The 72089-nt window shown below is 38.9% G+C and overlaps 1 long non-coding RNA gene across 1 annotated transcript; it reads left to right on the top strand.

The window, feature by feature from the left end:
* Positions 1-32422: 32422 nt before the first annotated feature.
* LOC122202393 lies at positions 32423-63266 on the top strand. Its single transcript, XR_006194633.1, has 5 exons — positions 32423-32558; positions 42871-43099; positions 44670-44797; positions 46725-46927; positions 63135-63266. It is a non-coding gene; the product is annotated as an uncharacterized LOC122202393 (long non-coding RNA).
* Positions 63267-72089: the final 8823 nt, after the last annotated feature.

The raw sequence follows: 72089 nt of genomic DNA, 5'->3' as shown, positions 1-72089 counted from the left end.
GAGTGCTTTCACTAATGTGCCTAGTGTGACCACAAGTGTAGAGTACTGCCCAGGACTGAGACTAGAGAGATGGCTCTGGAAGCCTTGGGGAGGACATCATGACTGTCTAGTTGCACTAGAGAACTCTGCCTGGATCACAGGTGGAATGGGAGATGGGAGCTGCTCCTGAACCAGCCCTGGGGGCCAGGCACTTTCAGGTGGTTTCCTAGACTCTCAGTGGTAGCACAGACAAGGTATGGGAGCTGATTCCTACTACCACCGAGGAGGCATGGTTGAATAGAGAGACTGCTCTCCAGTGCTGTGGGAGTGGCATGGCTGAAAGGACAAATGTGATGTGCTTTCCATCCTGGAAGCCCCTGTGAGTTCCTGTAATTGCTGCCGCCACTGCTGCAAACTCCTTGGATTGGATGATTTAATAGTAATAACCAAGAGCATTAGGGGAAACAGATTCCTTGTTATTCATCTTTTTCTGCCATCTCTTCGGGATTCTCTCCACCAGTTTATCTTCAAATAGAGGTAATTGAAAATTAATTTTTGTCATAAAAAGTAAAAGCTCTCATAATATAATTGGAGCCACTGAAGAGGTTCTGTTTAGTCAAGAAAAGCAATCCCTCCCAGTCACAGCTTCCAAATGGTGTCTGGGGGGTTATTTCCATATATCTAGCTAGTGAAAAAGGTGGACTGTCCTCTATTCAGTACTTACCACCCATTAGGTGCTGGGAACAGATCTGTACCTGTGTTATTTCATGGGGTCCACAACACAAACTAACAAATGAAATCTGGCAGATGATGAAATAGGTAGAAATAGTTGAGGCCAAGAGATCTATGCTTGAATAAGGTTTAGGAGTTTCAGTGTTTTCTGATCCACTGTACCGAGAAGCACACTCATCTCTCAAAGGTTAACCTACTTCTCACCTGTGCAGGTGGCAAATGTCCTTCCCAAGAGCTTCTCTATTTGCTTCACCTGGTTTGGGGTCAGCATCCTTTTCCTTAAGGCTTGCTGAGTCTTTTAGGGGTTGGTAAGAGCCTTCCACACTACCCCTGTCCCCCAAACCAGAGCTCATCATTGGCTATCTCATCCTCCTTCTGGTACTGGACTGTCAGCAGGCTGGGTTTATGATGTACTTCTTTTTCATTAAGGCTCATCAGGAGTGGCCATTTTCCATTAATTCCCATTTTGATTGCTTATCTGGAACTGTTTTTTACTAGATCATTTTCAGATGCATTACCACTGCATTTCTTTTCCTAAAAAGATCTTTAACCCAGGCATCTCACTACTTTCATAGGTTATGAAGGCTGGAATGTGTACCCATTCCCTAGGTTGGGGGGGTGGGGTGAGGGCTACCTCTAGGAAGCAGGAGACTGTATGTGTGTATAGCTCTTGGATTACACAGATGCCATGTGAATGGGGGAGCTATTTATTTGTTTCAAGGGTGAAAAAATATTTTTTTTGTTTTTGGTCTTATCAGGAAAAAAGGTAAAAAAAAAAAAGGTTGGAAAAAGAAACCTAAAGCAAGGCTCTGGGGTGCCGGGAGATGGTCAGCATGCTCTCCTGTTGGTGGAGGCAGGCTGGAGGCTCCATCAGGGAGCGTTCTGGTTCCCCTAGAGTAGAACACACAGCTCTGTCCAAAGCTGCTTCTTTCTCCACTAATAGTGCTGCCAGTGGCCTAACATGGGAAACCTTACTGTATACATGCCTGCGACACTATCAACTCAAGATGTTGTTTAGTACTTGTGGGGAATTGGAAACATCTTTGCTGAGGTCAGCTCTGAAGACTGCACTGACAGTCTTTCATCCATGCTTTTGCCATGTGGACTTTCCCAGCCACCATGTACCCTGTGGACCAGAGTATTTTTGTCCCGAGCTGCCATGATTGTAGAAGGGCATCAATGATGTGCCAAAAACAAATACATGTCTCCAGTTTTCTTGTTTATGTGTCATTTGTTTTCCCTTTCTCTTTTCATTTGATGATGTACTTATCTCTGCCTGCCTGATAGGGATGAGGAGAGAGGAAATGGCATTAGATGGAATGTCTTTGGAAGAGCAGTCGAACCTTAATTAATCACGGTTTTAGTCATTCATTCATCCAAGAATTCATAAACATGGACCACCTGTTTGCACTACACACCATAATACAACATTAGTACTTCATCTGTTTATTTTTTTTAAATATGAAATTTATTGTCAGATTGGTTTCCATACAACACCCAGTGCTCATCCCCTCCTCAATACCCATCACCCACCCTCCCCTCCCTCCCACCCCACCCCCCCATCAACCCTCAGTTTGTTCTCAGTTTTTAAGAGTCTCTTATGCTTTGGCTCCCTCCCTCTTTCATCTGTTTATTTTTTTAGTGTAGCAGATCCATTGTAGTTCCTGACATCAACAGTAGGGTGCATTCTACTCTTCGAGGTGTTTGTGATTACCTTGACACAAATCCATGGACCCCAAATCAAGAAACTAGAGGCTAGAAAAACTCCAAAACCTCTTTCAGTTCTTAGTTCCTATGATTCATTTTTAATTTTAATGATGCAAATATAAATAATGAGATTTTGAGGCAGGGAATTAAAAAGCCCTCCTCTCTATCCCTACTATCAACACCCAACTTTAAAAAACCCAACCCCTTCAATTTGACTCCAAAAGTGGCCAGCTTCAATGTAGGAAATTTAAAATGTGGATTTAATAATGTAGGGCAGAAACTGGTCAAAATCTCCATGGGGAAAGGCTGAAGGGGAAACAAGCATCACACCTGTGCAAAGCAGTGTGGGGGTGGGAGCCACTCTGCTGAAAGCCTCCCAGCAATCACAGTCCCTTCCACTCAGAGCCAAGTGCCCCTCATTATGTGCGTAGGCGTCAAAAAGCAATGAAACTCTAATTAAGGAGCTGCTACTGTTTTCAAGTACAGGCACACAGGCCTATCCTGCTGCCATTTCAGCGCTAATTTAGACCATTCATCTGGAAGGGAGCAAGTCCTGGGAGTTTTAATTCCCAGCCAAAATATGCCCTGATTGGACCCTCTCCTTTCCTCCCACTTGAGCTTATTGGGATGAACCTTCCAATTACTTGGGAAAGGACCAGGGTGGTTGGGGAGGGTGGTTGGGAAGGGTGGGGGCTCATAACTGAGCAGCCCACATACATGTTCACTCCAAGGGGCAACTGAAGGAAAATGAACAGAAGGGAAAATTTCCCCTTCAAACCAATTGATTCTTCAACAACAACAGGAAACTTGAAGCTGAAATGTCAATGAAGCTTCAGTTCATGAAAGGCTCCAGTGAGGGCTCTGGGGGAGACAGGAGACACCTGCTAATGAGAAGAGTTTAAAACAATTGTAAGCCCGAGTTTTTGTTATTAAAAAAAAAAATCCCTAGAATGACAATTTCCAAAACTGGAGGGAAAGATAGAAATGGTTGAGATTTTTTAAAGATGGAATCTCTTGCTGAGACAAACTGTCAAATTTTTCATTATATCCATTTCAAGGCAGGCATTTATTACCTTTCCAGTGACTATATATCTCCTGTAATGTTCTTACTGTGGTTTGCCTCTTAATTACCTGCAGAATTTGCATTTAAACGGAGTTAAAGTGTGCCATCTACTCTTCCTCTTCCCACAGTTGTTTCCATGGTAACAAAAGGGGTCTCCCAGTGCCTGGCTGGGCTGGAAAGTCTGCTTCTGCAGCCCTGGAAACATCTCGCCTTCACTGTAGATCCATCTCCTTCACTTCACCGAGGAAGTGAATGGAAAGCATCAAAGGATCCACTGACCCCTGTCGGATTTTTCTGGAAACTACTATCAGCAGCAAGATTTTCCCTTTTTTGGGTGAACCTTTCAGAACTCGGGTGTGGGGTTCATTTCTCCCTGTCTTACCTGCCCAGATTGCTTCCCTCAGCTCCGGATACATGAGCTGACCAGACCTGATGTCCAGTCTTCTCTATCGACCCAGAGATACTAGCACAGGTCCTGAGCCCAGCCCCTCCTTGCCTGGAGAGTGTAAGCAGATCCTCTTCTAATGAGGAAGCAACGTGACCCTACATAAGCATCATTATAAAAGACAGTCATAGCAGGACTTGGACAAAACTGGCTCACTCCTCCAAAGCTAAGCAGAAGTGAAAGGAAGGTGGATTCATACTGTGTGCTTTTTCTTGATCCCTTATGCACTGAAAGCATGTGTTTCTGAGGCCACTTTTATGAAACAGGTTAAAAGCAAACAAACAAACAAACTTACAACATAACAATTTTGGGAAAAATAAAATCGCTGCATGGTCCTGTCCATACCACGAGGGAAGAAGCACAGACCCTTAACCCTAATCCATGGAATGGCCTGGGACTCATGAAGCAAGGAGGCAGGAAGGGAACCACACTGTTCTCTGTGTGATTCCTGTGTGATTTTCCCTCTCTGAAAAGACTAAGCAGAGATTATGCTCACACTTCCAAGAACATAGGCCAGCCCTTTAATATTTCCCCTTAATCCTCTCTGCTAACCAGCCACTGGGGTTGGGCTGACAAAAGGCATACATCTAAATCTGCCACGTGGTTTGTTACATACCATCTCACAATGGAAGAAGCAACCAACCCATGTTGGTGAAGGGGGTGGTAAAGAGACTCCCAAATCTCATGGATGGAAAGTCCATGGGAATAAGTGGCCAAAGTCTGGGATTCTAACAATTCTACTTGACTATCCTGACAGCCAGCTTTCCAAGGCAACCAAACTTCAGAAGGTAAAGTGTGTGGGGCACGTCAGTTATTGTATCTCCACATTTACTAACGTCCTTCAGAAAAACTGCTGTGTTGGATTAGAACACTTATTCTGGTTTGTCCTCATGATTAACTTTAACCGGACTTGCAATTATACTTTTTACTCTACAGCTTTATTTTCTCCTCTCATTGTTGCTGCAGTAAACTTATTTCAAGTATCTCCATTTCAAATTTATCAGTGATTTAGACTGAATGTCTGTGGCATGTGGGAGTTGTTGCCTGTATTTTCAGCATAATTCCCTGGTAATATCTAGGCTGAACTCCTGAGGGGGGATGAGCTCCCCTGTACTCATCTTGGCCTGTTTTCATTGGGCCCCAGAGTGGACCCCACAAATGGTGTGTATCTGTATGATGCCATATGTGCCTGTCAAGGTGGTAATTATGAAGATAAAACTTTCATCAGCTTGGATTTAGAAAAAGTCCTGCCTGGCAATTACTTCAGTAGTTGGCTGGGCAGGGGAAATTTGGGGAACCTTCAGGGCCTGTGGGCAAGGAGGCTGAGAGTCCTCTTATGAACTGAGGAATCACAGACTTGTATTCACCACTCTTAGTTCTTCTCTCTTTTATAAAACTTGAAATGAAACTTTCACTAGGGTTTTCTGTCCCCTAAACTTTAGGTGTCAGAGTTCTTAGGCCTGACTTTAATGGCTTCCATTTTGGTTTCTGCTCCAAGGGGGTTCAAAACAAACATAATTCTTGTGAAGACTGGGAGACACAGATAGAAGTTAATGTCTTGTCTTTTTTTGGTCTCTCTCTCTCAAAGTTACTTAATACTCTAACCTTTGAAGGTACATAGCTTGAGTCCCAGGATACAAGTGAAATTGTATGGCTTGTATCTGCATGATGTGAGTGAACAACTTCCCATCCAGTAATGGAGGGGTTCCTGTGATCTTGTAATGAAACAGTCAATACTATCTTAAAGGTAATCACTTTTAATAGCCCACCCCTGATTCTAATTACTTCATTAATTATTTCTCTTTCTGATGTAATTAAGACAGACTCAACCTAAAATATCTTTTTAAAAAAAAAAGATGGGAAGCAATTTATTGGTTCATGTAATGGAAAATACTAGAGAAGAGCTGACTTAGAATAGATAGATCCATGGACTCACATGAGGTTATTTGGAACATATGTCTCATCTCCTAGCTCTGTTTCCCTTTGATATGCTTTCACAGTTCAGGTCTGTTTTTCATTTGAGGTGGCAAGGTGGTAGACACAGTTCTAAGCTTATAGAGTATCTTCCTTCCGTAAACAACAGAGAGAAGAAAGAGAGGGTCTTTTTCTCACTAAAAGTTTTAGATGTGCTATTCATTGGATCAAGTTAGGTTATATATTCATATTTGATCCAATAGTCACGGCCAAAGAGATGAAGAACAATTATTGGTTTAGGTTTGGTCCTTCTGATTATCTCTGGGAGGTAGACTGGGAAAAGTCCCATGTAAACAATATGGAACAAAAAATTCAGAATACTACAATAAGAGGTATAACACTCCAATTTTATTTCTTTATTTAACCAGTGTGAAAAGAGTTATTTTCCTAGTGTAAATAAGCAACAGATGCCACATGTAGTAATATTATAATATTACATAACTAATAGATTGTGATTGGAACACCTGTCTTTCTGACACCATAGGCCATGTTCCTGATACTCAGTTCTCATGCTGAGTATGCATGGCTTCATTGTGGAGATTAAACTCAGAAAACTTCCAGGTTTGATTCCTCACAGTATGCTAACTTTAATATATTCTGAATCTTACATGATGATGATAATGATTTCTTTAATTGGTATTATAGTATGCATTTCTAAGTATGGTCCTATCAATTATTTTCTCACTCGCTGGTGATTTAAGCAAGTATTTATATCCCCATTTTTGTTTTGAAGCTGAGTGAGAAGTAGACAATTTCCATGGTCACCCAGTTAGTGAGGGTGCAAGCCAGGATTATAAACTGGATCTCCTTTCTTTTATTTCAGAAACTCTTTCAATCCTTTGTTTTTATTTCTTTTCTTTCGCCAAGCATAGGCAATGCTGAGGAGGAGGGTGAAACCCTAAGTATCCATATAGAAGAATTCTTTACTGGTCCTGTTGGAAAAAGCCAAGTGAAATGGCCTGGAGGTAAGCAGATGAACACCTGTGAAGGTTGAATATGACCATATGACCTGAGAAAACACATTTGCTATGACATTAAGAATTCTAGGTCCCACGATACATCTCTGTTGTCCCTAGTTTGTATTTGCTTTTCTGAAGGATTTCCACAATAGCATGAGGAAAAGGAGCTCTTAGCTACCCCGCCCCCCTACCTTGGTCCCAAGACACCTCTGTTTCTGCAGTTCCCCCACTGGTCCACACCTTAGGAGGAAGGACATGCCAATCTGAGAAGCCTTATCCCAAGACGGGGACTGGCTATGTTTTACTCATGAGCAAGGTCACTGATGTCCAGGTGGACAGCAGTGTCTCAAAGGCAAGGCAGTGGGGAAATTGGCCTTGGCTGGACACAATCAGGGCATGCACTGTCTATAGGGAATTGAAAAACAATTGACGACTAAAAGTTGGTCTGCTTTTTATTGCCACTATGCTCCTGCAATTCTAAACTCAAAGTCAGTGATAAAACCCTTCTCCTCATCGAGGCATCTGCTCCCACTGCCACCTCATCCTTTATATACCATTCCAGGTGGGTCAAAATAGGTGTAGAGGTCAGGGGGAGTAGGACAGAAACCTGCAATGCTTAGCATTTGCTGAAGCTAAACCCGCCCTCCTGCCCTGCCAGCCCCTCCCCCAGCTTGCCCACAGATGTTCTGGAGGACCACACTCCACGGGAGATTTCTACTGATCTATAATTGAAAACTGTCTGAGCTCCCTTTGGGGTGTTTGCTTCTCTCAAGCAACTCCCAGCCGAAAGAGCTCAGCAGCAGGATTCCCAGGGGCAGCATAATGACCCAGACTGTAAATGCACTTATTGCCACCACAAAACTGGAGAAGGAGGAGGAGAGGGACAGGGGGAGAAAGAGGGGTACTCTGAGTTGAGTACAGGAGTGGGGAGCACAGGGTGTTGAATTGTTGAGACACAGAGAGTGGGTGAATGTGGATGCGGATGGCTACACCAGAGGGGTTGGGGAAGGAGAGAAAAGGAGAGAGAGAAGTAGAGAAAGAGAGGGCTATTGAGGGTGTGAGCCCACCCTGTCCCCTGACTGTCACCTCCTGGATAAACTGTGCCTTCACTTTCTATTCTTTGCCTTTCTCAGCAACCCATCCTCACCTGGGTCAGTACTTATGGTTCCTAATCCTACTCCGTTCTAGGGAGGTGCTGACTTGCTTAGGAAAGAAAGCAGGGACTGTGTTGAAAGCTGCAGAGAAAGCATCTGTGGCTTTTTCAACCTTGGTGTGCTTTTCTGGGCTTCCTCTGTCCTCTAAAAGCCATTATTCCTTATGAAATGGCCTCAGCACCATGCCCTGTGACAGTGGCTTTCCTTCTTCCTAAGTATGCCCACAGGCATGAGGACAGCATCCTAAAGTTCTGGAGGCTATAAGTCCAAGATTAAGCAGGAGGGCATGCGGTTTCTGTATTAGTGTTGCCAGGGTTAGTTTGGTCTGTGACCTCTCTCCTTGACTTGCAGATGGCGTCTTTTCTTTGTGTCCTTACATGGTCTTTCCTGTTATGCACACATCCCTGGTGTCTGCTTTGTGTGTTCAAATTTCCTCTTTTTCTAAGGACACCAGTCAGATTGGATTAAGGTCCTGTTCTCAAAGCTTCATTTTAACTTAATTACCTCTTTAAAGGCCCTATCTCCAAAATACACTCACATTCTGAGGTGCCAGGGTTAGGACTTCGACATATGAATTTTGAAGGGATACAATTGAACCCCAAACAATATTATTCTCATGCTCCAGCAATTCTAAACAATTTCAGTAATAACATTTTCTTCCCCTAAAATTCTTTTTGTGATCTAAGCTCTAAGCAATTTCTCTAGTTACTGATGAATTTTTATTACTTAAGCTTTAATAAAAATATCTTTAACATTGAAATTAATTTAGAGAAACACCAGTTATACATTTGGCCCCTGGGACACATTGACTCAAGCTATACATGGTCAGTTTTAAGAATAAATTCTTAAAAGTTTAGAATCCTTTGAGCTGCTCTCTGGTATAGTTTATGTCTTCAACTCCTGTGTTTACTCCATACATCTGTGTTTAAATGATCAGTTAGAAATTAAGTGTAATTTTAAAGACCAACAAACAGAACTCAAGTTAGTTCAGTTGAAATTTGTGTTTAAATTTTAAAACAGTGAAACAAATGGTTATTTTATTTTTATCTCTAGAAATTTATAATTGAAATTCAATACAAGATTTTCCTTGTCTATATTTTTAACTTCTGGCCATTCTTATTATCATGATTGATACTGGAAGTAACTTTGACATATAAAAGGTGGGAATGTTAAAAAAAAAAAAAAAAAAAAAGTCAATGCATTAGGATCTTTTGTACCAGGAAAGCAGTTGGCATTGAAGGTTTATAGAGGGAAAATCTGAGGGGGAGCCCACACTGGGTATAGGTTAAACTGAAGGCAGCCAGTAAGTAGAGTCTAGGCAGGAAACTCAGGATTCAGTCCTCAAGCACCACCCTTCACACACGCACGCACACATGCATGCATGCACATGCACACACAGAGATGAATGGGGTCTGAGCACTGACACTAAGACGTAGGTCCACTTCCCTGAAACCAGCCATAGGACCCTAAAGGGGCTCCATTTCCCATACGGTCACAGCGATGTAGCAGATCTGTTACTCCAGGGAAGGTGGAGCCCAAGGACCCACGGGGAAATTCATGGCCAGCCTCTGAGTTTCAGCAAGGACCACTAAGGACTGTCAACTCCCATTTGCTCCTTAATAAAGACAAATACCCCCTAGCTTTCTGCTGCTAGCTGAAAGTGCTCTGTTAGGTACAGTTACCACAAACAATGGGGATAGGTCTTTGTCTTCAGGGAACCAGTATGCTTGAATAGTCATAAAGGTCAATGGACAGTGTTTCACCTGGCGGCAAGTTTCCTCCCTCTGGCCAAGAGAAAGGTGGGCAATGTGCATGGTTTGGGCAGAGACTTTCTGTCACCCAGGGTATGATTCTAAACTCTGGAGACTGAGTGTGGCTGAATGTCTACCCAGCAGACATGTCCCTTGAGTCCAAACATGCCCTCAGAACTGGTGGGCAGCCCTCAGAGCTGATGTTAGGAATGGGATACTCCAGATATTAGAAAGATGGCCGAATCAGGCAGTGGAGCTCTCGGTGACAGAGGAGCTGTGTGGTGCAGAGCCACCTTGTGCAAAACTGGGAGGGTGTGCCGTTTCTGTATTAGTTGGTATCTGATTTTTATGTGCAAGTGTTAGTGTGTCTGTGAGAAGGCCAGCTGTCTCCACTGGTACAGGACAAAAAGAGTTACTTTAGTTTGGGCATACTAAAAAGACAGGGAGAACACTGCAGAGGGTAACTAGGAAGCTTCTTGTGGGGTGCTTCTTGAGATGATCCTTAAGGATGAAAAGAATTTAATTTGGTCAAGAGCACGCAGAAGTTATGCATATTTGTGAGAAGAAGTGTTCAAAAAAGTAACCTAGTCACAGGAGGTAACCCGAACCGGCTTGCAGAGAACTTCAAATATTATTGGTGTAATTAATGTGGGGGTAAGTGCCCATGGATCAAACTGGAAATGCAAAGCCAGAGCTGGCTCCGTGCTCCAGGAGCATTCCATGCTTCCTGCTGAAAGAGAAGGAGCCAGGCCATCCGTGTTGGAACTCCGTGTTCTAGGTCAGTCCTCAGGGAGGGTGACTCAGTGCCCTGCCACCTGACTGCCCTGGGAATTAGGGCAGGACAGCTCCTGCAGGTGGAGAGATGAGAGGCTCAGCAGGAGTAGGCAAGGCAGGACTGGCTGGCTTCTGTAATCGCCTCAGTGGGGTGTATCCAGCTTGTTAAAATGCAGGTTGAATTAAGCTCGAGGCGTTATCTCCTTTCTGTCCTCTGATCCTGGGTTAACTTTCTTCAATTACTGCAAGAGATAAGAAAAAGCTCAAATGAGAGAGAGGTGGGTGGAGGCCAGCGCCTCTTCACCCCACTAAGAAGGAAATGGAGAGGGAAGAAGAAGGGCCTTGGGGAAGTGGATGCACTCCTGAGCAAATTAAAATCAACAAATTGGCCAAACTCTGGGATGTGCTCATTATGTCTGCTTGAGACAGGAATTTCCAGGTACATGAGCATTCACCAATGACCTCCAGAGATCAGCTGGGTCATTCCTACCTACTGGAAACTTTTACTTAAAATTTATGTCTTAAAAAATAACCTTTTTTTCTTATTATTCAAGAAATATGTGCATTGTAGAATCTTTGGGAAATAGAAAAAAATTGAAATCATCCATAATACCTCACTTGGCAATAACCAGTGTTAAGATTTTGGTTTTAATCCTTCCAAAATTTTTACATACACACACCACCCTATACACACATACACATGCACACACACACACTCACTCATTCAGTACTTCTTGTTTTACCAGTAGAGTGAGATGTTACTGTTTAGAAACCTGATTTTCAGCATTAATTCATTCTTAAAGCCCATACTCAAGCCTCTTCGTGCAGGCCCCCTCTTAGACTTGAGGATGCAGTGACATCAACAGCCCTCCTGGAACTGAATGGCTATAATAAAATACAGCATCCTATAAACCCAGACCAGAGCTCATAGTCAAGTATTCTGATGGAATGAGGTGCTGACTCTGAGTCTAGCAGGGCCGGAGCAGGGCTTCTGGAGCTAGGTGATATGACACCTGAGACCCGTTTCAGATGGGATATTCAGAAGTGGGTGCCAGGTAGAGGGAACAGTAACTCCAATCCTGCAGGCCTTAGTGTGGGAAAGAACTTGGTATATGTGACACACCAGAAGGAGGGTAGTTCAGCCAGAGCAGAGAGAATTAAGAAGTTAGAAGTCAAGCTGGATGGGGAAGCCAGGGTCTGGTGAGCCACAGGAGAATTGAATTTAAATAAAGCAGGAAGACATGAAAGATTTTAAGCAAGAGAGCTTGTTACACAATTTTAGGAATTATTTTTTTAAATATTTGTTTGTTTTGAGAGAGAGAGAGCGCGCACATGAGCCGGGCAGAGAGAGACGGGGAGAGAAAATCCCACATAGTCTGTGCACTGAAGGCACAGAGCCTGATGTGGGGTTCGATCTCACAAACCGTGAGATCGTGACCTGAATCAAAATTAAAGGTTGGATGTGTAACCAGCTGAGGCAGCCATGCACCCCAATCTTAGTCCAAATGTCTATGCTAACGGCTTGGATGTGAGTGATTGGTTATGTCTTCAAGGTTTCTAAAAGGGTATGATATATACTAACATGTATCAGGTTGGAGGAAGACTAGCTTTGAGTAGGTTTCTTTCTAGAGGTATAGGAATGGGGAAATCAAAAGATCCATTTTGGGCATTTGTTATTATTTGAGATACTTTGAAACATCTAAGTGGAGGTTTTAAAGAGGCAACTAGATCTCGAAGCATCTTGAGGCATCTCGAGTTTATAGGAGAGGTCCAGACTGGATATATGAAGGTGGGACACTGACCTGGGCACTAGTCTCAGTACTAGAGTTGGAGAACAGGGTATATTCAGGATCAATGGAGACCCTGGAGGGAGTTCTGCAGTTGGCAAGGGAAGGAAAAGTCAATCAAGAGGACAAAAAAAGGAGAGGCCAGTGGGTCAGGATAGAAGACAGAATGAGAACATGGCTTCATAGAAGTAGAAAGAGGAGAGTATCTCACCATTCATGTGACTAAATATCTCAACCTTAGATTTTAAAGCATGTATGATACTTTATTGAATGGATGTACCACAAAGTATGGAAGTCCCTTTCACTCCCCCCACCTACATGCACTCACCTGGATTGGAGGATATTTTGATTATTTACAACTGTTTTGCTCTGGTAAATAAGAATGAGATTAAGTTTTAGCAGTAAACATTTGGGCACATACACAATTCATTTTAAAGGTAGATATTTAGAAGCAGGATTATAGAGTAAAAAGTAATGTATGATGTCTTTTCAATATTGTTTATGAAAGTATTGAGGAAATTAAATGGCATAATTTCCACTGGTAAAATGCTTATATTCTAACAAAGCCAATCCAGAAAGAACAAAAATAAAAATGATTAAATACCTATTGTGTCCTATACATTGTGAGATACATTAGAATTCCTACCTTCTACGTACAGCACTGAGATTCAGGGAACTTTCTAACGCTCAAATTACCTATTTTGTTATAAATTTGTAAGGATTGGAGGCAATGTGTGTCTGTGTCCGCATTATTTATTTAGTTAACCTAAACTTCTCCAATTACTTTTCCTTTATCCATTCCAAACTCTGCATCATCCCTTCCCATAGTGGGTACACTCACACTTCAGTACCTTCTTTTCAAAGTTGAATGGCTCCTTCTCTTTGTCCTAATCACAATCTCCTGTCCTCATCTTTTTTCTTCCTTAATGTTTGTTTGTTTGTTTGTTTGTTTGTTTGTTTGTTTGTTTTTTGAGAGAGACACACACACACAGAGAGAAACAGAGAGAGAATGAGTAGGGGAGAGACTGAGAGAGGGAGACAAAGGATCCGAAGCAGGTTCTGTGCTGTCAGCACAGAGCCCGATGCGGGGCTTGAACTCATGAGCTGTGAGCTCATGACCTGAACCAGAGTCTGAATGCATACATGTTAGTTCAGACTAATCGATATACATCTTACAGATTAACAGATATAATGACTATCACATAATGATAATCATTTCTCCAGTGTGTCATGCTGTGTGCTAATCAGTTTACATAGAAAAGTACTAATCCTGAGGCCAACACTGTAATATAAGTGGGATCCTGATTTCAAAATAAGGGAAGGCAGCCTTATTATAATTTAAAAAAAATTGTCTTCAGTTTAGAGGAGAAAAGTTAAGAGAGCTGAAATATGTTATCTGAGGAATCACTGGTTCTCTAGGGGCAGAATTTAACACAAATCTGCCTGACTCTGAAGCCCATGCATTTTATTATCACACAACCTTGCTTGCATGCATACAGAAAGTGCCATTTACAGATTTACCATAAAATTGTTATAACTGAGAAAAATCTTGAAATTTTCAATTAACACAACCTTATTTCACATCTTGCAAAGACTGGAACATTTTTCCGTGAATAAGTATTGCAAAATGCCTTATTGCCTTCTATGAAATCTGAGAGATAGGATTGCTTCCATGAGACCTGAGAAACTCTGAATTAATGTTTTATAAATGAATGACTACAGCCACAACAATGGAGTTATTACCTCAAGGGAGACCTATCCATTTTTACCTAAAATAACCTTTTCTTTTCTCATTCTTGCCCCACTCTCTTTTCTAGGGTCTTAGAATTCTGGGGTACATTTGAAGAGAATGGAGTATCTTATAGGAATGATAAGCTTAACTCACGCATGAAAGTCAATAGGCAACTTGCTATCTACTGTCCATAAGACGTCTTCATAGATGACAGTGGGGAAGAAATTAAAGCAGCACCTCCATATGGGTAATACACAGCACTTCTTCAAAAGGAAACTGTATTAATTAGGGTTCTCTAGAGAAAAAGAATTCAACAGGAGATTTTACATATATAGATATAGATAGATATAGATCTATATAGATATAGATATATATAGATCTATCTATATAGAAATTACATATATAGATATAGATAGATATAGATCTATATAGATATAGATATATATAGATCTATCTATATAGAAATTACATATATAGATATAGATAGATATAGATCTATATAGATATAGATCTATATGTATATAGATATCTATCTATATCTATATCTGTAATTCCATGTAGCCAACTATATCTATAATTACATGAGCCAACTTCTGTAATACATCTCTCCCTTTTGGATAAGAAGGTATCTATCTATCTATCTATCTATCTATAAATATATCTATCTATATCTTCTTATCTGAAAGAGAGAGATGTATTGTAGAACTTGGCGAATGTAATTATAGAGGCTGAGAAGTCCCATAATCTGTCATCTGCAAATCAGAGAACCAGGAAAACCATCAATATAATTCAGTCCAAGCCCAAAGGCCAAAGAACTAGAGGAATCAACGGTGTAAACCCCGTCTAAGGCTGAAGGCCTGAGAAGCAGGGGAGCCACTGGTATAAATTCCACAGTCTAAAGGCTGGAGAACCAGGAGCTCAGATGTCTGAGGAGAGGAGAATATGGATATACCAGCTTAAGAAGAGAAAGAGATAATTTGTTCTTCCTTTTTGTTCTGTTCGGGTACTTAATGGATTCAATGATGTCCATCCACATTGGTGAGGGTGGATCTTCTTTACTCAGTCTAAAGATTCAAACACTAATCTCTTCCAGAAGCATCCTGACAGACACACCAGAAACAATGTTTTACCAGTAATCTGGGCAACCTTTAGTGAAATCAAATTGAAACATAAAACTAATTAAGATTATCACAGTAAATCTTGGCAGGTGGGCTCAAGATGCGCTTTCATGATTCTCTTTCAGATGAAGACTGGGGCTTTTCTTGATGCTAACATTAATGTTTCTCACAGATAGCCACTCGTCTCCTCTTTCCAGGCATGTGGAGAATGGCATCTCTGGACCATTGAGGTTGGGCAGGACTATATGACGAACTCTGGCTAGTGAGTTCTAAGTATGAATATGGAATATATAACATCCTGGCTGGAGCATTTAATTCTCAGTTTGAGAATTCAAAGGAAGATAATTCTGATTTCTCTTCCTCTGACACGGCAACTGGCCACATTTAAGATGGTAGCTGCTCAATCAGCTACGTGTGAATAACTTGAATGACCCTTGATAGGCATATATGTATATATATGTTTATATTTTTGTTTATGTTTAGTAGTTTAGTGTCTGTTTGTTACTTCAGAATGTCCTAACCTGTTCTGACTGATTCAGTGTTTCCTTTTCTGCCTCTTTGTTCCCTTGAGGTCTAGTCACCTCAAATGCAACTTCATCAACCTCTATTCCAGGCCATGTCCTTCTTAACCTTTTTCCTTTCCATGACCTGGGGAACCTTGGATAGCATGTGGCTGGAAGTGGAATCCATGTTCAGACCAAACATGCTTTTCTTTTCTTTTTCTTTTGATGCCCTGTGCCCTCTTAGGATTAAGGTTTTGAAGCTTTATTAAGTTCTAATAACCCTTCTCTGAGGCTTAACTGGGGAAGGCCAGGGAATAAAAAATAGCATCAGGAAAAAAAAGAAAAAAGAGACACACTATTTAATATATTAAAATGCTGTTCCAACTCAGGTACATCATATTGAATCCCTATAAACCACTTTATTAAACTGTGCTTTTGTGTGGTACCATTTGATTAAATTTAAGGACACTATAAGGAATAACCCTGAGAAACTTATTACTGTGAGTGCTGTCAGAATGTTGCTGAGGACACTGTTTATTTTATTACATATGGTTCTCTGTGTGAAGATATTCATGAAAAATTCTGAACTCAGAATGGTCATAATTCTTAGCACTTTCAAAATATTATTGATACTGTGAACTATGTGAATAATTAGATGTGGACCCATTTGTCCATCTATCTACCTATTGTTAATCAATAAGATAATCCTCAATAGATATTAGTAAAGCAAAACCTAGCAGTAGGATTGGACTTGGCTATTCCTGCTCCACAGTGCACTGGGACACTGGATTGTTCTCTGAGCCAGGGCCAGCTGGCCTTCAACTTTTCCAAGGGCTCTGTCAAACTTGACTTTGCACTTGAATGGATTAATAGAGGCTGTTACAGCTTAAGCCCAAGATTTAAGTGTTTCTTATAAAGAGTAAACGGATTGACCAAGGAATTATCCCAGGAAACCCAGTGTTGTTTTGATGCATCAGGTATCAAGCTACAATAGGAGTAATCAAACCTCAGAGCTTCCAGGATCCTTTTCTTTAACATCAACATTTCTGAGAGGGTGACTTTGTAAGAAGGTGTCAATGTGACTAGACTTCCCCAAATTCCCTTTCATCTGTGTTTGCCATTAGGATGGGCCTCAGGGAGGTTCCTGAAATATTGGGGTGTAGAAAGGAAGCAGCAGACATCTGGCAGCTCACACACATTGTTGCTGATCAAACGACTCCCCTTGACTTCAGCTAAGTCTGCCATTGCTCTACCTTCCCCTGGAGCCTCCTTCGCTTCTCTGGCTCTTGGGGCCAGGTGTGCATTTAGTTCCATAACAAGGTGCCCTGACTTCTGCAGGACATCCATACCCCTACAGTTCTGCTTCTCTGGCTGAGCCCTAACTGGTACATTGGAATCCATATGACACAGGATAAGGCATGGAATGGCTGCAATAAGAGCCTCTTCTAAGTCTTTCTCAGGCAGCTCCATTCCCCAGGATGTTCTATTTCTGCCAAATGCAATGTTTCATTTTTGATTCATAGCCTTGCCTGCTATTGTGTGGATTTGCATGTATCCATTAATTCTGCAAATAGGTATTGAGCATCTAATATCTAATGTACCTCAGTCACTTAGATTCTGGGAATACAAAGATGAATGATGTGAGTAGAGATAGTCTACAGATAACTTAAAAAATGGTAGGAGGTAACAAAGAGATACCAGTTTTCAAAATAGGAAATGGAAGAGAATGACTGCTGTTTCCTAGGAAAGATCTGAGATCAGAGAGGACTTCACAGGGAGACAAGCAATGCCACATTTTACATGATCTATTCATTGGACATTACTATTCTTTGAAATGACAGAAAACTCTAGCAGCGCAAGGTGATCCTGTTAAGTGAAGGAGGGTGCATAGGAGGAGCAGTGGGGTGTAAAGTGATAGAAGATGCTAATTCTCTTTTGTGCAAGTAAATTATCAGATGCCAGGAGAGCAGCCAAATAAAGATGTCCCAGAGAATGTTGTCTATTTCAGTCCAGGTCTTCAGAGAGAGTTCCGGGCTAGAGATATAGATTTGAAAGCTTTCAGCACAAAGGTTGAAGATGGAGTCATGGACAAGGACTCAATCCAAAGACCAACAGCTTGCCTCAGCCAGTGTCTCTGCTCACTGCAGCAGGAACCACAGACCCCAGTTCCTAACTCGTTTTAATAGGATCCATGTCTTCCTGTTCATCCTGGGCTTTGACTCCCCAGTTCCAGACTCTGTTGTCTTCTTGTCTTGGTTCATGCTTTTCATCATGTGCCTTCCTGATACAGTGCCCTAGTCTGCTTGTATACTTCATTTGGAGATCACATAGGATGCTTCATTTGGAATGTCCCCTACCATTCCTGGGATCTGGCATTGTTGAGTCTTCTGTTCTCTGCTCCAATCTTAAAAAGATTTTTTTAACGTTTATTTTTGAGAGAGAGAGAGAAAGAGAGAGAGAGAGAGGAGGAGAAGGAGAGGCAGAGAGGGAGACACAGAATCCAAAGCAGGCTCCAGGCTCTGAGCTGTCAGCACAGAGCCCGATGCAGGGTTCGAACCCACAAGCTGTGAGATCATGACCTGAGCCAAAGTTGGATGCTTAACTGGCGCCCCTCTTTGCTCCCATCCTGAATACGTTCATCTGTTCTGCTGATACTACTTCTAAAACATACCTCTGCTTCTGTAAGTGCCATTGCTGCTGCCTTGGTCTAAACCACCTGTCATATTTCATTAGGGCATGTCTGTGGCCTACTCACCATCTCCCTTATTCCAAACATGGGCCCCTATAATTCACTCCCGATGCAGCAGCTAGAGTGATCCCTTTAAAAATAAATTTGATCATTCCCTCCCCCACAGTGGTCTCCATTACACTTAATATAAATCCAATTCTTCACCACTGCAGGAAGGCCCTGCATGATCTGTCTCCTGGCCACTGGTCAAAGATCATCATATCTCTCTTCCATCCTGGAGTGGCACATGCTTTGGCCACAATGGCCCCTTTTCTGTTCCTGAAACATGCTAAGACCTTCGTGACCTCAGGCCTTCACATTGGTTGATGGTTGTACATACAACCTCTTCTCCTAGCTCTCTGAAAGGCTTCTTTCTATTCCTCAACTATCAGCCTAAATATCTTTTCCTCGGCTGAATTGTTTCCTTACCACCCAATCCAGAGGAACCCCAACGCATTCACCAGTTACACACTCCCCATTGCCACACTTATGGCTACCAAACTGATCACAACCAGCAAATATCTTGTTCATTCTCATGTTTTCTTGCTGGTCTGCTGTGTTCCACACTCCACTTGGTTTATGAAGATACCTATTTATCCTTTTCTTCTTTGTGTCTCCATTGCTAAGTGCAGTGTTTCACATATGAGGTTGCTCAGATTTTCTGCCATTATGTCAGTTGTTTGGAAATAGTAAGGGGCGTATGTATGTGTATGGGGGAGTAACCTTCCCCATATCTGGGGAAGGATGATTTGATTTTATAGTTTTTGAGCATATGAAGAGAGGCTGAGTTCTAGAGAATAATATGTTCTTACCATTTTGTGTTCTACCGTTTTCATTTCACTTTATTTTATATTTATTCCAAGCTGGACAGAGTCTTAATATATTTTTTTTTTCTTACTTGGAAAGGCAACGATATTTCTTTATGTTGACTTATCATCCTCTCCATTTGCAGTAATTGGATTATTTGCCAGGTTTTCCTTTTCTATTTCCAATTGTATTTCTATGAATACCTAAATTTTTGTTTACTTTTATTCAGGAGGATTTCTGTGCGATATAATCACAGAAGTAGAATTTCTGGGTCAAAACTGTGAACAATTTTAAAGGTCTTATTACACAGCAGCAGATTTCTCCTCAGAAAGATTGAACCAATTTGCTATGCCAAAAGCAACGCGCAACTGTGCCTGTTCCCCCACAGTCTTGTCAACATTGACTTGAAACATTTTTTATCACTTGTACCTTGTTTGCTAATTTAGGTATATTGAGAGGCACCCATGGACAATTTTACAAGGGAGAAGTCACAAAGCAGAGTCCCTGTGTTCTGTGGTGAGGCCATCATTCCCACAATTCTACAGACTTGATCTTGTCAGAGCCTATATCTGTTTTAATGTTTTAAGCCGCAGAGAACAGAAAAAACAATTCAGACTGGCTTATTTCATGAAGCAGATTTCTTGAGTCAGGTAACTGCTCTGTTCATCAGGGCTCTGGCTGCATATCTCTGGCATTCTCTTGGCTTTGCTTTCCTCTTGGTGTCCACTTGATGTGGAAGGGAAGCCCGTCGAAGCCACTCCAAGCATCCCATCTCCGTATGACAATCCCCAGCTAATGAATGAGCTTGGATTTCCAGTGACTCTTTCTTAAGATTGAGGAGACTTTTCAAAAATAACTCCTCTCCCCTCTCAGATATATCCCTTGTGTCGCATTGAACTGAAGTGGATCTCTTGCTTATTCCCGAGCTAATGACTGCATGTCAGCAGTAAATGTGGGTATTATCTTAGGTCTCCTTTATGGTTCTTTCTCTTTAAACTGCTCATGACTCTGACTTTCTTTTGCAGGTTTCCCCACTCTGGTTTTAGTAGCTGTGGGTCATTCAAACTTTGTTCCCAGGTTTTCAGCCAGATAAACTACTTTATTTTTTGTATTTTGCCCGTTATTTATATTTATGATCTCCAGGATGTTTGGCTCAAGCAGGGAATTTACTTTGCCATGGTAGTATCAGTAAAATTACTTTTGCTGGTGTTTTTTTAAACATAGAATTGTCAAAATTTTCTTAATGATTTGTAAGAATTCTTTTTTTTGGATACAAGTCTTTTTGTTGGATATATGTGTTGCAAAGAGTCTTATCTTTTCACTTTTTAAAGTGTGTCTTTGAGGTTAATCTGAAAACATCTTTACTTACTCCAAGACATGACAATAGTTTCCTGTTTTTCCCAGTTTTGTAATATATATATAAGGGTTTTTTGGAGTTTAATGATATATGATAAACTTCAAAATTTGATAACTTTTGACATATGTTTATACGTATACGTATATGAAACCACTACCACAATAAAAAAAAAATGAACATACCTATCCCTTTTAAAAGTTTCCTCCAACCCCTTGGTAATCCCTCTCCCTCAGATCCACTGTCCTCCTTAGGCTTTTTGTCACCATTTATTTCTGTTATTGACATGCTTTCTGTCATTGGTCATCAGTTTATTTGTTCAATATTTATTATACAATATATAAATGTAGGGATTTTTTTGTCTCTCTCTTTTTTTTTTATTTTTGCTCCGTTCCTTCAGCATAATCATTGTGAAATTTATTCATGCTGTTGCTGTTTATTGCTGAATACTCACTCTTGCATTGACATAAAACAATTTGTTTATTTATTAACCTGTTAATGGACATTTAGGTTTTTTCCATTTGGGGGCCATTACAAACGAACCTACCATAAACATTTGTGTAAAAAAATATGCTTTAATTTCTCTTGAGTAAATACTTAGAATGGGTATTGTTGGATCATGTGGTAGGTATATAATTAAATATTTTAAAAACTACAAAACTTTATCATGCTTATCTTGGGCTTTATTTCTTCTTCTTCTTCTTCTTCTTCTTCTTCTTCTTTTTTTCCTCTCCTCCTCCTCCTTCTCTTCCTCCTTCTTTTCCTTCTTCAATTTTCCTGAAGTGGAAGTTGAGGTCATTGATTTAAGACCTTTGTCCTTTTAAAATATAAATGTTTAGGGGCGCCTGGGTGGCTCAGTCGGTTAAGTGTCTGACTTCGGCTCAGGTCATGATCTCACAGCTCGTGAGTTCGAGCCCTGCATCGGGCTCTGTGCTGACACCTCAGAGCCTGGAGCCTGCTTCAGATTCTGTGTCTCCCTTTCTCTCTGTCCCTCCCCTGCTCATGCTCTGTCTCTCTCTGTCTCAAAAATAAATAAAAACATTAAAAAAATTTTTAAAATATATAAATGTTTAGTGCTATAAATTTCTTTCTAAGCCCTGCTTTGGAAGTATCCCACAAATTCTATGTTGTATTTTAATTTTTGTTAATTTCAGAATGAGTCCTAACTTCCCTTCTGATTACCACTTCGACTCATTTACTATTTAGAAGTGTATTAGTTAATTCTTTGTTATTGATGTCACATTTAACTCCATTGTGGCCATAGAACATACTTTGTATAACTAAAGTCATTTAAAATTTATTGAGACTAACTTTGTGACCCAGAATATGGGCTATCTTGGTAATTGCTTCACATGTACTTGAAAAGCATGCACGCTTTTTTGTTGTGGGGTAAAGTGTTATATGTATTTCAATCAGGTCAAATTATTGCTAGGGTCACTCAATTCTTCTATGTCCTTCACAGAATTCCTGTCTAGTTGTCCTATCAATTATTGAAACAAGGGCCTTGAAGTCTTTGACTGTAATTGTGGATTTATAGTTGTATCAGTTTTTGCTTCATGTATGTTGGAGCACCTCTATTAGGTGCATAAACATTTAGAATTATACTTTCCCTTGATGAATTGACTGCTTTATCATGAGGAAATGCATTTATTTATTACTGGTAATATTCTTTGCTCTGAAATCTGCTTTACCCAATATTAATATACCTACTCCAGCTTTCTTTTATTTAGTTTGACCATGGTATATTTATTCATCCCTTTACTTTTACCTGTTTGTTTAATGATTTTTTAAAGTGAGTTTTTGTATCTAGTATTTCTACATTGCTTTTTAAATCAATCTGATGATTGCTGCTTTGTATTTGGGAGATATATTGGTTTAGACCTTTTTTTTAAGCTTACTTATTTATTTAAAAAAAATTTTAATGTTTATTTATTTTTGAGAGAGACAGAGACAGAATGTGAGAGGGTTAGGGGCAGAGAGAGAGGGAGCACAGAATCCGAAGCAGGCTCCAGGCTCTGAGCTGTCAGCACAGAGCTTGATGCGGGGCTCGAACTCGGAGCTGTGAGATCATGACCTGAGCTGAAGTCGGACGCTTAACCGACTGAGCCAACCTGGCACCCCAGTTTATTTATTTATTTTGAGAGAGAGAGAGAGAGAGAGGAGTAAGCACAAGGGAAGGGCAGAGAGAGAGAGAGGGACAGAGAGAGAACCCCAAGTGGGCTCTGAGCTAACAGTGCAGAGCCTGATGTGGAGCTCGAGCTCACAAACCATGAGATCATGACCTGAGCAGCTATCAAGAGTCCGACGCTTAACTGACTGAGCAAACTCAGGAGTCCCAAAATTGAAAGTATTTATTCATATGCTTAGGTTTACACTTACCATCTTGTTACTTGTTTTCTATTTTTCCCATCTTTTTTTCCTCTATTCCTTTCCCTTTGTTCCCTCTTTTGGAGAAACTGAATATTATTTGTGATTCTATTTTGCTCCTTGCTGGCCTACTAGCTATAATTCTTTGATTTGTTATTTGCTATTTGATTTGTTATTCTCCAGCTGCTCTAGAGTTAGAAGTGTACATTTTTCCTTTAATACTGCCTACCTTCAAGTGACACACCATTTTCTGTGTGGTATGAAAGCCTAATAAAAATCGACTTCCATTCCTCCACTCTCTGATTTTTTTACTTGTTGTCATTCATTTTACTTCTACGTATGTTATAACCTCTCACCCGCATGTTATTGTATTTGTTTAAATAGTCAATTATGCATTTAAAGTATTTAAATAATAAACATTTCTCCTATATTTTCCCTCAGAATAACCATTTTTTATTTTCTTCAGTCCTTTATGTAAATTATTATTTTTATCTGTTATCATTTTCCTTAGGCCCCCCAAGGACCTACCTACCTACCTACCTACCTACTTATGTTTGAACATCTTTGCTTAGCTCTTGTGTGTATCACTTTCTCTCTGATCATTTTTACCTCTTTATTTCATTTTTTTATTTTTGGAAATTTTCATTAATTTCTTCAATATCCTCTTTATTGTATAAATTCACTGTCCTTTGGGCATCATGTAATTTAGTCTTTGTTACTGAGATGATAGCTCTGCTTATTTAATTTTATTTCCCGAATTTAATCAGCTCCTTATTCACATCTTTTTTTTTGAACGTTTCTAATTTGAGTTTGATAGCAACAAATTAATTTATATATTTGTGTTTATAATTTTCAATTATTTATTCTTATTAACCTCTTTCATTTAAAATAATGATTTTGAGGGGTGCCTGGGTAGCTCAGTCGGTTAAGCGTCTGACTTCAACTCAGGTCATGATCTCACAGTTCATGCAGGCTCTGTGCTGTTAGCACAGACACTCAGAGCCCACTTCGAGTTCTGTGTCTCTCTCTCTGCCCCTCCCCTGCCCCTGCTCACACTCTCTGTCTCTTTCAAAGATAAATAAACATTAAGAGAATAATAAAATACAATAAAATAATGTTTTTGAGAGTTATTCATACAGCTGCATGTATCATTCTTGTTTATTGTATGGATATGCTAAATTTACTCTCACCTGTCAATTGTAGAGAAATTTGAGTTATTTCCGATTTGAGGTTATTTTTGATAAAGCTTCTACAAAATTTTGCATGCAAGATTTCATGTGGACATACGTTTCATTTCTTTTGGAGCAGGATTCCTGGGTCTACTATTGAAAGCATGTATTTAACTTTATAAAAAATTATCAAATTGCATTCTCACTAACAACAAATTATTGTGCCCATTACTCCAAATCATTAGCAAAGCTGGTAGTGTGAGTCTTTTCTAGTTTAGCATTTCTAGTGACAGTGTAGTAGCAGTGACTCATTGTGGTCATGATTTGAATTTCCCTAATACTTAATTTTATTGTTAATCTTTTCTCCTGCTTATTTGCTCTTCATATATCTTCTTTGGTAAATTTCTATTTTAATCTTTCCCCTGATTTTTTGAACTTTTTTTTTTTTGCTTGTTTTATATTGAAATGTCCTTTACATATTTTGGATAAAGATATTTGTGTTATAAATATATTCTCCTACTTTGTGTGACTTGTCTTTTCATTACTTGGCTAGTAGTGACTTGAAATGCAAAGGAAAATTGGGTCACAATATTTTCTCCTATATTTTCTTCCAGGAGGTTTATAAGTTTAAGTTTTACATTTAGATCTTAGCAACTTGGATTAGACAGATTTCTTAGATAAGACATAAATACATGAACCTTAAAAGAGAGAAAAAATACATTAGACTTCTTAGAAATAATATAAGGCAGAAGACAGTGGAGAAATATCTTTAAAGTACTGAAAGAAACAAAACAAAACTGTCAACTTAGAATTCAATGCCTAATAAGATATTCTGCAACGTTGAAGGTAAAATAAAGATTTTTTTCAGAGCATACAGAAGCTAAAGAATTTATGAGCAGCAGATCTACACTATAAGAAATATTAAAGGAAGTCCTTCTGACAGAAGGAAAAATGTGAGATGGAATTTAGATCTCCACGAAATAATGAATACCACTGAAATGGTCACATAGGTGGATAAATGCAAAAGATTTTCTAGTTTTATAAAAATCTCTTTATAAGATAATTGACTATTTAAAGCAAAGACAATGTATTATATGGTTTATAACGTGTAGAAATAAAAGTGTGATAACAATAGCACAAAGTCCAGTAAAGGGAAAACGGAAGTGTACTGTTATAAGGCTGTTACACAACGTGTCAAGTGTTATGATGTTACTTGAAGGCTGACTGTGTGAAGTTAAAGATGCATATTGTAAACCCCAAAGCAACCATTAAAAACACAAAATAAACAAGTATAGCTACTAAGTGAATTAAAGAAATCAAGTAAAATTTTAAAATATTTTATGTTTGAACACAGGCATACACACACAAAGTGAACACAGCCATACACACACAAAACATACAGCTCAATTTTTTACATGTTCAGGATTTTTCCAAATACAGAATTTCAATGGATGTTGAGCAAATTTATTAAAATATCAAAATGAAATATCTTCTCATTAGTGTGTAGGAATTACTGATTGACTTCAGGAATCGTGGAAATACACAAATCCAATTTCTACAAATACCACTGCATAATTGGACTGAAAACTGATGCTGTGATCAACTATGCACAGCCAATGATGACCTTCTTCATTTAGATTCACGAATGTTTGTGAGCTCTCTTTTTCAGATACTACAAGCATTAAACCGAGGGTCAAAATAAACTGAACTTAGAACCAGACTTTGGAATTTCTACATCACCAGTAGTGAAACAAATATTATTTAAAAATGACACATAGCCACACACATTGCTTCTATTACAATTTTATTATTTATGGGAATATTTATTGCGAATAGGTTTTATATATATTTAATATGTAAAATACATTTTGAAATATAAACATTGGGTATTTCATCTTCATCTCTTTTACTTTTAATTTTATGTGATTTATAATGGACAGAATATAATATTTACTTCCACATTTTACAACTGCAATTTATCCTTTTATGTATTATTTAAGAATTGTTTTACATGCAATATATACATAGATGGCATCAAATATGAAATAAACCTATACTTTACAATGTCACATATTACTATGAAAATTAGCATTATATAATATTATTTGGAGAGTAAAACAAATACACATAGTAAGGTTTTAACGTATGGGAGGCTCAGTTCTTTTTTTTTATAGTAGTAATTTTTTTTCCTTTTTTCTTTTTTTTCTTTTTTTCAATATGAAATTTATTGTCAAATTGGTTTCCATACAACACCCAGTGCTCACCCCAACAGGTGCCCTCCTCAGTGCCCTTCTGCTGTGAGAGACACTGTAACTGGATGGCCAAGTATGAACTTCCAAGGAGAGACTTGCATGGATTCAGATCCCGTTTTAGCACTCTCCAGCTGTGAGAAAGTGCCTTTGCAGGTCTTTAACTCAGAAAGTATGTTTAATTAATGCATTTTAGCCTTATTTTCCCCTTCTTTTAGAAAGAGAATGCATTAATACCTACCTCAGTGAGTTATTGAAAGGATTAAATAACATAAGCAAGATAATTGACACGTGTAATTAATATGTGCAAATTAATTCGAACAGTGCATGACACACGTTGGTGTTTACAACTATGACTACTGTTACTACTATTAATGATGACTGCTAATATTTATATAGAAGTTAATAAGTGCTAGGCACTGTTTAATGGACTTTGCATATACTAACTCACTGAATTCTCATTAAAAAAAAACAAGGTGTATATGCATGAGATAATATTCCCACTTTAGTGATGAGAAAATTGGCATACAGGACTTAAATTTCATTATTATAGTGTGCTTGTGTTAAAGCAGCCTTCTATTTGTAGAATAAGTGATTTTGATCATGGTAGATAAATAAGGTTTTAAGTTGGTTAAGATAACCTTGAAAAATAGTTTTGCATTGTTTGTCATAAGTTAGGTGAGAATATAATGTTCTTTTTTGTTGTTGTTGTTCTTATCATATTTGACAATTAAAGTCAGATTTGCTTCATAACAAGGGAACAAATCAGCCTTAATCTTTCAAATATACTTTGAAATGGTTTGTGTAATATAGGAATTATTTTGTCTTTGATATTTAAAAAAAATCCAGAATAAATTAGATTAAACCCGGCTCTGTACGAGAGAGTATGTGTATGTGTGTATATTAACATACAACTAATTATAACGTGTTGTGAGGCACATTTCTTTGAGCTCAAATGATGATGGAAAAATATAACTACTCCATATATATAAGCACTCAGCAACTGAAGACTTTTAAGGCACCTTTGGGTATACTATATGAGTGATCATTATGATTTCTATTAGCTCTTAATAAGTAGTGTTTCTCTAGCCAATGATTTATTGAGGTCATAGATCCATGGGATCAATGCCTGCAACCTTTATGTTTAGAAATAAAGCGGTAGATGTCTCATGTCCTCTTTTCAATTAGATTTATTGTGCTCCTACTTTTATGCCTAGTACGGTAGCAAGTGTTGGGCAGCTAGCAATGGGAGGAATCAGAATTCTTGTCTGGAGAAATTCACAGTAAGTGAGACAGTATTGTAAGAAGATAATGACAATACACAGTTATAGGTGCTATAATAGGTGAATACAGTTATAGAATCAAGAAGATCTGCATAATGGAGATGATATTTCAGCTTCATCCTCAAGATGAAATTCTTTCCGCAACATGAACTAAACATTCAACAAAGCAAGTTTTAAATAATGTCAGATTTTGGAAGAACAGTGCAGGTATAGAAATAGTTCAGAGTTACTAGATCTAGCTGTAGAAGGTGAAAATGGACAGGCAAGCTGGGATTCATTCATAAATGATGTAGTTTTTTTTTCCTATAGAAAACAGAACAACAATTAAGGTAATTTACATAATCAGATATGTTCCTTTGATCAACAAAAGGATATGTTGAAGCCTACCCTGGGCCAAGCACTATGCAAAACCCTGGAGGCACAGTAGTGTATAACAAACAAAGCCTTTCTGCCCTCAGGATACTTATAAGGGTACTGAGCAGGTACTGAGCTGCTATTGTACTATGTCCCAACAATAGGTGTTGAGAACTGCTGAGATTTTTTGGGGGTAGACTCAAGAGTGTTTATCTGACAAATGTTACTAGTGAAAGAAGGGAGGAATAGGAGATTTCTGTTTGAGGTGAATTGGATAGTGACATTACTGTGACTCTAGGAAGAGAACCAGAGGTAGAGGGGAAGAAGCCAGCTCAGTCTTCGACAGGGTGTGCAACTCTTTCCTATGACTGAACACACAGTGGAGCTGATTAAAATAATACTTCCCACCGACAAGGTGTCAGTTCAAATGTCATCTCCTCAAAGAGAGCTTCTCTGACCACCTTAGACAAAAAAAATGCTCTCCCTAGTCATTTTCTACCCCATTACCCTAACTTATTTTCTGAACACTTTTCCCTATCTAGAATTATCTTATGTATCTATTTGTTCATCTCCTGTTTTCCCCAGCTGGAATGGGAACCGAATGAGGGCAGAGAAGTGGTCTGTTATGTTTTTGTTCACCACTTTATCCCAGGGATGGGAGCATAATAGGCTTTCAATACATTTTTGTTCTATGTTGAGTTGATGGATATAAGAGAGGGCTCAGGTTAAATTGGAGGTCATTGGTATTTAAGCTCCAAGTGACTGTAGGTGTTGATGAGTATAAAGTCAGTCTTTTGAGACACATTTATGGTATTTTTTACCTTCCCCTCTTCTCCAAAGGGAAAGTTGATATACAGAGAAAGGAACATAGGAGGCATCATGGATGTAAGATGGAGGGATCTTGGTGCCACGTGTGCAGCTCATGTGTTATTCTAAGGTTTTCTTTTTTTTCCTCTGTCCCCATATCTATACCCTTAGTCTCTGCAAGACACTTTGTGAAAACATGACCACTGGCAGGTTGGCATTATTAATTTTATTCACCAGAAAAAGAACAGCCATACATACCACCAGTTATAAAATCCCTAGAAAAAGACTTCGATTGGCCTAGCTTACATCTGATACCAACCTTCGATCCAATCCAAAGAAGCATTATGCATAGTGTGACTGTGTATCGTGGTTTGCCTAGGATGATTCTGTTTACACTTGTTATCCTGGTGTAATTATCAATAGCACACTTCCCTACTCTCAAAAATCCTCTATCTTGGGTAATGAATAATATGGTTCCTCCAGTCATAGTGAACAAAATGGCTTCCCCTGTGGTCACCAGGTGGTTGGTGCTCAATGTCTAGAAACATGGTTGGGATGGACAGAAGTACGAGGTAGCTGGAAACATGAGATGACCAAGAGGTGGGTGAACCCTTCAGGAAGGCTGATTGCCTACCTCTGTCCCTCTGGCCATCAACGCAACCCCCAGTGTGTCTCTTCCAGACATGGGGTCAGGAGTTAGAAGAACCCTGGCATACTTCATGATATGCCCATAGGTGTGTTGGTTACTTAAAAGCCTCACTCTTCCCCTGATACCTCAAGGAGGGGGTGGGTGGTAAATCATGCAAGAGTATCCACTTGAGGTCTACTGATAAATGTCTTTCCCACTTTAGGACTTCCCTGTCCTGGAAGAGTCTGTACTTGTCTCTCATGAGTGAAATGTCTGATCAGGATTTCCTGTGTAAGGCTCCTCTCAGGCCTGAGGGTCTTGAGATTCCTGGAAAACAACTTGGAAGTAGTTTTAGAGCATTATCTAGGATATCATTTACACTCTCATCTAATCTTTTAACCCCAAATATGTGCCTGAAAGCAACTGAGAGTTCTGGGTAAGTTTCCATGTTCTCCCTGGAAATCACAAAAAGAGAACAATCAAGACAAAAAGCAGCCATAGGTATCACCCAGACAGATAGAGGGAACCAGGAATCCTGGGACATTTACAACCTTCTCTAGTTGTTTGAATTTTGTTTCTTAAATAATTTTCAATCCTTGTCTTTATTTTATTTATTTTTTTAACGTTTATTTATTTTTGAGACAGAGAGAGACAGAGCATGAACGGGGGAGGGTCAGAGAGAGGGAGACACAGAATCCGAATCAGGCTCCAGGCTCTGAGCTGTCGGCACAGAGCCTGACACGGGGCTCGAACCCACGGACTGCGAGATCATGACCTGAGCCGAAGTCGGCCGCTCAACCGACTGAGCCACCCAGGCGCCCCCCTTGTCTTTATTTTATATTCTTTTGTTTTATATTTTCCCCCTCTCTTATTTCATTCTCATTGTTCTTTTTTTTTCTATCTCTTTGCTGTTACACCTTTATTCCCCATTCTCCTATTCCTTTGCTTCTTCTGTTCCTTCCTCCTCATTCTCTCTCTCCCCCTCTTTTCCTTGATGAATAGACACTCTTCATTTATCAAGTAGATTTCCCCCGGACATAACTGCTGCTTATAAGGAGATGCACTCCCAGGTCTGAGGACACCATTCTGCTCCACTATTTAAGGGTCGTGGAATCAGCAGTGGTGTAAGTTAAATAAGAGGTGGCCTTGGAGGAGCACCATCCCCAAAAGGTACTTTAGAAGGAACTCTGAATCACGCAGTGCTAGGTCCTTTCTATACAGCTGTGCTTGGATTTCCAGAACTGATTGCCAGTGTTCCTTTGCGGGGGGGGGGGGGGGGGGGGGGGGGGTGTCGGGCATTTCCTGATGCCCGATCCTTTCCACAGAACCTGCCTCCTGAGCTGAACTCCAGCCCCCTGCTTTAAATTTGGGGTATGATTTGCCCATTGCCTAGATGCATATCAATTAGTACAAGGTCAGCACAGATCTGAAGTAGCCACTCCACAATTTCAGCAACGGACAAGGAAGCAAGCAGAGAAGGGAACACAGAAACTCACTAATAATTGTGAGGATCAGGAAAAGATTAATTTGGAAAATGCAGAAGAAACCAAAAGAGACTTCTACCTTCTCCTGAGAAGAAAAAGCTATAGTCACAGACTTTATTGTCAAATTTGAAAAATAATTCATAATATATTTTCTCTCATGTTACAGTAAAAATTTTATATTCAAGGCTTCGGATGTGGCATGTGCTTTACTACTTGGCCATGGTGAATACCATTTATTCATTTGTTTGACAAACGTGCCTTGAGTGCTTACAACGTGTCAGCCACTGTAGCACACAGAGGGTTTTAGAGGTAACCAGGACAGATAAGTTTTCTGCTTTTCAAAGAGCTTTTGTTCTGTTGATTGAAGATACAAACAAGTGAATCAATGTGAGATTTCAGATTACTGTGTTTTTGAAACAGAAAGCAAATATGGCTGAAGTGTTGTGAAAAGAGTCTTTATATAGGATGAAGCTGGAAGAATAGACAGGAACAGGTTATGACGTGTCATAAAAAATATAGACTTTATTCTAGGGGTAGGTGATGCTTCAGAATCATGACTTCATCTTCAAGGCCAAAGCTAGAGATCAAGTCCCCTAAAATCCCTCCCTCTGGGACTCACTAATACCACCTTTAGTTGAATGTGACAAAGCCACTCACTTAAGAACACCTTTTAGCAGGATTAATTCCAATTGCTCCTTGATCTCCAACAACCTGTTTCACAAAACTCAGCTCCTTTCCTGAATGTCTGCTTTCAACTCTGGCTTGTGGGGTCTGATTATCTCCTCCAAATCTCCTGTTCACTCTGTCTCTGTGATTATGGTAAAATCTGTCATGTGCATTTTTCTGGCTCTTCCTCCATCTAGTGCTTGAGATATAAAATATGAATTAAAGTATAAGCTATTTCAGTTACTTTCCTTTTAATCTTTACAGACAGTTGGGGAATGTGCCATATTCTTGTTTAGAGTTCCCTTAGAGACATGAAATATCTCTAGTTCATCAAACCTAGAAAGTATGAAAAAGTAGACTGAACGTTTTTCATGTCTCTTTCACTCAAATAGACCCCTTGACCCAAATATCAAAATTATTTAAAATTTGTGTAATATTTCACACAAATGAAAGGTAAAACTTGGCTGCAGTTTCCCAGTAGTTAGCATCTAATTTAGCTTATCTTGGCTTATTGTTTACCCTGTTTAGCTCTTATAGAGTTTTCATATTTAATATATATTTTAATTAAAGGAAAGCTGCAGAATTTCGATCCACATATTCAGCTATTCTTCATGGAGTTGTGCCTTTTGATAGAAATCTTCTCATTCTAAGAGCTCTACTCTGAGAAACTCCTTAATGGAGGAACAGTCTCCAGTAAGATCAAGAGTCAGTAGATGCCAGCACTCTGCAGCTGAATTGAGGCTTTCATGTGGCTGGGTTACTATGAGCCATCCATTGTTCCTATTGTTCTGTAGATCTTTGTTGGAATGTTGTTGATATTCATTGATTTCTCAAGGAAAGTACTGGAGCTCAGTGAAATTTCCTTCTAAAGAGAAAGTGTACAACAGGAGAATTCAGATGTCCTTACACTGCCTTCTTCATGCTTCTGACTTCCACCTCCCTCCAAGGAAGGAGAATTTTGTGGGAAACAGAAAATATGGAATGGTGGGTAAAAAAACAGGATACAGGAAAGGGGAAGAGTCTAATGGGCAGGTAGAAAATGGGGAAGAGAGACGTGAGAGGGAGAAGTTGGAGGAGGGCCACCTCCAAGGTAGGAGGTGGAGGAAAGTGAGGGGGGAAAGCTGAGAGAGGTAAGAGCAGAGCAAAAAAGAGATTGGGGACTTAAAAATTAATGGGGAGAAAGAATGCAATTTTTTTGGACTGAAACTGACTCGACCCTTGCATTTGTATCCTATGGCTGCTGTAACAAATTATCACAAACGCAGTGGCTTAAACACTATAACTATATTGTCTTACATCTTTTGAGTTCAGATGTCTGAAATTGGTCTCAGTGGGCTACAGTTAAGGTGTTGGCAGAGCTGTGCTTCTTTTTGGAGGCTCTAAGAGAGAATCTGACTCCTAACCTTTCAGCTTTCTAAAGGATACCCACAATCCTAAATTGTCAAAGCCAGCAATGCTGGATTGTCTTTCTCAATCCAAATTTCTCTGACCTCTGCTTCACATCCCTGTCTCCGACTCTCTTCCCTTTGCCTCCCTCTCCTATTTATAAAGACACTGGCACTTAAATTGGGCCCATCCAGATTATTCAGAATAATCTCTCCTATCTCATGGTCGGATGATTAGCCATCTTAAGTCCATCATCCACTTTAATTCTCCTTTGCCATGTAGCCTAACATATGCACAGATTCTGAGGATTAGTATGTGGACATCTTTAGTTGGGGGAACATTATTCTGCCTATAGCAATCCTGGTAGTATGACAAGGATCTGCCTTATCCTTGGATTTCTCCGGCCAATAACCCCCTCACCCCCGTTGATCCATTTGTTGTCACATTTTCATCTTGAGAATGAAGGCTGATATAAGGTTGATCTTTAAGGGCTTCCTTATGGAGGCCACAAGGAATCCCTCTCCCCATACTCCTACTATCTGGAACACATTTTCTAATTTCTACTTCTGTTCACAACCTCCACCAACTGTGATAGAGTTTTTAAGCAAGAGGACTCAATTAGCAAACTTAAATCCTGGGGAGGTCAGGATAAGGTGAAGGATATGAGAATGCCTGTGGGTGTTTTGATCTCTCTGACTGGTCACCATGTTCTGTAGAGAGAAAGTCCCTGCATTCTATGTGAGTGACACCAACTAAAGGAAGAACTAGCCCATGAGGCTGAGGAACTTGGGCTGGGGTTAGAGAAGGTGCTTTAATTAAAACCCCAGGAAAATGCCACAGAAAGTATTACATAACTGCTTTGCAGTTTGTTTTTTCTCCCTAGCTGGAAGGTTATAATTATTATTTAATAACTGATATATTAATTGATAAAATAAGACAAGCTAATATGGTTATGGTTGAGAGAGTAATATGTTAGGTAATACAAAAATAGAGTAGAATTTCAAAATTAATGGGGATATTGAAGACAAAATGGTCTAAGCCAACAAAACTAAGGACACAAAAAGGAGCAAATGACAACATCAGTAAATAGTAGACAGTTTAATAAATAGAAAATACAAATTAGGGTGAAAGAAACATAACCAAATATTTTAGCCAACCTGATAAATGCTAATGGATGAAATCTTTTTCTGAAGAGGGTTTTCAGAATATTATTCACAAATACACATACACATACACAGTTTGCTAGATATTTTCAAGTAGTATGCTCAATGAAAACTATCAAAGAAAAATTTTAAGGAAATAGTCTAGCAAGGATAAGTCAAACAAATATAATACAACGAAAGTAGGATGAATGGCCAAGGCCAAAGCTAAACACAAAGCCGATGTATCACACTGGAAGAAGAAAGATATGATGTGTAAAGAATTATGAATACATATTTCTTTATGAAAAAAACAAAATGGCAGCCAAATACATAACGCAAAAACTCCAGGAGATAAAGCTTGATAACATACAATTATAGAGGAAGTTATCAATAAAACTTTCAGAATGGAAAAATTAAGTAGACAATAGACACAGATAAAGAGAATGTAGATGATCAAATAAAAGAATTTCAGGGGCTCCTGAGTGGCTCAATGGGTTAAGCATGGGACTCTTGGTTCCCAGCTCAGGTCATGATCTCACGGTTTTGTGAGTTCAAGCCCTGTGTAAGGCTCTACTACCAGTGCAGAGCCTACTTGGGATCCTCTCTCTCCCCCTCTCTCTGTCACTCCTCTGCTTTCTCTGTCTCTTTCCCAAACTAAATAAATAAACTTAAAAAAAAAAAGAATTCCATAGATGATTTTATTCCTTCCATTGATTATGTATTGCTTTGCATTTACAAAATTAAATAACATTTAAAATTCCAAAAAGTTGAGATCTTACTAGCCTCCTTAACTGCTTATAAATTTGTAAAAAATGTCAATCTTTAAATGAAAAATTAATATGCCAGTTAAGACACTCCTGAAATAATCTCTGAAGCAAAAAGTCTATCATTAAAACCTAAACTATCTGAAAAGGAGACATACTAAAAATATATATGGCACAGAAAAATATATAACTAAAAGAAATTTAGAATGGCATTTTTATTATTAAAAATGATTAAAAATACAATGAGCATTTGCCTACAAAATGTAAAAAAAATTAACAATACAAGAATAAAAGGGGGAATTATTCAAGACTAAGAACTAAAATCGAAGGAATAAAAAACAACTAAATGGTGAGACAGGACAATTAATAAAATCCCTTCTCTTCTGGCAATAGTAAAATAAATAAAATTCCAACAGGCTTAGTTTACAAGAAAAGAAGAGACTGTAAACATTAGGAATTATAAGGGAGGTATAAGCTCAAATACAAATAAAAGATTATTTAAAAATTATTAAGTTTAGCACTATGAATGTTACAATCATGTAGAAATAGATAATTTCCTAGCAAAAAAGAAAATTTCCTATTTCACGATGGCAGGATGAACTTTATGACAATCACTTAACCCAGCACTGTCGTGAATGGCTTCATATAGTAGGGGATATTAAAAGAAAAACCAACCAAACTAAACCAAACAACAGCCACCATCAACAACAAAGAGTTGGAAAAAAATACAATTCATCCAAAAAGTCACTGAAATCATAAAAAGTTATTTTGAGGAGAAAGTCAACAAATACCAGAAACCCATAAGAGAGATAATTTTACTTATCTATTTTTATTTTTTTGTTGTGGAGAGAGAGAACCTGAGTGAGAGGGACAGTGGGAGAAAGAGCAAGAGATCTTAAGCAGGCTTCACTTTCAGCACAGAGCTGGGGGTGGGGATCAATCTCAGGACCATGATATCATGACCTGAGCTGAAGTCAAGAGTCAGATGCTTAACTGACCAAGACACCCAAGTGTCCCAAGAGAGAGACTTTTAGATGAAAAAAAAGAAAAGAAACCACAGCAAAAACAGGCACAGAAGAGGATTGCTAACATGGTAGAAGTGTTTTTAGAATCTCTCTGATCCTGGAAATGGAAGATTCTGAGACTAGAAGGTGCCCAGTGTCCCTGACATTTTTTACTGACATTTATTTATCAGTTGTGACACCCAACTAGGCCAGCTTTTTGACACCTATACAATTCATCTCTCCTGTGCAGCATGTGCAGTGACACAAAGCAGCCTAGCTCAGGGCAGAAGAAGTGAGTTTGGACATTGGTGTCAACATGTTGGGACTATCCCAGAAATTCATAGAAGCAGGTGGTACCTGTTGGAATGGTAAAGGTGTAATAAGGTAGATACACAAAATGTGCATCATCATAGTTTAAAAATTAGTATATTAAATTTATTCTTAAGATTTAAAGTGAAAGCAAACCTCTGATGCTCACAGATTTAGACTTCTATCTGCTATCTCCTCTCACATATCTTTCTAATTATTTTCTTTTTCTTCTCCATATTGCTTTCTTCCTCCTTTTCCCCTTTCTTCTTTGGACTTCTACTTTCCACATCGTCTCTTCACTTGGTCTCCCTCTCTATTTGTATTACGCTCCCATTTAGTTCCCTCAATGGATCTTTCTTTCCCTTTTTCTTTTCTTCTGAGGCATCAACCGCCACATTTCCCACCACAAATGGACCCTCTTCATTTTCTTCTTTGCCTCAATCTCTCCCTTTATTTTGTTTTTTAACATAATTTATTGTCAAATTAGCTAACATACAGTGTGTAAAGTGTGCTCTTGGTTTTTGGGGTAGATTCTCGCAGTTCATTGCTTACATACAACAACCAGTGCCCATCCCAATCTCTATTTTAAATAGCACATTCAGTGTATGTGTATATGCACAAATAATATATATTATTTGTTATATGTAACAAATAATAGTGACTTTGTTTAACTCACAAAGAGGCTGAATCGAATATCTTAGGTTCCTATCACAAAAATATAAAACATAAATATGTTCTTGGTCTAAAAAAAAAAAAAAAAGAAGAAGAAGGAGGTGGTACATAAAAACTCCCTTCAGGCACAATGTGTAGACTCACAGAGTATTCCCAATCGGTCCAAATAACTCTCTTATACAGAAATACACTCAGAATAACCAACTAAGAAAAATTTTTACCATGATAGAAACCACAATCAACCAATACGAGAAACTTCTATCCAGTAGAAAATAAAAGGGGTTATTTCTGTGTTGTCCTGGATAAGGATTTGAAAGGGTTCATGGGAGGAGGGTGATACAGATATGGATTAATGCTAGCCAGATTTTGTTTGACAAATATAACTTCAGGTTTATGTGTTAGCACCTTAGGGTAAACACTTGAAAAATGGAAATAGAATTAATGACTTGCAGATCATTAGAGGAACAAAAACAACAAAAAATTTTTGAAGGAAGTGTGATAAAGACATATGTAAAAATCCAAAAAGTAGGGGGAAGGGGAAATCAGATATCAGGATAACCATCAATCAGTAAATAAGACAGAGAATATGTCCAAACATATTAATAATCATATTATTTTTGAGTGAATAAAATTCATGTATTAAAAACAGATTTTTAAATTGCAAAAAAAAAATAAATAAAGCAAGCGGTATTAAGTAAAATTCAAGATGAAAATCTTTAAAAGCAAAAAACAAAATTTTTCATCTTGATGAAAGGAACAATCCAGCGTGAAAATATTACAGTCAATGATATTTATGTACCCAACAACATAGCTGAAATATATAAAGGAGAAATGATTAGCCATGGAGAACAAATTGATTAAGCTGCAGACCTAGTGAGAGAGTTTATTACACCTCTCAGAAATGACGGAACAGGTAAGTAGAACAAAATAAGTCTAGGTGTATTGAATAATAAAATGTTTGAACAAACAGAATGTGGATTAAATAGAAATTACACATTGTTTTGTGAATTTGGATAATGAAAAATTTAAGCAAATAAGGATGTATTACTTCAAATTTCACAAAACTTTACTTCTAAAAAATATGTACAAAACATTCACAGATATTATGAATTAGAACCCAAAAGAATCTCAATAAATTAAAAAGGCTGATTTCATGTAATCTATCACCATTACACAAAGCATAATACAATTTAGAATTAACAGCAAAAGAGGAACAAAAATGGCATTCACTAAAAAATAAAGCATATAAGTATAGACACACACACTTTTTTTTTTTTTTTTTTAATTGGTCAAAAAGACTTTATTTACAACTTAAGTCCTGGGAAGTTTGTTAAAAAAAAAAACAAACACAAGAAGTTATAAAGTACAAGGCTTGTTTACCATTAAACCCAAATATCCTTAGTTTCTCTGCAATTAAGTCAAAAGCAGATAAATCTTATGTTTAGTAATTAATTTATTTATTTATTTATTTATTTTTTCATGAAATTTATTGTCAAATTGGTTTCCATACAACACCCAGTGCTCATCCCAAAAGGTGCCCTCCTCAATACCCATCACCCACCCTCCCCTCCCTCCCACCCCCCATCAACCCTCAGTTTGTTCTCAGTTTTTAACAGTCTCTTATGCTTTGGCTCTCTCCCACTCTAACCTCTTTTTTTTTTTTTTTCCTTCCCCTCCCCCATGGGTTTCTGTTATGTTTCTCAGGGTCCACATAAGAGTGAAACCATATGGTATCTGTCTTTCTCTGTATGGCTTATTTCACTTAGCATCACACTCTCCAGTTCCATCCACGTTGCTACAAAAGGCCATATTTCATTTTTTCTCATTGCCACATAGTATTCCATTGTGTATATAAACCACAATTTCTTTATCCATTCATCAGTTGATGGACATTTAGGCTCTTTCCATAATTTGGCTATTGTGGAGAGTGCTGCTATAAACATTGGGGTACAAGTGCCCCTATGCATCAGTACTCCTGTATCCCTTGGATAAATTCCTAGCAGTGCTATTGCTGGGTCATAGGGTAGGTCTATTTTTAATTTTCTGAGGAACCTCCACACTGCTTTCCAGAGTGGCTGCACCAATTTGCATTCCCACCAACAGTGCAAGAGGGTTCCCGTTTCTCCACATCCTCTCCAGCATCTATAGTCTCCTGATTTGTTCATTTTGGCCACTCTGACTGGCGTGAGGTGATATCTGAGTGTGGTTTTGATTTGTATTTCCCTGATGAGGAGCGACGTTGAACATCTTTTCATGTGCCTGTTGGCCATCCGGATGTCTTCTTTAGACAAGTGTCTATTCATGTTTTCTGCCCATTTCTTCACTGGGTTATTTGTTTTTCAGGTGTGGAGTTTGGTGAGCTCTTTATAGATTTTGGATACTAGCCCTTTGTCCGATATGTCATTTGCAAATACCTTTTCCCATTCCGTTGGTTGCCTTTTAGTTTTGTTGGTTGTTTCCTTTGCTGTGCAGAAGCTTTTTATCTTCATAAGGTCCCAGTAATTCACTTTTGCTTTTAATTCCCTTGCCTTTGGGGATGTGTCGAGTAAGAGATTGCTACGGCTGAGGTCAGAGAGGTCTTTTCCTGCTTTCTCCTCTAAGGTTTTGATGGTTTCCTGTCTCACATTCAGGTCCTTTATCCATTTTGAGTTTATTTTTGTGAATGGTGTGAGCAAGTGGTCTAGTTTCAACCTTCTGCATGTTGCTGTCCAGTTCTCCCAGCACCATTTGTTAAAGAGACTGTCTTTTTTCCATTGGATGTTCTTTCCTGCTTTGTCAAAGATGAGTTGGCCATACGTTTGTGGGTCTAGTTCTGGGGTTTCTATTCTATTCCATTGGTCTATGTGTCTGTTTTTGTGCCAATACCATGCTGTCTTGATGATGACAGCTTTGTAGTAGAGGCTAAAGTCTGGGATTGTGATGCCTCCTGCTTTGGTCTTCTTCTTCAAAATTACTTTGGCTATTCGGGGCCTTTTGTAGACACACACACTTTTACAGAAGTGTTATATCAAGTTAGAGAAAATATAAAAATGGAAATTATTACTTATAAAACTTTTGTCAAAGATAATACCTAGGTATAAAAAACAATAAACATTGAATAATTTATGCCCTTAAATAATATATCAGAAAAATATGAAAGTTTGGAAGTAATGAACTGACCTTTCAATTAAAAAAGCTAGGACAGTTCAGTGATTTAAAAAAACAGAAATAAAAAATTGATAAAGATAAGAGATAAAAATATAACAACATAAAAAGGTAAAACATAAAGTTAATCAAAAAAGACAGAGAAGTCTTAATAATTTATATTAATATGTATAACAATAAATAATAATACTTATAAAATTTATATCAATGTGTTTGAATTAGAAAATCAATTTGGGAATACTTCTTAATGTCCTGACTGACATTCAAGAAAGTGACTGGATTACATAATCCTTGGCAGAAATTGAGTGCTTTACAGCAAATAATCCCAACCATCTCATCAATCTTACTTTCCATAGGTCCAACACACTGAACCACCCTCGTCCTTACAGAGAAAAGCAGAGAAGGTGAAAAGCTCCATTCACCTGCTGAAAATGCCAGATGACCAGAAGCAAAGCAAGACTAGTTGGGGAGCATTGAGCAGAGTGATGAACTGCATTTCATCCAACCCAAAATAGTCTGTGCCCATTTACCATCTTGAAGGGTTCTTGTCAGGTTGAGGGAGTTCTGCCAGGAAGCAGGCACTAAAACGGTGACCTTGAATCTTGGCTGGTTGATAATGGGCCACAAAGAATTGACAAAATCCAACTGCTTGCTGGAAGATACATGGCTTCCTTCAGCAGACAGTGAAAGATGAAATAGATTGGCTTAAAAAAAAAAACACCAAAGAGCTTTGGGCTTATTGATTTTTATAAACAAAACCCTTTGGGTGCCCTAAGAGTAGAAAGGTACTATGACAATTTGTCTTCTTAGAATAAAAATAGAGACATGTATAAACTAAATATGTTTTATCCCTGAAATATATGCTAAAGTAGAAGTAGAATTAACTACCACTGGACGTTTTCCTTTCATTTTTTGTTAAATCAGAAAGAAACTTATTTATCTCTTTCTTTCTAATGAAGTAGGGAACGAGGCAGTGTCCCCAGATCTTTGATTTATTTACACAGGGACCAAGAGTTGGATTGAAGCTGGATCTTTCAGGAAAGAGTCCCACCCTCATCCACCCTCACTCTTCACTAGACAAATTCATATACATTCTATAAGTTTTAACTAAATGGACATTTTCTTTGTAGTATCCTGGATACTTAAAATATTCTCCATTTTTGGGTTTATAAACTTTTTGTTCATTTCACCATTATATAATTTGCTATATGATATTGTCTGTCAAACCCCCCCACACAACACCTGACCCCCTCCTTGATGAAGCAAACCAAAGTCACTGTGTGCACCCAAAGATGAAAAACCACATCTTATCTTTTCTAAGACTAGGGAGGAAGAGAGCAAAGAAAGGAGAGAGCAGGGTCATGAAGCTAAATTTAATTGAGTGATTACTCCACACAAGATATTATCTAGATCATTTCACATTTTATTATGTTTAATCTGCACACCCACATTGCTATATTAATACTGATCTCTTCAGATCATATATGAAGCTTACAAAATTTAAGGACTTTAGCCCAGGTCACAGAGTTGGTTAACATTATACCCTTCATCTAATTCCAAAGTGTGTGCTCTCTTTGCTACTACATAATTATGTCAAATTTAAAAGCAAAATAAGTTCCCTTCATATTGTTGTTCCCTACAGGAGATGGGCCTCTAAAATGTACAGTGGACCTTTCAGTTGCCAATGACCATGAGAAAAATCAGAGCAGATGATATAGCACCTTTTGATGATGGTGTTTCTTTAAGTGGAACAAGTCTGAATTTAAAACATAGTTGAGAAAAAGGTGGAGAAAGCTTTGCTAGTGATGAATGGAGTTGTCAAAGAAATGCGCAATTTAACTGTAACTCAGTAGGAATTGGAATACACATCTATTTAAGGCATTTCTAGATCTGATTTGATGTCCAAAGTTATAGCAAGATCAATCTCTTTGGCAGGATATTAAATTAATAAAATAAATATATAAAATTAATATATAAAGTTAGTTTGCTAAGTCTATAGCCTTCAAATTATGATAAAGCTGAATGCACATGTAAATTTTTTTCTGGCCACAAGAAGATTTTGATCACTTAATCTCAGTTCTACATTTTTTGCCTTTTGTTAAATATATATCTATATTGTACATATACATATTTATATACACATATATAGTAGTATACTCTATATGGTGTATATGTGCGTATGTATATATATACATGCCTATGTACATATAAAGATTATTTTATGTCAAATGACATGAAGCAGTTGTAACTAGCTTAAGTATAAATGGGAACTTTTGGAATCATACTCTGTTGTCTCATGGAATCAAAGAAAGTAGTGAATCAAACATTACATCAAACAAGAGCTTATCTAACCCAAGGTGTTTGATATCAGAAATATATCAAATTTCGGCCCAGTTGTTAAAATAAATAGATTCAGATCAAAATATGATAAACCCATCTTGATTGCAGTGCCTAATTCTGGACCAATCAAAACTGCCTGATGATACAGTCATTTAATATGGACATGGCTGGTGGGGTGGTTCCCCGTTGTTTCAGGGGTAGTTACCAGAGAAGAAGGAATCATGAATCTGAATGACAAATCCAGCTATGAGAATTTTGATACAAGTTTTCTCCAAACTTTACTTTTAGGTTTCCAGTATGTTACACATTCAAAATGATGCATTCAGTAAGCATTTTGACCAAACTAGAAATTTGATTCTATTTAGTTGGTCCCACCTGGTTTAGTGAATGTTTTAACGATGACTTGGTAGAGGAAAAAAACAAGATGATGTATTCAGAATGACTAAGCCCATAATCTGTAATAACTGTCTAGATTGCAGTTCTTAATCTTTGCTCAATTTTCATTCATTTTTTTTTTTTCAAACCATGCCCACAGTGTCTGGCTTCTTTACCATGTGCACTGCAAACCTGCTGACTTCCTGCTTCTCTCATTAATGGCTGGGTGAAACTGCGACTCTCTGTCTCCTTAAAGTGGGAGCACTGTCTCTGTGGGGTCTCTGGCATCATCAGCATTCTGCTGCAGCTTTGGAATAGCAGTAGTGCTCTATAGTAACGTTAGCAGGGAGAAGCTGATATGAAAACAGATATGATTGTGCAGAACACTGGTAACTTTTGCATTCTACCTTTTAAAAGAATGTTTATTATTATTTTTAAGAAAGAGTGCAGGTAGGGGCAGAGAGAGAGGACAGAGAGAATCCCAAGCAGGTTCTGTGCTGTCAGCATACAGCCCAATTTGGGGCTTGATTTCACAATCCTGAGATCATGACCTGAGCTGTAATCAAGAGTCAGACCTTTAACCAACTGAGTCACCCAGGTGTCTCATGCATCTTACCTTTAAATAACCCTCCAGATGCCACAGCTCAAGGGCATCCTTGTTTGTTTTATACCCAATGTCATGGTAGGTTTTGTGTGCAATTAAAATCATTGCTTTAATCGAAGTGTTCATTCTATTTTTCACCCTTTTTTTCAGTTAAAATTAATGTGTATCAATTTCCCACATGATTCTTGAAAACATAATTTTAACAATTGCATGTAGTATTTGATTTAGTGAATCAGCTGTTACTTGTTCAACCATTCCGCTATTACTGAAACAGTAGATTGTGTCTTTTCACTACCATGAATCCTACATACACGGAAACCTATATAATATAATAGGTCCTTCCCAAATAGTGGAAAATTTATTTCACCCTGTCAAAAACTAAAAAACTATTTATGCTTCCTAACACTTATTGTTATTTTTTATTCTTGATGTTTTCTGTTCTCATTTTCATGGTCACCTTCATTATATAAGAAAAAAAATTTTCTTTCTAGGATCAGATATTTACTTTATTTATTTTGCCAGTTTCATAAATGAAAAAAAGTACTGGTTGCCTTTTTTTGATGATTAGCAAAGGTAAACTTTTTTCTCATGTCCTTGATTAAAATATTTACTAGTTCCTATTTCTCCTGTGATTTGTCTGATTTTTTTTGTCCATTTACCTTTGCCAAAAGTCATGAGAACAACTTCCCTGCAAAGTCCAGGTTTGAAGCCAGGATTGTCAGACCTTGGGCAAGTCATATCATCTCTTTTCTCATCTATATACCTCAGGGAGATATGGCATTTTAATGACACAATAGACATATAAGACTAAAACTTGATAGTGGTGGATATTCAAGAAATGATTCTTGATAATAATATCATTATTTTTGTTGTTATTACATAAGTAACTTAATTATCCAGAAAATAGTAAAGAGCAGTGATGGCAGAATTGTCCTTACTTGATTCCCCATGTTTATGGACATGCTTTCATTGTTTCACATTGGTAATCATTATTGAATGATGAGAAAGAATTAGAATAATTCTTATTAGAAAGAATTGAATAATTTAGCAAGGCTTTTTGGTTTCTACTGAGGTGAATTTTGTTTGGTTGTGTTTTTCCAATTTGACCAACTGATTTGATGTTTTCTTAAAGTTCTTAATATTTAACCATTTTCATGTTTGAAAGATTGAACTTTATTTGGTCATGGTAGAATTGTTTTAGTGAGACACTAGCTTCTATTAAGAAAGAACTAAGGGTTTTCAAATCTATATTCATTGATCTGTTTTTGGCTTGTATTATCCTGATATTTTTTGATATCAGGATTATATTTCCTTTATAAATCAAATTGGTCTGCTTTATTTCTTCTGGGTTTTAGATCATCTTCTGTTGTGTGAAAATTTTCTGCTGCTGGATATTTAGAAGGACTAGCTTTCATAACCAACAAGACCTGAGGATTCATCTGGGTTGCTGTTTAACAAATTTCTGAGCCACTTTTCGTGTTAGGTATTTATTCTGTTTTTCTGCTTTGTTTGGTAATAACTTAGGTATTTTGAATTTTTAACATTCTATTAAAATTATCTGTTACATAAAATTTCAGATTCATCAATATATGCTGTTTTATTTTATTATAAATTAAACATCTCGTCTGAAGTAACTGTCACTCCTTTTTTTCCTCTCACTTTATTTGCATATTTTTCCCTATCTTAATTTATTTTGTTGGATATTTATTTTTTAAGATACAGAATATCAGGGCACCTAGGTGGCTCAGGTAAGTGTCCAATTCTTGATTTCAGCTCAGGCCATGATCTCATGGTTTGTGGGATCACACCCCACGTTGGTCTCAGCACTGACAGTGCACAGCCTGTTTGATATTCTGTCTCACTCTCTCTCTCTCTGCCCCTCCCCTGCTCATGCTCTCTCTCTTTCTCTCTCTCCCTCAAAATAATAAAAATTTGTAAAACAACTGCAGAATATCTCTGCCTTCTAATTCACTTTAACCTTTTCAATATTCATTTTTATAAGCTTGAATGGCTTCTTTTTTAAATTTCCAGTGCATAACATTATTATTATTTAATCATTATCATTATTATTAAAAGTACTAATCTAGAAATTCACCTTTTCTTGCACTTTTTCTATGAGATATAACTCTCAATAAGGTGTGTTTATAAATTTCATTCATTTAAGCCATATTTATTTATTGCCAACTCTGTACCAGACCATTACTATGAATTTATGGTATAATTAATGATGACTATGACGTTTATCTTACCACTTGGAGCTTACACAGGAGAAAAAGGCATTACTGAATAAGGATGCTTAAACCACCATGATAAGTATTAAAATAATAAGCACATGATCCCATGGAAACAACAGAAAAGGAAGCACAGGTGAGAAGTACCATCAAATGCTATACAAATATTAAATACTGCACTTTTGCTTTGCTTTTTTGCCCGTGTCATCTTTAAGGCATTACACAAAATACTTGATGCTGTGTCTTTCCTCTACCACCCCCCTCTCACTCCTCATTTGGTAGGACACTAATGAAATATATCCAAGCAGTGGCTCTTATCTACCCATCTACTCTCCCTCTTTCTCCTCTCTCTACCTACCTACCCACCTACCTATCATCTATTTGCATACCCAGTCGGTCTATCTATGCAGCTATAAGCTCAGAAAGCTTTCATGCAGGGACTGGCCACAGTGAGCTATAATCCAGAATGGAATAGCAGTATTCCAGTTTGTCCCTTATGAGATATTCTGTTTATTGGAGCACAGTATTTCCCCAACTGGCTTCCGCAACTGATAGGAATTATATGGAAAAATAAGCCAGGGATCTCTAGGTCAAATAATTGTATTTCCCATTAGACTTTTAAGGACTTTAATGTGCTTTGAAGCCTCCAAGAAAGGAATATAATATACAGAATTTTTCACGTTAATTTCATCATGGTTTTCTTTGATCTGGGACTTTCTTGAGAGAACAACGCTCTTTGCGACAGACTTTGTGAAGAGCTCTTTTATATTACCATGGATGTATTTGGTTTGGAATTCTGCCAGCCTCAGAAAAGGAGACATAGAAAGGCCACTGAATGTATCTACATGTATTGGAAAATGTTAATTGTAGGATAAATCACAAGTAAAACAAAAGGCATACACACACAACAAAATATGTAATACAATATGTAAATATGTATACTATTTAGAATACCAATCCTATAGTGCCTTGCAGTATCATACAACAAAACTGTTTTAATGAGACTTAGCACATGTGTGATACATTTCATAGGGAATGACTGACTATTAGACAATTTGGGAGGAAAAAAAAAGTTGCTTTTTTACGAGACAGCAAAATGGCCTGAACAATGTAAAAAATGATTGGAAGACTGATTTTTTTTGTTTTTAAATTGGTGAGACTTATGATTCACATTTACAGGAACCAAACTACATCCAGCTGGGTAAAAGGCATAAAAAATTGAACCCACCCCTACTTGGATGACACCAAAGAGAAACTCACAGTGAGAAGAGAATTTCTATACTCTTAGGACATAGAAACCACAACGATTGGCTGAAGTTGGGTGATAATTCAAAACAGGACAACTAAACAGACCATCAACCCTGGGGATCTTTATTTACAAGGTAGAATATTATTAGACTCCATATCACTTTTTTTCTTGAATTTTTAAAAAATAGTTTCAGACTTAAGAGTAATTTCTGTATGCCCTGCACACAGCTTCTCCTAATGTATCTTCCATAACCATGGTTCAATTATTAAAACTAAGAAATTAACTGAACAATACTAATTATGAAATTACAGACTTTATTTAGATTTCCACAGTTTTCCCCATTATGCCTTTTTTTTTAAATTCTAGTATCCAATCCTGCATTGTACATTGTATATTTAGTTGTTAGATATCCTTAGTCCAGTCTATGTCAATTTCTCAACGATTCCTTGTCTGGTGACCTTAACACTTCTGAAATGGTCAGGCATTTTATAAGATGTTCCCTGATTTATGTCTTGATGTTTCTTATGATTAGATTGAGGTTATACATTTTGAGGAAGAACATCTGAGAGATGATAGTCCCTTGATATGGTATCATTATCAGTCCCACGTGATACCGATATGACAGGTGATGTTAACATCGATCACTTGGTTACGGTGTCTGCCAGGTTTCTCGATTGTAAAGCCATTATTCTTCCCTTTCCTCACTCTATTTATTAGATGTGACTGACTAAATTTAACCCATGCCTATGGGGTGAGGAATTAACCACCACTCCCTGGAAGGAGTATCAAACAATTGGTGGACCTATGTTAAAATCACTGCCTGGGTGGCTCAGTTGGTTAAACATCTGACTCTTGATCTCAACTCAGGCCCTGATATCAGGGTCATGAGCTCAAGTACCCCCTCCATGCTGAGCATGGAGCCTACTTGAAAAAATATACATGTGTATGTCGCTTCCACTAAATCTAGCATTTATCGGTGGATTTTGTTTGCAGTGATTATTACTGTGGCATTTTAATGGTGATTTTATATTTCCCTCTTCTATGTTTATCGCTTGGGGTTCTTCTGTAAGGACACATGGCCCTTGATACCTCATTTATTTATCCAGTTATGTATTTACACAATTATTTTGGGGTTATAATCTAAAACTACCATTTTTTCATTTTGTTGCTCAAATGGATTCCAACTTTTGTCAATGGGAGCTCTTTAAGATTGGTTCCTGTGATCTTTTGACATGCCCCATGCTTCGTGTTTATTTTTTTAATCATTTCCTTAATTCTGGCATCAAAAGATGCTCCAGGTTTACCTTGTTACTCATCCTTTCCCAGCCTTGGAATGGTCCACTTCCCCAAGGAACCCAGATGGTAGCTAGAAACTAAGGTGTCTGTTCATTTCTCTCTTTCTCTTTTTCATTCTGTTCTAAGAAATAAATAAATTGTATATATGTATATGTATCTCTGTATTTGCACATACATTGTCTTATCCTCTACCAACTGAGCTACACAGGACGCCTAAGTGCATATGTTAAAATATAAGTATACACTGATATATTCAACTCCAGTCCAGCATCATGGGTTCATTCTAACATTACCTCATTACTTATTTGTTCCATCTTTCTCTGACAGTGAAAAACCTGGCTTTCACTGTCTAAATACACACTATTTTGTCCAAACTTAGGGTATATGTAAGGTAGTTTCAGTATGACTAACTTGTACCCATGTGGGAAACAAATTTACCAATTAAAATACAGTATTTACTTACAGTTCATTTTGTTTTCAGCCTCATGATATATCTGGCTGAACTTCTTGTTTCCAAAAGATAATTAGGGCAGATCCCTTCTTGCCTACATCCTTCAGTGTGGTTATGTTATACATTTGTAATACAGTTAGAGTCATTTGTCAAAGTCTAGATTGCATTTCAGATTGCTGGGATCTACTGATTTTCTGCCTGCTTGTACTATCAGGAAAGAAATGTTGAAGCCTCTGATTCCAGGCATGGATTTATCCCTCTCTCTCTCTCTGTCTCACTCTCTCTCTCTCTCTCTCTCTAAATTCAGTTGTACCAATTTCTCGTCATGTATTTTGAAGCTCTGTTGCTAGATTCACATACTTTTAGAATGAATATGTCTCCTTGGACAACTAAACTCTTCTATCATTAGCTAATGTCCATCTTTGTTCCTGAAAATGTTCCTTGTTTTGAAGTCTACTTTGTGTGAAATTAATACAGCTACTCCAACTTTCTTTCTGTTGGTTAGTCTTTGGGTGGTATATTCTTTTGTCCTTCTACTTTCAACTCATCTATTTTTTTTTTAATTTAATGTGATTTCTTATAGATAGCAATAGTCAGGCCTTGCTTTGTGTCCAGTTTGACAGTCTCAATATTTTAAATAATTTGTTTGTACTGTTCATCTTCAATGTGATTATAGATAGGATTAGATTGATATCTACCACCCTTTTGGCCACTTTATATTTGTTCCATTGTTCTTTTTGTCCTCTTTTTCTGACTTCTGTTGGGTAATTTGAGAGTTTTATTTCCTTTATTGATTTATTATTTATGTCCCATTGTAGGGGTGGCCCAAGGGTTTGGAATGTACATTTTTAATTAATCTTAGTCTACCTTGAAATAACAGTATACTGCTTCACATCGAGTGTCAGGACTATATGGGAGTATATTCCCAACCCACATCCTTTGTGATATTGTTGTCATATATTTTACTTTTATACTTGTAATAAACATACAATACACTTATAATAAAATTATTTCAGGATGTCAATTATCATCTACAGTAATTAGAAATAAATTCAACATATGAATTTTATTTTACCACTATATATTTTACTACCAATGAGATTTTCACATCTTTTTCTAGATCCAGATTTCCAAACAATATTTCATTCCTTTAGCCTCAAGATCTTCCATTAATATTTCCTATTGAAAAGGTCTGTTAGCAATGGATTATCTCGGGTTTTGTTTGTGAAAGACATTTTATTTCCTGTTCCTTAAAATTGTTTTTTAGTTACTATACAGAAAAACTGACCCTTTTCTGGAGTGTATTTCAATGTATAGATTTATATAACCACATACACAATAAGGAGACAGAATAATTTTTGTTTCTGAGCAGTCTTTCATCCCTTTATGGTGATTCCTTAGGTTTAGAGTGTGGTCTTGTTTTCCACAGGTAATTTCTCAATGTCTGTTTCCTTCTTGGCTTTGTATTTTCCCTTTTGCTCTGTGCTTCAGGAGGAATTTGTCTCCTACAGTTCTACAGGTAGCTAGCATTAGACTGTTATTTTTTATTCTGTACTTATTAGCCTGTTGGGGAGCAGCACGTGAGGGGGGTAGTCTCTGATGTTCTGATTAAGCATCAATCTTGGGTAGGCATTGTATCCCTACCTTCCTAGTATGTGGCCTTCCTTGTGATCTTGTACCTCCTCCAGCTTTTGTGCTGTGCCTAAAACACATTCCTGCACCTCACAGAGAGTTAGTTTCTTTTTTTGTTTTCATTTTGTTTTTTCTGTCTGCTTTACCCAACTGTCAGGGATGCCTATCAGTGCCTCCAGGCAACACTGTATGATCATCTCTCACTGCAGACAGGGTTTGTAATCTGTATAGGCAGTAGGGGACATGCAAAACCTAGAACTTAAATAAACAATTGAGTTTAAAAACTTCTATTTGGGTCTATCAGCAAGTTGATCACAAGTGAAAAGAGAATTAGTCAATGAAACATCAGAAGAAGCTGTTTATACTGAAAAATGGGAAGGTAAAAGCAAAGAAAACACAAAAAATAGAGTAAAAGGCAGATGGAACATGGTGAAAAGCTGTAATATATGCATAATTCAACTCCCAGGAACAGAGGAGAAAGAGAAAATGTGGAAGATCAGTATTTTAGTACATAATGGCTTAAGATTCTCTATAAACTGGCAAGTAATATAAAGCCACATATAGCTGAATCTCAAACAGAAAAAGTTCTTTGGAAACCATACACAGGCACATAATAGTAAAACTATGATCCAAAGACAAAAAAAAATATCTTAACATCAGCCTGGAGTTGGGGGTCAAGGGATATATTCATTTAAAGCAGCAATAAGGCCAGCAAATGATTTTTCAACATAATTGATGGAAAAAAGGAAGACAATTGTATTATATGTTCAAAGTGCAGAAAGAAAATAAAAACCTGCCAGTTTAGAATTTAGACCCAATGCAAATTGCCTTCAGATATGAAACAAAAATAAAGATATTTTAAAATACAAATAGATATATAAAACTAGGAGGCTTTATCACCAGCAGGCACACCCTAAATCATATGTTAAAGCAGGTTTTTGAAGAGGAAGGGAAAAGTGATCCCAGATAGAAGCTTAAGAGAGCATAAAGGAATAAAAAGCAACACAAAGGGGAAAAATGTAGATAAATGTGAATGCATGGGTTTTTTGTTGTTGTTGTTTTCTGTTTTTTTTTTTATTAAAACAGTAATAATATATTACTGGACTTAAACATACATAGACTTTAAACAATTTTAAAAAGGGCATGTATGGGATGGCGCCTGGGTGGCTCAGCCAGTTAAGTGTGAGACTCCTGATTTTGTCTCAGATCATGATCATACAGTTCATGAGATAGAGCACCGTGTCAGGCTCCGTGCTGATGGCACGGAGCCTGCCTGGGTATTTTCTGTCTCTCTCTCTCTCTCTCTCCCTCTCTCTCTCTCTCTCAAAATAAATAAATAAACATCTAAAAGAAGGAGCATGTATGATAGGAGATGATTAAATATAGATACAGTGTTATAATGTCCTTGCCTTGTCTAATAACTGCTAGAAGTACTGATTTATGTTGGACTTTCATTAGTCAAGCATGCATGCTAAATTTTTAGGGTAACAAGCTAATAAAAGTGAACGCAGGAAATGGTAAGTAATAATAATAATTCCTTAAAAAAGGAAGAAGAGCTAGAAAAAAAGCAGATGGGGAATGGTAGAGCAGCAAATAAGAAAATGCTACATTTAACCCCAAAATCTGATATGGGATGTAAGAAAACTAAGTAATTCAATAACAAAGATCATTTGACTTACACTCTTTTTAATCTGATGAGACAAATGAATGTACAAAATCTAAAAATGAAAAGATACAGGGGGCACCTGGATGGCTCAGTTGGTTAAGTGTCTGACTCTTGATATTGGCTCAGGCTATGATTTCACGTTCGTGAGATTGAGCCCCATGTCGGGCTCTGTGCTGACAGTGCGAACACTGCTTAGGATTCTCTCTCCCTCTCTCTCTGCCCCTCCCCTCCACTGCTCATGTGCTCACTCTCTCTCAAAATAGAGTAATAAACTTAAAAAAAAAAGATGCAAGAAGACACATCATGCAGATATTAAATAGAAAGAAGGAGGAGTAATAATAATACCAGAGTTGACTTTAAGGTAAAAGCATTGCTATACAGGAGTATGTAATAATGATAGAGGTTTCAATTCACCGGGAAATTATACAAATCTTACATTTCTATGCATCTAGTAACATACCCTGTCCACTGTTTTCCAAGGGTTGCTGTTTAACGAAGCATTGACTTAAAACAACAGCAATTTGTTCTCATGTGGTTCTGGAGGCTGGAAGTCTGAAATCAAGGTGTCTGCAGGGTCATGCTCCTTCTGAGATTCGGGGTAGACCCCTTCCTTGCCTTCTCCTAACATTTGGTGCTGACTGCCAAGCCTTGGCTGGCAGCCACGTCAATAGGGCCTCTGCCTCCACCATCACGTGACTTCTGTCTGTGCACCTCTCGGTCTGCACATGGCTCTCTCTGCCCTGTATCTGTCTTCTCTCCTTATAAGAATGATCATTTGAGGTTAGGGCTTACCCTAACCCAGTATGACTTCATCTTAACTTACATCTGTAAAGACCCTACTTCCAAGTACGTTTATATTCACGGTTTCCAGGGGCTAGGACTTCAAGATATCTTTCAGGGGGGATTCAATTTTAACACACAATAGCTTCAAAATATGTAAAGCAAATATTGGTGGAATTAAAAAAAAACACAAATATGAAACCAGGATTGATGTGGGGGATAATAACTCATCCTTCTATTGGTGGCAAGAATAAGAATCCAACAAATCAGCAAGAATCTTGATTAAAATAATGATTAAAGGAATGCATCCAATAGCAGTAAAATATATATTCACTTTTAAGAGCACATGGGCTATTAAACCAAAATTGACCAATTGCTGGTATAAATTAAAATTCCAAATAGCTGAACTTTTCAAAGCTCTTAGTGGAAAGAAGGGTTAGATACCAACATTCATTGAAATGCCTTTGGAAACAGATTTCAAAGATTCAGCAGAAAAATAGAAGACAGATACAAATCAGAAAATAGAGAGAGAATATAACATATTTTCCCTTACTAGACAGGAGTTACAGTAGAAGTCAGTAGCAAAATGATTCTTGAAATTTCCTATATGTTTGGAAATTAAGCGGTATGCTTCTAAATAATCACTAGTTAAAAGAAGACATGATGGGCGCCTGGGTGGTTCAGTCAATTAAGCATCCATCTCTTGAGTTCGGCTTGGGTCATGATCTCATGGTTGGTGAGATCGAGTCCCACATCGGTCTCTGTGCTGATAGCAGAGAGCCTGCTTGAGATTCTCTCTCTCCCTCTGTCTGCCCCTCTCCCACTCACGCATGTACTCTCTTTCTCTGTCTCTCAAAATAAATAAATAAATAAATAAATAAATAAACATTAAAAAAAAAAGAAGACATGAAAATAGAAATTGGAACAAAAACAGACCGAACATCATGAACTGAATAATAATAGAAATATGATGTATTTAAATTTGTGATACATGATGAGAGCTGTGATTATAGGCATATTTATAACCTTAGACATGTAGAATATAGGGTAAGGCCTTTATTTCAAGAAGTTCAAAAAAAATCATCAAATTAAACCCCAAAAAAGTAGAAGGAAGGGCACAGGAGGCAATAGAACAAGCGTACTAGAATCAAAACGACATCCATCACACAGAGAATCAGCACAGGCAAAGCCATTTGAAAAGACATAATTGATAAACTGCTAGAGGCAATGAACACACAGACAAGTACAGATGGCATGAATGACTCCATGGTTAGAAATGAAAACTGTCCCAACAGCATCCACGGTCACTCTTTTTATAAAGGAAGGAAGAGGACAGTCTGAACAGTTGTCTGCCAATAATTTTGAAAATTTGAGGCGATAAGTTCCTAGAGAATACAACATAACCACACGTGACACGAAGAACATAAATAATCTGCCCAAAAGAAATGTAAGTAAAGAAATTCAATCTCTAGGAGATACAGTACCCACCAGACACCAACGCAACCACCACAGCTGCTGCCTGACAAACTTTGACCGGCGAAATCTACCGGTATCTACGAAAGCAATGACCCAGATGTTAAACAAAGTTGTCTAGGTAATAGAGTAAGAGGGATTTCTTCCCAACTCATTTTACGCGATCAGTATAACTTGATATCTAAAGCTGACGAGGAGTTTACAAGGAAGGGCAACCTCTTGCACACAGGTGCAAAATTCTTAAATACTCATTATTAAACTAACTCCAGAAAATTAATCCAGAGTTTCAGAAACGCAAATGTATTCTTTTAACTGAATCGGGATTTTTATTCCAGGAACTAAAGTTTGGCTTAACGTTTGAAAATCAATCACTGTAATTTGTCACATTAATAAAGGAGAGAAACCACATGATAATACTTAAAAGATCAATTAAGGTAGGAAAAAGATTTAATCAGTAAATTCTAAAACATGCATGCTCACAAGTGTGTGTGCATGTGTGTGTGTGTGCATAAGCATTCTACTCTTCAGTTCTTTATGTCCTTTGTGAATTTTCAAAGTCCTGGAAGAAAGAAAATTTAGATCTTGAAATTTGTTGGAATGCCTTCAGAAGCAACGATTTCAAAGATGCGGTAGAAAAGAGAATCCACTTGCCAGAACAAGAAGCAGGGTATTTAGTTAAACTTTTGGGTAAAATTGCTACTTTTGAGAGGACGAAAAAGAAAATTCCAAGTGAAATTATGCCTATTCCCTCAGATGGAGCCCAGCGAAGGGATCAAATTCACAACAGCGTCTCAGAGTTTTTCTAGCACAGGAAGCTTCCAGTGAAGGAGAACATCCCTCTGCACCAGGAGACACATGGCCAGAGTAAAAGGCCAGTTTCTCAAAGCCAGGGTGATGTAGTTACAAGCATCATTTCTCCTGTACTACAAAAGGCACCATAGTCAGCTGAGAGAGAGCTGAACTGTGTGTGAGGACCCTGAGAAAAGGAACCCAGTCATCTGTGCGGACTGACCACCAAAAACCAAATGCTCAAACCTAAGTCTGAGCATATGCTGTGGTTGGTTGCCATCCTACCCTAAAATCTTGACATGTGCAAAGCTTTGGAAACCTAGACAAAACTTTAAGCAAAGGTGGTGGGTATCACTGAGTTGACTATTATAATGGTCTTGAACTCTAAGGTACTGATAAATCATGTCTCGTTAGAGAAAAAAAAAATAAAAAGAAAGCTACACATTTCATACACCTAAGTTTGTGAACTGCTGAGTGAGCATTCTGAAACCAAAAATTTTGGTAGGATAAAGGGCCTGAGTTTTGGAGCAGTTGGGAATCCGTGTGGAACTGTAGTCTGCAGTCATAATTTGACCTCCTAGGTCACAAGTTAGCCAGGGTGAGGAATAGGGGCCTACAGCTTAGGCACAGAGAAGGGCTAGAGTCTGGGGTCCTTGGACAGAGACATGTTAGTAGCACCATGTGACATGTTCTGTGGGAACTAGTCCACTTTCATTCATGGGAAAGATGTAGAGGATTTATTTCATTTGATTTCTCAAATGTATTTCCAACTAGCCTCCCAATAGGAATGGCTCAATGGTCTGTTGAGTGCTGAGTTTGGCTCATACAGAGCGCTGTTCCCCCTACTGGGGCTCAGGTGCCAGGTCCCCATCACTAGCCTTCAGCAACATCTGTCCTTCAGCTCAGCCCCTCCAAGGGGTCTTCTCCCAACCCGGGATCTGGGAGGGTTTTGTCTTAGAGGTACACCGAGTTGTTAAAAGTTGATCCCAGAAAATGAGATTCATCAGGAGAAATTAGTACCCTGGCTCAGATTCTCATCTGTACTCTGCTTTCAAATAGCTGGGTGACCTTGGGCAGTACCACTTGATTTCTTCAAATCTAATCTGCAAAATGGGCACATGGCCTCCACTCTACTGATAACAGGATCGCCCACTGAGACCTTCAAATGTAGCTTAGCTCCTCTTTTTATATCATTAATTATCATAATATGGACGTCAGTATTTGTCATCCCAAAATAGAAATGGCCCATATGTTGGGATTTAAACATAGAATAAAGTTCGCATGTCTCGCTCCCCCTTCCCTCCAATTCCATCCCCTCTGGGCTGACATATTTTTTGTTTGCTCTGAACTTAGAAATAGAATGTTTGTGGCTCTGACACTCCTCTTGTCTCCTTCTTTTATGGGAACAGTGTAACACACATTTCTATTTTGGACAGAGGCCTTCTGTTTTGAAAGTTTTGGGGAGAGAAAGGCCTGCGGCCCTTTGTCAGTACAGCATATGTCCGTGCGAAGCAGAATTAGCCTCCTGAAAATGAGAACGTGTTTGTCTTCAACCTCTTAGGGTGCTATAGCCGAGGACGGATGGCGGTTTCGGGACTCTCAGGGAAGCTGGCTCTGTGGATAAGTAATTAAGAGGTGTGGGCAGAATCCAGGTTGAAGTTTCTTTGAAAGGGGTCTGGGTGTGAAGCAGGAACTTCTAGAGGCTGCTGCAGCATGCGTGCTAGTGAAGGCAGCTGCAAAAGCTGATGGGCGCTGATGTCCAAGACAGATGGAATGCAGGAGACCAAAGATGGGCAGAGGGCTTCTATCTCTGAAAACAGTGCCACCTCCTTGACAGGTCCACAGTACCCAAAAAAACAGTTTCCCCAGAAATTACAAGAATGAATAGTGTTTTAACTCTCTGGATTCTGGTTTCTCTGATTATCCTCAGGCAGAGCGTGCAGTGCAAGTGCATTAGAATCCAGGCTTGGAATCAGACTGCGGGCTCTGGGTACACAAGCCACCTTAGCAGAGCTGCTTTTCCTGTTCTGTGTAATAGGAATGATCATTAATAAGAATAATTTGCTGTGCAGATTCAATACAGGAAACATATAGCATACACTTTGAAAGCAGAAGATACAGAATACGTGGAATATATGTTGGCTATTTTTATTATGAAAATAAGACAGGCATCCTCTGAGAAAACTTCTGCTACCCGACTGAGAATATCACTGCTGATCGTCGTTTTTGATGAATCTAAGTAGGATAACCATGCCCTTCTCCCCCACTGGTTTAATTAATCAACGGATCACAGGTCAGGAGATACAATGTATCTCTCCTTTCTCTGATAAATGGGGTAGCCTGCTGAATGCACTCGTGTAGTGTGGCTTTTGAACAAGGTAGACTTCAGTGTAAGTTTCATTTATGGTCTCACACACATACACATCTATGAAATGGGAAGCATGTGTTTAAGCTTGGGAAACAGCAACACTGAAAGTTCAAATAGAGGGTGGGAGCTCTTCACAGTTGGAAATAACCTCCAGAGAAGCAGTTACTTGCTTTGCAAATTGCATTTCTTCTACATCATCCTTGACAAGTCTGTTCCTTTCCTATGTTAATTCATCTCCAGAAACAGACTACTCTGGAGGTCACCCCACTATTGGAGAGCTGGGATGGGCTACTAGTTTCCTGTCAGTGTCTAATAACACCCGACCTTCCAAAGCTCTCAATCTCATCCCAGCCCTGGGTTCCCCGAGGGACTAGTGTGGCCCTTCCCCCACATTCTGGCGCCTCAGGGATTCCTTGGTGGCACTCTGCCCTACTGTGTTTTTCCTGTGTCAGAGGCTTTCTCTGTCACCTTCGCCATCTTGGCTGGTGCTCTGAACTGGCTCAGTGTGTGACAGACAGAGATAAGCTGTGGGGATTTGGCATCAGACAGAACCTATAAGCTCAGATTCCTGATTTGTGAAATGAGGTTAGGGGTCACCACCTCACCTTTGGGCATATTGTGGGAAAATGCAGCAAACTCTTTGCCCCCTCCCTTTTCTGAACCTGTATGATTTAACCTGAAATGTGTCACTAACTGAACTATGGAGGAATGACTGGTGGAAATCCAGGAGTTAGCTCTTCTTCCATGGTTAAGGATCAAGCCCCAAATTAAGAAAATAAGAAAGAGAGAGAGAGATCCCCTGTGTTGTGTTCACTCTTTTTCAAAAACTGTTGCATAATTACATTGCCTCAAAGCTATATAATTAGAGCTTATAATTCTTATCCCATTATGGTAGCTTTGAGCTTTAGTGAATTTTAAATTTAAGCAATATTTATATGGCCTATTATGTGTATAAAAATAAGAAAAAAATAAAAATACAATAAAGCTGCAGTTTAAGTAATGATTGTTTTCATTGATCCCCCCCTCTCCCTACCCCTGGCTACAAGACAAAAGCAAGATCTTATGATTGTAGATGCTCTCCATAGTTTGGCTATATGGTTCCTTTTTTTCTGAAAGTCACAAAAAATGAGGCCTTGGCAAATGATCTGAAATTTAAGTTTTTAAACAAACTTTACTGAAGGTCTATCAAGCACCAAAACATAGTGATGATTGTGTTGGATTCTTTCCCTTCCCTTCCCTTCCCTTCCCTTCCCTTCCCTTCCCTTCCCTTCCTTTCCCTTCCCTTCTCTTCCCTCTGCAGCTGCTAGGTAGTATCTAGTGTAAAGGGCAGAGAGGCAGGGTACATTTTTCCTTTGCCTGAGAACAGAGCCCTGGCCTGGGCCAAAGTCTCCTGCCCTAGCTGGCATGATCCAGGGTGCAGGCATGCTGGGAAGCAGAAGCAGAGCAGGCTGAAGAAAGCCTGAGGAGTGGGCAGAATAATGTCCTTCCAAGAGGGCAAAAACCTCCTATTGCTCAGGAGGATAGAGCAGAAAACCCAGCTCCACTGGAGGCTAGAATTGTGTCTGCTCGTGGTGTCTAATCTAAGTCTCGGGGACTGTGAGGCCACAGGGTTTGGAGGCAAAGAGGTCCTAGTACCCTTCAAAGGTGGAAAACATAGGTCTTATCAAGTTCTGAGTTGATATGAGTCGTGCCAGAAACTGGATCCCACCACAGGTAGAAGGAAAAGTAGAGGTGAGCAAATGAACATCAAGCCAAGAAGTGGGGAGACAACCCATTAGCAGATGGAAGGTGCCCCGTGGGGCTCATCCGGTGACTGCTCCTTGCTCCAAGATGGCACCTGGGGCAGGGGGGAGGTCCTCAGCTCAGGGCCATCATGGGCCTTATTCCCTGTGGGAGGAGGAGTTCCAGCTACACAGCCAGATGGGTGGCAGTTTGTAGGCTCTTTGGGAATTGAAGGTAGACTTCTCACTGCAGCTGGCAGGTCCTGTGCCGGCCCAAGGGGACAGATTATCCACTGGCTCCCAGGTCCTAAAGCCCAGGGACCAGACACAGGAAGCAGCTTCTGCTTTAATGATAAGGAGTGGCCTCAGCACCTCACCCTGATCCCCTGACCCCCTCCAACCTCATGGTACTTCTCTTGCTCAGATAAGATGCTCACACAGGGATGCCAAAGATTAATCATTTAGTGTTAGGAGAGGGTGGTGTTTCTGATGATGAAGAGTTTCATGTAACTGCTAAGTATTATTATAATTAGGGAACTAAGCTGATACATTTATCCTGCATCTAGTAATTAGGCAGGCAAGTAAATTAATTTTTCCCTATCCATGCTCATTTTGCTCGTTGGTTATTTTTACATCTAGTACAAGGAGAAAGCCTTATCTCCTTCAGTATGGATTATATACGCTGTGCTCCTCTGTCCAACCAATTTAGATAAAGCTGGATCCGCCCTAGAGAAATTTCATTTGGAGAGGAGGAGGAGGAGGAGGAGATAAGACCTCCTTGTCTGAGTGAGTTATAAATAGCGGACAAATAAATAGAAAGTCCCAGCTGCTGCTGGGGGGAGAAAAAAGTGTATTTTTTTTTCTCCTGTTACTGTATAATTAGCCTGAGTCACTGTCCTCTCACTGGGAGTGTGGAAGAGAAGGAGGAGGTATGGAGGAAGACAGCCGGGCCTGGGCCTGCGGACAGGGCGGTTCTTCATTGAGTTTCCTGGAGACAGGAGTCCAGAACTGATACTGCCCAGACAGCATTCCGGTCCGAGTAGGGCAAGCTAAGAGGAAAGGAACATTTTTCATTGCTCACTGCGTCCACAGACAAGACGCTGTGGGTGTACACACATGAGGTATTACGTCTGCATGTCATTTCCTGCAGGGGGCCTCATTCCCCAAGAGGTTCAGTTAGTGCCAGTCTGCAGTCTGCCCATCCCTCTTCCACGTTGTAAGTACCTCCCAGACGGTTTTCATCTTGTCCTTGGTGCAGTCCCTGCTGGCAAGCTCTGAGACTACCTTGTTTCCACCTGGCCTGGGATCCCATTCCCAAACGGAAGCAAGGTGTCTCCAAGATTGGCTTTGTGTGAGTGAAACCCGCTCCAGTCTGGGGTGTAACTAGAGTGAGGTGTTAGGCTTGTGATCATGGGGAATCATTCTGCTGTTTATATCTTCTTCCTTGTCTGGTACTCTATCCCCTGCCCCCTACCCCCCGGCCCCCCACATGCAAATGCACCCCAGCTCCTGGAACCAGCAGGAACTCTACTGGACTGTCTCAGCCTTGCTGCCTAGACATACACCCACCTAACTCTGCTCTAGCTCTGCTTTGCCATTGCTGAAGCACTGGACCAGTCCAAGACAGGACCTGGACTGGGGTGAGGTGAGCAAGGCAACAAGGGCCCAAAATTTAAGGGGCTGCTCATTTTCAGGAGCTGATATTTCACTCAGGAGGACCCTGAGAGTGTGAGCCACCTTGGGTTATGTGCCCTGAGTGCCACACTCGCCTCACCCTAGTCCCCTCTGCCCCAGGGCTCTAGGGCCTTTGTTCATTAAAGGAACCCTGGTGGGCTGATAACTAGCTTTGAAGGATTTCCAGGTTCTTGTACCCAGAATTTGTGAGTATATTACTTTAAATGGAAGCAACCTAAGTGCCCATTAATAGATGAATGAATACAGAAGAGTATGTATGTGTGTGTGTATATTTATATAAAGGTATATTACTCAGCCATAAACAAGAATAAAGTCTTGCCATCTATGATAACATGGATGGACCTAGAGGGTATTAAGCTAAGTGAAATAAGACAGAAAAAGATACCATATGATTTTACTTATATGTGGAATCCAAAAAACAAAACAAATAAACAAAAAATAGAAATGTACCCATAACTACAGAGAAAAAGAGAACAAACCGGTGGTTTCCAGCAAGGGGGGGGGGGGGGGGCAGGGAGAAGGGAAAAATAGAAGATTAGGAGGCACAAAATTCCAGTTATTAAAAAAAAGAAGTCACAGGGATGAAAGATACGGCGTAGGGAATGTAGCCCATAATATAGTAATAACTTTGTACGGTGACCGATGGTAAATACACTTACCGTGGTGACATTTATAATTGTCAAATCCACTATGTTGTACACCTGAAATGAATATTATGTGTCAACTATACTTTAGTTAACAATTAAAAACAAACAATGAAACAATACACAAAATGTATTTGTAGATGTTGGTTAACATAAGGATCTTGAGATGGGGAAGATTGTCTGGACCCACCTGGGCCCTAAATGTGATCACGGTGTCCTTATAAGTGGGGAGCAGAGCGACATTTGAGGACTAGACAGAAGGGAGGAGACAATGCCGTGACCTTGGCAGAGAGAGTGAGATTTGAAGATGTTATTCTGTGGGCTTTGAACGTGGAAGAAGACACCGGCCAAAGAATGGGGACAGCCTCCAAAATGTGACAGGGAAACATTGTCCCATAGAGCCGTCAGAGGGAGCATGGCTCCTTTGATTTTGACCCACAAAGAACTGTAAGAGAATAAACATGTGTTATTTTAAGCCACTGACTCTGTGGCAATTTATTATAGTAACCATAGGAAATGAATCAGGAGCCCAGGCTCCTTCTACCCTTGACTTCCCCAAAACTATCTTGGAAGCTGATCATCATGCCCCCAGAAAGCAGGCAATAGGATAGAAGGACACACACACTAGAGATCTCAGCCACACACGCTAGAGCCTAAGGCTTGCCTCCTCTCATACACTGACTCCCAAATCTTCAGCCTATTGCTAGAGATGTGGTTTTTGCAACTCCCAAGCTCAGAATTGACACAGGTGGTGAAGGTGGAAAGCCGGGTAAGGGGGCAGCGATGAGGGAATCTTGGTAAATATCACAGTGTGCTTTATCTCCACGAAGACAGCGAGCAAGGCATTTTATACACTGAGATATTTACCTATCAAGGCAGCCCAGTTCACCCTCAATATGCAAATAAGTAAACAGAGTATGAGAGAGTTAATTTACTTGTTCTGGTCTCACAGTTAATAAATAGCAGAACAGGGATTCTGTTTTCTCCTCCTATTTCCTCCTTCAAACCAGAAATTTAGAGCCCCCTCCTGGAGCATGCAGGATCTGGAAGTCAACATCCACCACCCATAATGAGCTCTGGACCAGGGAAAATACAGCCCTGTGTTTACATTGCCACACCTGTGAGTGACCAGCAGAGTAAAGATAAGCTCTGACCACTGCTTAGGGGGCTCTCTATGGTGTGGCCCTGGTCTGTTACCTCACTAGGAATGGCCATTCCCCCATGATCATTGTGCTGCTCCCCACACTCTCCTCATGGCTTCTGGCACCAGGCTCTGTCGTCAAAAGAATCATGCATTCCCATCTACCCTGGTTCTAGTAGACACACGTGCTTTTGTGCATGCCCTCTCCAATTTATTCTGCAAATACTAAGCCAAAAGTGCCCTCTCTGGCTAAATCTCTTCCGATACACTTTGGGCACAATGAGGGTGCCCTTCTAGGCACCCCCAAGTATCCACCTGAAGCCCTATCTCACCTCTCTATGACTGTCCACTTTCCTTCTTCCTACCACAGACAGAATCTCTATCTTACAAAATTCAGTATCTTTTCCCTTCAGCGATTTGCAAAGTGCCCAGTACATAAAGGTCACTCCATAAATGTTTGCTAAGTGAGTGAATGAATTAAGACACCGATATAATAAAGTAGAATGTTTTATTGATAGAAAATTAATTCTGGCATCTCCAAACAGCACCCTCTAAGATGTGCCCCAGGGTGAGATAAAGCCTAAAAGAACCCTTTGGAGGATAAATTCCAGTGTGACCCTTTGGAAATGGGGTGAGGGAGCACGGCAGTGATTTTTTCCTCTTGGTTTTTACATTTCATTTCAGTAACTATATCCCATCGCACCCACAGTGGAGCCGTACGTCTTGGAGAGCACATCAACGTAGAATGAGTGTGCCTGGAGATTATGTGGGCAATTGGAGATGAACATCAATTTACTCGGGCTAGAAAATAAAAGTTTCAGGGTAAGAAAAATCAGTCTATGTGAATCTTCCCTTGAACGTGGAGGGAGATGAATGGATGAGTCGAAGTAGTGATACTTTAAAAACATTCAGCGGAATCTGGAGGAGTGGAAGACTCATTTTGACCAGTCATGGTGGAGGTGGGGTGGGGAGGGGAAGCCTGAACACAGAAACACAATCTGGAAGGTTCTTTGTTTTTTCCCCTTCTACTTTATTTCTCTTGCCTTCACCTGAGGCTGCCCTAAAAGCAGGTATGGTTTAGAAAACTCATATTTTAAGAGTCTTGTCCCTTCAGCCCTTTATCTTAGTGATTATATATCTTTGTCTCAAAATTCAGTAATTTCAAAAGCTAGGAAGTCTGGCAGAGTGTGAGTTAGGGGAATAAGGACAAGATGAGTGAGGAATAGGTTTCAATCCTTGATCATAAGAAAACAAGCCCTACAAAATATGTTTGGCTTAAGGATAAGTCAAAAAAGACCCCGAGCACAGAAGCACTTTCTGCCTCCAGGTTTAGTGGAAATAGAAACATGTGTAAGTCAGATGGAAGAGGGGAAAGAGCATGGCACCTGGGGTTCCCAGTGGCTCCAGGCTCATATTCCAGCTCTATCACTTGCTAACACAGGGAATGCAGGCTAACCGGGTAACATTGCCTCAGTTTCCCTCACAGGTGGAAGTGTGCTCATCCCTACCATGAAGAACTCCTGCAGCTCTAATCCATGGGGGACACACGCAGCAACCCTCACGCTTGCAGGACACACTGAGGAATCATAACCTGTAAGTTCTTGTTTCCCTGTGATCACCTGTCTGCCAATTCTGGTGCAGAAATACTATTGTGTAGCATATTAATGGTTTATTATAGGTTTTATTGTTTTAATGGCGTGACATCACCCTCCCTCACTTTCTCTCAGGAAGCTGATTTTAAAATTCTCTGTGTTAAGTTACAGATTTGCTACAAACATCGTCTGCGTTCTTTTATGATATTTCCCCAGGTCAGGTGATAGAATCGCTTCTCCTTACTCTCTCTGGGTTTCAGGACACTGGACGGTAGCATCAAGGCATATCTGCAGGTAATGAACATGGGCCCTCAAATCTCTGTTGAGTCTTTCTATCAGAAAACTAGTCGTGAGTGTGTGTGTATATGTAGATATATACACACACACACATATATGTGTAGATGCATAAAACATACACATTTATATGTGTACATATAGTGTATGTTTGTACATAGAGACTGAATGAGTGGCTATTAAGTTGATGTGAGCCCTGAAGCAGTAATCTTATATCCATTACATTTGGCTTCTCTAGAAGCTCTTGAGAAATTGCAAACAGTTATATACAAAATGCTGTCCCTTTTTGGCACCGACATGTGCTTTGTCAGGGATTTTCTGTTGCAAGGAGCAGAAACACACTCAGAGAAGCTTAAGGAAACAGGAGGTTGATTATAAGAAGAGGAGAAAGTGCAACCAGACCTCCTGGGGAGTGTAAACCCTTTAAGCTGACGTGATTTTCTATCTTAGGCTCTCCCCGCTTCTGGAGCCATGTGACCTCTTGCCTCAGTACAAACTGGCTTCTGCAAGTCTCCTCCTTTTCTCCTGCGGTTTCTGGGTCCTCGTCCCGTATGTCTTTGGCTTGCATGTGATGTGTTTCCAGCCAATGATGACACCACCACATACACTGCAGAGCAGAAGTCTACTGTGTTTTAGGTTTCTTAGAGCAACATATAATGCAAAGAGAGAGAGAGAGAGAGGGCGATTTTTCTTAGGTTGTGTCAGGTGCTGTCTGCTGTGAACAGGGGTAAGTTTAAAGTCAGGGTTGGTGAAATATGTTCAATGAAAGACTCAGGCTTAAGGAATTTATCTGCGTTTCTATTATATGAAGTAAAAGTACATGGTCCGACTCTTTTGAAAAAGATATTGTGGGGCGCCTGGGTGGCTCAGTCAGTTAAGCATCTGACTCCTCGTTTCGGCTTAGGTCATGGTCTCATGGTTCGTGGGCTTGAGCCCTGCATCGGGCCCTGTGCTGACTGTGCAGAGCCTGCTTGGGATTCTCTCTATCCCTTTCTCTCTGCCTCTCTCTCACTCTCTCTGTCTCTCTCTCAAAAATAAGTAAAAAAACTTAAAAATTTTTAAAAAGAACAAAATATTGGAAGTTTGATAAAGGAGTTTTACATTTGCTCTGAATTTTTGATCCAAACATTCTACTGATGGGACTGAAGAGTAAGAACATTATCCTGAATTCAGAAACAAATAGTCACAAAAATGTTTAATGACGCATTAATAAAAGTTCAAAAGGAAACTAATTCTAAATTCTGAGCAATAAGGAAATGATCATTTAAATTATAATCTGCTCCTGATGCATGATTTTACCATTAAAATGTGGATTATCCCTTGAGTTAGCTTTTAAAAATTGCACAATTTGGGGTGCATGAGTGGCTCAGTCAGTTAAAAGTCTGACTTCAGCTCAGATGATCTTGTGGTTTGTGGGTTCGAGCCCCACATGGGGTTCTGCATTGACAGTGAGGAGCCTGCTTGGGACTCTCTCTCTCCCTCTCTCTGTCCCTCTCCCACTCACACTTTCTCTCTCTTTCAAAATAAATAAACTTAAAAAAACCCTGCAAATTGTACATATAGTAACATCTAAAATATGCTAAGAATGAGCATAAATGAAATATAAAACATAATACATCAAAATGTTTGCACGTGGTGGCTTTAGCATATGGACTTCTGTTTCTCCCCCCTTTTCCCTATACATTTTCATGTTCTACAAATTCTGTATTATGAAGATATACACGTCTTACTACAAACTTATCCTACGTTCTGTGACTATTTAAGAGAACCCTTCTAGTTCCCTCTTCCATTTTAGCTCCTTTGGGATTGAAAAGGGATTGGAAACATAAACTGAAATGTGTGAACAGAGGAGGTAATGAGAAAAGTCATGCTGATACGAGGTTCAAGAAGTAAATCTCTAATTTGTGGCAAGAAAAATATACTAAGCAGGGCTTTCATTTTTCCAAATATCAATTAACCTTAGGCCCTTTTTAGATATGTTAACACTCTTTTTGTCAGCTAAATGATGATTACTCAGGCTGCGTGTCTCCAAATCCTCATTAAGTCTTGTATTGAAGTCCTCACAAATTACAGCATTTGAGAGATACATTCTGCTACACAATTGCAAGAAGCCTTAGAAAATGTCATTGATCACTTGTTTCTCCCTGGGGAGGAAAAAACTTAATTATAGTTATTGGAGATCTATCAATATAGTCTAAGATAGCATCCAGTCTGGCAGGATTTTTAAGGTGATCTCTGAAAAAGGGCTGGTGATTATTTGCATTATAAAAAATGCCTTCCCTCCTTATCTGCCCCCATCTGCATTCCCCTGAAAAGTCAGGCTCTTTCATGAATGAATGCCTCTTACCTGCATACCCCATTTGGAAATTGATGGTCAGTAAGATACATTTTAACACCTCAGGAGGAAAGAAATGTCAACACAGAACTGTCATAGGCCAAATAGTACTTTTGTCTCTCTCTGAAGCTCACATAGTACCTACGCCAAATAATTTGCAAAGTTCTATTTTAATTTATGCATACATGTATTCCCTCATTTACTCAACAAACATTTATAGAAACACCTAGAAGAGCCATGGCAAACACCCAGAAAACTATTAGAAGAACTATTTGATGAACTATAAAGAACGTTTTGCATACTTGGGCCAAGCAGTCCTGGAGTTGGGGTGCAGGAGTTAACAAGGCAAGATCTCTGCCCTCATGGAACTTACATCCTATAGAGGAGATGCAACAAAGAAGCAAACATATATAATACACGGAAGGTGTTATATATACACATATATATAGTTATTATATATTATATGTAGTAATATATACATATGTAATGGACATAATATCTGTAAGTGTGAACGTACTTATGTTGAGCCTCAACCTTGGAGACTGTGTGCTGCTAGAATGGGTTTGAGAGTCACATAGTCTTGTTTAAACTCTGGCTCAGTTAAGTACTAACTTCACAGACTTCAGGGTGGGTAATAATAAACTTGAGGCAGGAAAGGGACAGATGACACCCAGGGCAGCGTTCTCAGCCTCTGAGGCCAGGCAAGAGTCCAGTGGTGGACCAGAGTTCTCACAAGGCCGAGATATAATCTTCACCTGAGCCCTTATGCTATTCCTGGACCATACCAGGTATTCTTTTAACACTTCACTTCATCATCATCATCATCATCATCATCATCATCTATTATGAAGGTACTGTGTATTCATTTAAGAAATGGAAGAACTGAGACTCAGAATGTTGAGGCCAAAGAGTTAGCTGTAGTAACACATGCCTTTGCCCTCTTCAGATTCTATGTTCTATTTTCCCATATTGAAATATTAATTGCACTTCATTGATTAAAACAGATTACCGGACACTTGTCCAAGGCACAAAAGAACCAGAGACATTGTTTAAGGATGTTGGACATCAAGCTTCAAAATGAAATAAACAAGATACTTAAGCGTCTAGGCTGTGTTTGGTTTTCTGATACCCCACCAGTTGGCTTAGGTACCTTTGGGCACTTGGTGGGACAGAGCACCCAGGTTTTCAATGAGACCCCAAACACCCCCTCTCTCCACAGCCTGTGTTGTGCATTCTCTCAAGTGGGGAAATTAATTGTAATTATTATTTTCTAAGAATGTGCATCTTGGTAACTTTTTATTCATCATGGAAACCAGAGAGCCACTCTGAGAGATTGACATGTCAATGAATGGGAAAATGGAAGTGTTTCAGCTTTTAAGCTGTTCTTGAAAAACGTTGCAAGCCATCCGCCAAGAGAGGCTTTAGTTTGGAAAACCAGGTGGTCAATATCACCATAAGAGATGTGACAAAGAAGAGGATTTAGTGAAAGGTTAAGGAGAGGCAAACCTCTTTGGTTTCCATGATAATAACTTCCAGGATATTTCACATCATTGAGGAGGACTCACAAGTGCTCTGTAGATTTTAACCTGTGTACAAGTCCTTGTAGGTGGGAAGGACTTTTCAAGAACACTTCCATCACTGGTACTCTTTGTTTCCATCTTTCAGTATTTATAGTACTGAGATTTCTGATACTCCCTATTTTTATAATCAGTATTTCTAATATTCTATATTTCCATTTGGGGGAATTCTTCTACTCCACAGTTTTAATAGTAAATGTTTCTATGATTTGGGATTCCTAGTTCTGAGACTCTTTTTCTTAAAGGTCTCTGCACCTTAGTGTAACACTCGGATAAAATGTACTTTAATTTTGGGGACCTCTAGGTCACTGACTTAGATCTACCACATTTGTGGGAATATTTCTTTCTTATAACTCCTAGAAATAGCTACAAACTGGAACAAATTGTATGTTTCACTAACAGTATTGGGTAAAAAAAATATCAACAGACAAAATATAACCTCAAAAATGTTGCAGATGTTACATATTAGGGGTAAAATTCTCACTAAATCTCTATTCTCCTTGTCTGACCACCATTACAAAAGATGAGGTCAAATGCCTTGGGCACTAGCCCTTCTGAGCTTCATGGTGGAGTCTTCCTCTGTCCCCAGAATGACACATCTCCCTAAGGAGTCCCTTTATTAATACGGGTCACCAAAGACTAAGGATATTTCCGTAGGGTTACTAAGTTGAATTGCAGAGTTCAGTATTTTGAAGTTATTGTTTTTGTCATCTTTAATATTTGTATGGTGGTAGTGGTCTATGACATAGCACAGATCCTGATATTCTTGCTTGCTCTCTGATCTTGCCTCTAGATTAGTAGCTTGACTTGTGGCTTGTGACTTGTGCTTTGGCTTGTAGTTCACTTAGAAGAGCTTGAGACCTTCTTAAGCATCAGAATAAGTGGTTTTGTATGCAGCACAGACCTCACACCCATGCAGCAGAATCCACTTTATCCCCACTTTCCACTGTTTGGTCACTGTGCCATTAGGCTGGAGTGTGTCATATTTTCATTGTTTTAAATGGAAGTTCAGGACAATATTGTCCTTTGTATGGCCTCCATCTTTCTTGATTTTGCATTATTTTTGAAGATAATATATTTAGCATGTCATTTAGCCATTCTTTTTTTTTGGGAGGGGGGCAGACTCCAGAGTTGTCTTGATTCAAAATTATTGATCTTGGGCTTCTCAGCCTCCAGAACTATGAAAACTAAATGTTTGTTCTTTAAGCTTTTTAAATGAACTAAGACACTAGGTATGCTCATTTCCTTGATAAAAATGTATTAGGTACTTTAGATATTTTTATTGAAGTCTTTTGGCACAAAGCCAATCAGAACTTTTTCTTTATGCATGATAGCAACTTTCATATTCTTTGGTGTGTTGACTCTCCTTTGTGGTATTTTGCTAGAAAGAAACTTAATTTTTGACTTTGACTTTGTACCCTTGGGAAAGTTCTTTTTTTTCTCATTTAAAAAATGTGGTTGCCAGAAATCTTCCTTGGTGTCCATTATTCCCTTAATGGGAAGGTCTCTAGTCAAACTTGTTGGCTAATGTTTAATATCTACTTCCCTGTGCATTATTACTGCATAAAAAACATACCCTAGTACTTTATATTTCAAGTTGATGCTATTTTTTTCTCTATAAGTCTAAGTCTGGGTTTAGGAACCTCATGATTTGTGATTTGCAAAACCGTATCTCATCCTCATATTGTAAGTTAGCTCCACATAACTTGTCTCATTATTATTGGTGATTATATTTCTGGTAATCGGAATTTTCATTAAGCCTGCTTTAAAAACTCTGTATAACATCATAGTTAATAGAGAAACTTGAAGCTTTCCTATTAAGATCAGGTACAAGACAAGGATGTCCCTTCTTACCACTCCTTTTCAACATTGTACTGCAGGTTCTGGTTAATGCTATAAGTCAAGAAAAGAAAAGAAAATGTATACATATTGAAAAAGAAATAAACTAGTTTTGCTCACAAATTACAAGATCATAAGAATTGATTAAAAAATAACCCTCCTGAAACTAATAAATGATTATGGCATGGTTATAGGATACAAAGTTAACATATAAAAGTCAATCACCTTTCTAGATATGAAGAAGTGGAATTTGGAGATAAAAATATAATAATATTGGGGTTCCTTGGTGTCTCAGTCAGTTGAGCATTTGATCCTTGATTTTGGTTCAGGTCATGATTTCAGGATGATGGGAACAAGCCCTGTGTTGGGACCAGCACTGAGTCTGGTACCTGTTTAAGATTCTCTCTCTCTCTCTCTCTCTCTCTCTCTCTCTTTCCCCCTGCCCCTCACCACCCCCCCCACCAGTCATGCACACACACACACACACACACACACACACACACACTGTCTCTCTCTCTCTCTCTCTCTCTCAAATAAAAAATAAACAGAAAAATACAATAATATTTACATTTGCACTCCCCAAAATGAAATACTTAAGTATAAACCTAACTTAAGGTTTGAGGAAAACCACAAAACTCTGACGAATACAATAAAAGAACTAAATCAGTGGAGAGATATTTCATGTTCGTAATAAGAACACTCAATATTGTCAATATGTCCGGTCTTTCCAACTTGATCTATAGAGTCAGTGTGATCCCAATCATAATCCCAGCAAGTTAATTTGTGGAGGTTGACAAAATGCTTCTACAATTTATATGAAAGGGCAAATGACACAGAATGGCCAACACCAGGGGCTCCTGGGTGGCTCGGTAGGTTGAACGTCCGACTTCGGCTCAGGTCATCATCTCACGGTCCGTGAGTTCGAGCCCTGCGTCGGGCTCTGTGCTGACAGCTCAGAGCCTGGAGCCTGTTTCGGATTCTGTTTCTCCCTCTCTCTCTGCCCCTCCCCTGTTCATGCTCTGTCTCTCTCTGTCTCAAAAACAAATAAATGTTAGAATGGCCAACACCATATTGAAAGAGAGTAGCAAAGTTGGGGGACTGACACTACCCAACTTGAGACTTACTCTACAACTATAATAATCTAGGCAGTGTAGTACTGGCAAAAACATAGACAAATAAGCCGATAGAGCATAATAGAGCACCCAGAAATAGTCCCACATAAATATAATCAACAGATCATTGACAAAAGACCAGACAATAAAATGGAGCAAACATAGTCTTTTCAACAAGCAGTGTTGGAACAACTGAATATCCACATGCAAAAAATGAGTCCAGACACAGACTTTATACCCTTCACTAAAAAAAGAAAATAAAAAATAGGGTCACAGATATAAATGTAAAACACAAAAGTGTAAAATTCACAGAAGACAACAAAGAGAAAACCTATATAACCTTGGGTATGGGGATGACTTTTTAGATACAACACCAAAGACATGATCTAGTAAATAAATAATTGATAAACCGGACTTTATTAAAATGAAAAACTCTGTTCTGTGAAAGACAATGTAAAGGGAATGAAAAGATAAGCCAAAGGTGGGGAAAAAATATTTTCAAATGACACATCCGCTAAAGAACTGCTATCCAAAATAAATAACTAACACTTAAAGCTCCAGAATAAGAAATCAAACATCATACTTAAAAAATGGACCAGAGACCTCAACAAACACCTCAGCAAAAGTGATGTACAGACAGTAAATAAGCATACTAGAATAGGGTCCACATCATCTGTCATCAGGGAAATGCAAATTGAAACAACAAGATACTGCTACACACCTGTTAGAAGGAGCAAACTCCAAAACACTGACATCAAATGCTGGTGAGCATGTGGAGCAAGTGTCAGGGAGGAAGTCCCATTCATTGCTAGAGTGAAATGCAAAATGGTGCAGCCAGTTTGGAGGACAGTTCGCTCGTTTCTTGCAAAACTAAACACACTCTTTCTATA

This window comes from Panthera leo, chromosome D2 (genome assembly GCF_018350215.1).
Source record: "Panthera leo isolate Ple1 chromosome D2, P.leo_Ple1_pat1.1, whole genome shotgun sequence".
NCBI classification, from domain to species: Eukaryota; Metazoa; Chordata; class Mammalia; order Carnivora; family Felidae; genus Panthera; species Panthera leo.
This window is presented reverse-complemented; position numbering and strand designations above follow the sequence as displayed.